The following is a 72,089-nucleotide window of genomic DNA, read 5'->3' as shown; positions in this document are numbered from 1 at the left end:
TAAAAAAAACTACTTACTAGATCTCGTTCGAACCAATTTTCGGTGGAAGTTTGCATGGCAATGTATATCATATATTTTTTTTAGATTTTTCATTCTGTTATTTTAGAAGTTACAGGGGGGGGGACACACATTTTTTCACTTTGGAAGTGTCTCTCGCGCAAACTATTCAGTTTAGAAAAAAATGATATTAGAAACCTAAATATCATTTTTGAAGAGCTATCCATAGATACCCCACACGTATGGGTTTGATGAAAAAAATTTTTTTTTTTAATTTTTATGACGTATTAAAAAAAACTACTTACTAGATCTCGTTCGAACCAATTTTCGGTGGAAGTTTGCATGGCAATGTATATCATATATTTTTTTTAGATTTTTCATTCTGTTATTTTAGAAGTTACGGGGGGGGGGGACACACTTTTTACCACTTTGGAAGTGTCTCTCGCGCAAAATTTTCAGTTTAGAAAAAAATGATATTAGAAACCTCAATATCATTTTTAAAGACCTATCCATAGATACCCCACACGTATGAGTTTGATGAAAAAAGATTTTTTGAGTTTCAGTTCTAAGTATGGGGAACCCCCAAAATTTATTGTTTTTTTTTCTATTTTTGTGTGAACATCATAATGCGGTTCATAGAATACATCTACTTACCAAGTTTGAACAGTATAGCTTTTATAGTTTCGGAAAAAAGTGGCTGTGACAGAATCGGACAGACAGACGGACATGACGAATCTATAAGGGTTCCGTTTTTTGCCATTTGGCTACGGAACCCTAAAAATGGTAATTTGTTATTTTCTTCGAAACTGCTACACCGGTTGTTATGATACTTTGTACAACACTGGTTCTAAATACCCAAATGCAAAAAATTGCGATAAAAGAAGCTTGTAACCCCCAAAATCACTATGCATTTGACATTTAGAAAGACTCCGGCTAGACTAGCGCCCCTAGCGGCGAGGTTAAACGCGTTAGCCCTCATTGGCCTATAGGTCGGTGTGTGTAAAATATTTCTGCATATAATAATATAGAAGTTGAACTAAAGCTCAAACATAACCCCACGGAAATTGCCGCGAGTGACTCGACTGTACTGCGCGCATGGTGACAACGTCTTATAGTGTAAAGCCGTGCCGTGTCGTGGAATGATGTATGTCGGCGGCCGATCGTAAGATCAGGCAGATTGTAATGATCCTGTGTAATGTTTTAACGGTAGTCACATTCAACTAATATATAGGTAGGTTCGTTATAAGTTGTTTCTGTCTGATGATTCATGTAACTGTCAAGAAATAGACGGGGCTTCGTCGACTCAGGGAACGAGACAAAGATTTTCACATTTCACGATTTGCCTGATCTTATGATCGGTCGCTTATTTATATTACCCGTCGCTATGCTACCCAGATTTAAAAGCTTGTATGGTTTTGATACGGTTATAGTGCGGTCTCCGAAGTATTCAATTTGCATGAAAATATTAACTCCACAACAAGTTATTATAATTTGATCATTAGGGACAACTTGTATTGTAACTGGAATTGTTATTGAATATGATAGTATCAAAAGTGACTGGCAGGACAAATCTGTGACAAAACCAGATCAAATTTATAACCTCTTATTACAGTTCGAATACGCCCCTATGTTTACATTTCCGTACCAACTCTCGCTCCAATAACCTTGCGAAATAATATGTTTCTCGATAATTCCATAAAACAAAAGTCAGTATTTCAAACATTGTTGGCCAACTCACCAGATGCGATGTAGCTTTATGATGGAAAAAGATATAAAGAAACAATTGGCATGGAACATAAAATACAGAACTTTTTACAGATCGCGTATTACCCTATAAAGTGGAGCTGCCTGATTGCTAACTTGAATATTGCGATAGTAAACAAATATACTCGGGGATATTTACGAAGGAGCTGCTTATAAATATTAAGAGCGACATAAAATAATATTAGTTTATCTGACTGTTACATAATGTAGAAAGGCAATAAAATACGGGTATGGGATTTTGTGTTTTTTGAATATCAAAAAAACGTCATTACTATATGTGTTTTAATAGCTATGTATATTTACGTACACTGCTTTATTTATACACATTATACGTCGTTTTCAACTTTAATCACCTTATTTCTGCAGTAAACTCAATAAGCCTTGATTTATGGGTTATACATGATGATACATAGATATATACATAAAAAAACATTCAAAACCTATGAGCAAATGTTTGTGATCATTACACAAATATTATTATTAAATGCTTCATAAGGTGGGCCGTCAATAATTAAACACATTACTAAGCTCGGTAAGCTCCATAAGTATTTTCATTTGATAAAAAAGCATTTTTGCCTACGCTGAAACGGAGATGCATTGTCCACGCTTCATGCTCGCTTGGTCCAATATATAATGATATATTTACCTCCATCTTACGAAAGAATATGTAACATTTTCGCCAGCACTCAATTTCTAAATAGGGTTAAGTGTGAATTCCCCCGCATGTGCGCCGAGCCTTACTTCAGCGAGGCCGTCACGTCTTCGCGCGAGGTCTGAAATATTAACCCGCGCCAAGCCATGCCGATGCCGGCCTCGCTATTCTCAACAATTGCGAGTTAAGGTTGAACTGCCAGTGCGACCAGTAATTAGAGTAACAACATGTGACCTGGACATTACTAATATTTATATACCTAGTGTCCGACTGAAGTCTTGGTTTCGGCATAACAATACTTGGATTTTCGGTAATATCCGACCAAAATTTCGGTTTTTTTTAAATTAAAATGATTTATTTCATAAATGTTAAGTGCACATATGACAACAAAGTTGGGTCTTCCTAGTAGGTAAGAAATATCTTTTTTTTTTTAATACCACGTCGGTGGCAAACAAGCACACGGCCCGCCTGATGGTAAGCAGTCACCGGAGCCTATGGACGCCTGCAACTCCAGAGGTGTTACATGCGCGTTGCCGACCATTTAAAAACCTGTACACTGCTTTTTTGAAGAACCCCATACTGTATACCCTCGGGAAAACCTCGGCAGGGAGCTCATTCCACAGCCAGAGCGTCCGCGGGAGGAAATTCCTCTTAAACCGCACAGTGCGCGACAATTTAGGCTCTAGGGTTTGAGGATGAACACCTTGCCGACAGCGAGCGGTGCGGTGATAGAAAGTGGCCGTTGGCATCATGTCAAACAATTCTTCAGAGCGCAGCCCATTGTACAAGTCCATCTGTGGAAATGGTTTAATTTTTAGCAGATTTCGGCATAAAAAGCAAAGTTCAGTTTTGGCTAAACTAAAGCGAAACCGGACATTCAGTTCTCGCTCTACACTATTATGAACGTGCACTATCTCGCTCATACACTGGAGCGGCGTACGGGTCCGCAGTGTGATAAGATAACGTCGATAAATCGCCAGTACTCGGTAAGTGATTTTAACGTCTCGTTCTGGTGGCTGTAACCGATGCAGTTTATTTTTATTATTATTCGGAGCAAAATTATTCGGAGGGTGTGAGGATAAAAGATTACCGAATCACACTCTTATTTTAAAACGACATTCTGTAAAAATGCGTGAGTGTCATTGAACACTCGGTTGCAACTAAACGAAATATTAGTATTGATAATAGTATTATGTCGACCGGTTTGGCCTAGTGGGTAGTGACTCTGCCTACGAAGCTGATGGTCCCGGGTTCAAATCCTGGTAAGGGCATTTATTCGTGTGATGAGCATGGATATTTGTTCCTGAGTCATGTGTGTTTACTATGTATTTAAGTATTTATATATATTTATATATTATATATATCGTTGTCTAAGTACCCTCAACACAAGCCTTATTGAGCTTACTGTGGGATTTAGTCAATTTGTGTAATAATGTCGTATAATATTATTAATTAATTAATATTATTATATTATTGATTAACAAATAAGAATAAAAACTTAATCAACAAAACAATAATTTTCGAATCTGCTCACGAAACTTCACAAATCAGTTCAGTATCCCTAGTGTAACTTTGATCGACATCATAACGTGACGAACGAGTTTGCGTTAAGTCTCATTTTGTATAGGATTTTGAGTTTCCAAAACGTCCCGCTTGGCGCGCTCTTTCGAAATCCAATACAAAATGAGACTAAACGCAAACGCGTACGTCACGTTTGGTAATCGAATTTATTTACACTAGGGGTACAGAAATACGACTTAGTTAAAGGCAGGGAGAACAACCAAGTATAAGAAAACATTTTTGTACAAGCTGAAACTGATACGCTTAGCTCGCGCTTCACACTCACCCAGACAATCAAAAATATAATCCATGTGCAAAAAAAATACGTAATGCAATGTCTGCATACACGTCCGAGGTTCGAACCCGGACAACTACAGGATATACGTAAGTCGGTGAAATCAAGCTACTTATTCTCGAAACGAATTTAAATAACGGGTCGTGACGGGTTTTCGTGACGAAAAAATCTTACATACACTTTATGGAGTAATGCATCATCACTATTACATCCGCAAACCACCCGATAAGGAACTTCGTTTCAGTAACATTAAATTTGACATGAATAATATAAACATTCAAGTAAAACATATTATTATATCTGTATCATTTACTGTTTTTCAAACTCCTGCCCAGATTTTTGACATTTGCAGCCGCAATGCAGTCGGCAGTGAAATCGAGCTGCATTTTTTTATACTACGTCGGGGGCAAACAGGCAGACGGTCCACCTGATGGTAAGCAGTCACAATAGCCTATGGACGCCTGCAACTTCAGAGGTGTTAATGCGCGTTGCCGACCCTAATACTCCACACCCTCGTTGAGCTCTAGCATCCTTACTCACGGACAGGAATACAACACTATCAGTAGGGTCTAGTGTTATTTGGCTGCAATTTTCTGTAAGGTGGAGGTTCTTCCCCAATTGCTCTCTGCTCTACACTTGGAATGACATCCACAGTGCTGTGTCCTACCCTACCACACAAAGCGGGAACGGGATGATATTCACAGTGCCCATAGCACTCTTTTGGACGTAGTTTAAGGACATACCCGGGACCAATCTTGCTGCAGTAATGTCTAAATCCGAACGGTACCGAATGAGATCTCACGCTAACGCTCTCACGACGCAGCGCAATTAAAATCAATGCATCATCATATTTTACATCCTTGAATACGTCTTTGATAGGCCAATGATAAATTCAATGGAACATGCAGCGCCGTAGACGCTGCTACGAAATATCGTAGCTCGCAGCGGCATGTGATGTCACGCTACGCTGGTTCTACAATGCTTCGGGGACTGATATATTTGATTTCAGATTTTCAGTGGCGGCGCGTTATATCGACGATTTTCTGATTAATTGGTGATTATAATGGTTATAATAATGGCTTTAAGATAGGTGTGTCATGTCATTTATCGGATATGTCTGTGTCACTGACATATCCGATCCATATCTTATCTAGACCTAATATTTGACGCATCTTAAAGTTCGAATCGGGCCTTAAGTAAGACTTGTTAGGGTTCCGTAGCCAAATGGCAAAGAAAGGATCCCTTATGGATTCGTCATATGTCTATCTGTCCGTCCGTATGTCACAGCCACTTTTCTCCGAAACTATACGAGTAAGAACTATACTGTTGAAATTTGGTAAGTAGATGTATTCTGTGAAGCGCATTAAGATTTTGACACAAAAATAGAAAAAAAACAATAAATTTTGGGGGTTCCCCATACTTAGAACTGAAACTCAATTTTTTTTTTATCAAACCCATACGTGTGGTGTATCTATGGATAGGTCTTTAAAAATGATATTGAGGTTTTTAATACCATTTTAAACTTTGGTTCTTATTTTAGGTTTTCCTCTAGGGACGTAATTTATGGAAATAAAAAATATGATTAGGTATCTAAAACCTACATTGCTTTTAAAATATACTTTTATTAGTATCATATGTCAGGCTTGTAAAAGCTGCCTTTGCAATATAAATAATAATTGATACATTAGATAATAAAGTTGTATGAAATATCGATAAAATACCAGCCGTCGATGACACAGCTTAGCTGGAGCAGCGAGTTCATTTGACCTAAAACTGCCCTAAAAGATCAGTAGGGCTAAGATGGTCGGCTCTTTATCATTTGTCACCATGCCTGTCACGTTCTAACAAGTATGTAAGTGCGACAGTGACAGGCATAGTAACAAGCGATAAAAATGGAACCATGCTGCCACTGCTGGTCGATAGTACCAGAATATTAAATAAATATTATAGGACATTATTACACAAATTGACTAAGTCCCACAGTTAGCTCTATAAGGCTTGTGTTGAGGGTACTTAGACAACGATATATATAAGATATAAATATTTATAAATACTTAAATACATAGAAAACACCCATGACTCAGGAACAAATATCCATGTTCATCACACGAATAAATGCCCTTACCAGGATTTGAACCCGAGACCATCGGCTTCGTAGGCAGGGTCACTACCCACTAGGCCAAACTGGTCGTCATATTGCATTGTCACTCAAATTACAAACATGATGTTTATATTTTAGGCATCTGCAATAATTTACGGGCTGAATATATAGGTCATCCTGAGCAACGTTTGCTATGGGACCAGCCCCAAAATGGCGAAGAAATATTTACTTTCCCATTGAAAATGTCAAGGTCAGACAGCCAAAATGTATGAAACAGACATTTTTTTCGATTTCGGGGTTATTCCCAAAAAAAAGTTTATCCAACAGATTTTATATATGAAAAGTATATCCAAAACCCATTTAAGTTTTATAACATAGCGATGGTTTACTTTTAATCGGCGTATAATAGTACATTACGATACAAGTGCGAAAAATAGGAAATTCGAAACGAGTGGCGATAAATTAAAACACGACCGAAGGGAGTGTTTTAAATCGACACGAGTTGCGAATTACCTATTCGCACATGTATCGTACAACGTTTTACAGTACATATGGCCCTTTAAATGTTCGACACAGTAACGTAATATGCTACTTCTCGCACTAGTGCTATAAAGTAGCCCCATATGTACTGTAAAAGATGTTTATTTAGTCACCTGTAATAATTTACGGGGTGAATATAGGTCATACTGAGCAACTTTTGTTATGGGACCCCCGAAATTGCGAAAAAAATTGGCCGGTCCATATTTGGTTGCATACAAATTTAAGTCGTATCTTTGATACGCATAACAACTTGTGTCATAATCATCATTGCGCATACAAATGAAAAGTCATATTACATTGTGTCATACATTTTTAGCCATAATATTGGATGACATACTCAGCAGTTTTCATATATTTTTTGTGCATACCTAACGAAACTAACCTAAAATTGAATGTGAATTAAATTGGGTACTTGACACATGTTGAATATTATAACAAAATTTAGTTAAATGGATAGAAAATAAGCCGTCCATTATAAAAAAAGTGGGATTTAAGGAATTATAAATGAAGACCGGTCTGGCCTAGTGGGTGGGTGGGCCCTGCCTACGAAGCTGATGGTTCCGGGTTCAAATCCTGGTAAGGGCATTTATTCGTGTGATGAGCATGGATATTTGTTCCTGAGTCATGGGTGTTTTCTATGTATTTATGTATTTGTAAGTATTTATATATATCTTTGTCTAAGTACCCTCAACACAAGCCTTATTGAGCTTACTGTGGGACTTAGTCAATTTGTGTAATAATGTCCAATAATATTTATTTATTATTTATTTATTTATATTGAGATTATAAAAAAATACAAGGCTCCGAAGTCTCAAATTTTTATTTTATTTTTTATCTTTCAAAAGTAGAAAAGAAAATGGTATCATTTGATTCCTTACATTTTATTAAAAAATAAATTGTATGACAACTATACACATAAACCCAATATTTCAGGGTCAAAGTGGCAATTTCCTTGATCTTCCATACATTTAGGACAGACTTATATGATGTGACGTCACATCACCTTATCATTTTGTTAGAGGCGTTTCAATCGTCGAGTGCGAGCGTCAGACTTTAACTCTCATTTCTGACCTTTGTGTTGCTTAAATGCTATGAGTCCCATATAGACTTTTGATCCTCAGGAAAATCAAGATCGTTTGACATTATTTACAAAAAACAGTCAAGTAGCCAATTGATGATTATAAAAAAAAAAAACATTTATGCTCAGGAATAATTCCGACTTAAGATTTTTATGACTTACAATTTTATGTATAAAATTTTATAACAATTAAAAATATGACAAAAGTTGTTATGCGACCAGAGGAAGTCCCTGTTGGAGCACAGTACGTAGTGGAGAGCTACTTAAGTATATGGGAAGTTTATTTTTTCATGCCCTTGGTTGTTGTGAGCTGTAACCAGATATCGAAATAAAACTCGTTTTATATTCAGCGCGGAATGACGCCGGTTTACGACAAGCGTTACACCATCTATAACTTCTATACGACCATACACAGGACACGACTCTGTTTTAGATGGTTTGAATGACAACTGGCTGTATTTACCCCATCGGTAATCGATTACAATTTTGTTTCGGCAAATAAACCGTTCTTCATCGGACAACGAAAGTAACAATACGTAGAGTCATAATTATATATTTTATTAGTACTTTTAACGAATGGTAGATAGTTTTGGCGCGTAGCCTGGTCAGATTGTTTTGTTGCTGACTGTACATAATTAAACAACCTCTTTCCTTGCAAAGTTATAAACAAAAACAGGCCTTTAGCAAAACACGAGTACGCAAACTAGCTTGTAAGATAAATACGACTTGTAACTTTTTAGGGGTCCTGCGTAAACATGCCAAAAGGATTACTTGACTTTTCCATCCGTCTAAGCTTCACACAAAAGGTGTCTTTTGAATTTTGTCATACTTCGTAGTAGATAACATTACACTTTAGAAGATCAAAGAATCAGATAAGGTAGAAGTACTAGTGCTCGACGCTGCACTAGTCACCGACATGGGCACTTTATTTCATGGAAATATAGGTTAAATTTGAACAACGAAGATTTTTCTGTATTCGAACTTAATCCGTGTCACTTTGACATAAAGTACCCATTTCGAGTACTAGTGCAGCGTCGAGTACTAGTACTTCTAACTTACCTATTTAAAACCTTTTTCATGAAGTTGCACAGCAAACAACTTTGATTTCAACGCAACGTGAACGAATACAAAAGCAAATTGTAGACATTGACAGAAATGATACCACGTTGAGCGTTATTCACCTTGTGTTTTATTTGGGAACTTTATGTATTGTCGTCTTCTTCAACCTAGTGTTTTTCCGGCCTAGCACCAGGATCCGCTTTCCTACTCAATGTTCTCCACTTTGCCCGGTCCTGGGCATCCTCAGGTGTGAGATTGGTCTTTCCATATCCGCTATCACGACGTTCAAAGACAGCGCTTCTTAGGCCTACCGCGACCGCGTGATCTAAGGCCTTGGACAGTGAGGTCAAACTTCATCTTTATGTATTATAAACTTCAATAAGAATTATATAATTTTTATTCATTTCGATGTGTAAGATGCTACAATGATCGGTGGATAAATTGGGTAGAAGTATTTTATCAGGGGACAGATGCAACGAAACATCAATTCCTTGCTTTATTTAAGTTTCGCTTCAACATTATCATATAATCTAAAGCATTACAGCCGCGGGTGTTCCTTGGCCTGGTCAAGCAACTGGTCTCTCAAGAGAGTTCTCTCCAGTACAATCTATTCTTGGCTTTCCTTCTCCAACTTGTCACTCCCAAGGTCCTGATATCCTGGTATACGCCGTTCAACCATATGCGCTTGGGCCGGGCCTGATTTTACCTCTGCGGCTCTTTACCGGTCGGCTATCTAGACTTTTACCTCTGCAACTCTCCGGTCGGCCATCTAGACTTTTACCTCTGCAGCTCTCCGTTCGGCCATCTAGAAGGCGTTTGGGTGACTCTGGCTTCGCCCATTCGTTATACGTGCCTTGGAAGAAGTTTAGGTTGCCATTTTATATAAAAGATTGATTAACTAAGTTATTATTCATCTAATCCCCTAAAATAGTACAGAAGCCCAACTCACAATTAACAAATTGTTGCGGTTTTGATCTTCTACGACCTTCAAGCCTTCGAGAAAAGAGTGTACTTCCATCTTAAAGGCTGGCAATGCACTTACAATCCCTCAGGTGTTGCGGGTCTCCATGGGCGGCGGTAATCGCTTACCATTAGGTGATCCGTCTGCTCGTTTGCCTCCTATATCATAAAAATATGACCTTGTATATCGCTCACGCTGGTTAGCGCATATGAAATGAAGTCTAATTCGTGCATGAGAGGCACAATAACCAAGACGATTGTTAAGGTCATATCCAAATCAGTTCAAAACCAACGCAAATAGTTAAATTGGACCCCGGAATCCTCAACTCGCGGGTCTGTTCACACTTGGCCAGTTATTTCAATATGCTCGCCAGTCTCCAACTCACGCTTGACAGCTTCTTTTATTTATTGGTTTGTTTCTTGCGGCAGTACACATAAATAATACATTTCCTCGCGCCGAGTATCTTCCCAAAGGTAACATTCCCACTAAATTCTGTAAGAGCTTCACTGTTGTTGGATGCTCACTGTAATGCTCTATTCTGACATACCAAAATATTCCTTCACATAATCATAACATCCCAAAAGAACCGCCCTACAAGGAAAAAGCAACCTTACTCATTAATTTTAGAGTTGAAAATTATTAGTCTTTGAAATCGTGTACGCTGTTATGAGACATCGCAATTTTAGTTATGCTTGGACGTGTAAGATGAAAAGAAAAAGTTACGGAAAAAGGAAAAGTAATTTTTTTTCATGAAATTCGTCAACGCTTCACACGTAGCGGGGCTCAATTTACACGCCACCATAGAGAAATAAAGCGGTTTTATTTTCCCGCCTTATGAAATGATTTTTTCGAAACGCCTGTACGGAACCAGGTTTGATGTTAAGTCGCGGTTGCGAATTTATTTACCCTTAAAGTAAATTGGCTTTTGTAGAAAAACAGGAAAATGTAGAGAAAGTTGGCGTAATAACCGCTATATTTTTCTTGTAGGTAGCATATTTTTATTTTCAAATAAAAAATCTTAATAATCGTATTCAACCCAAATATTCCAAAACCCAACCCAAAGATTGTCTGGAAGAGATCGCTTCTTAGCAATAAGACCGCCTGTTGTTACCTAACTTTTACGTGTTTTTTTCATTTCCTGTCTATTTTTAAATGTATGGTGCACAATAAAGAATATTAACTTACTTACTTACTTACTTCACATGGAATTTTTGATTACTTTTAGCCAAATATACATTGATTGATGCGTAAATCTAAGACAATTTCGTTCTTCGAATTTGACAAGTACCTAAACGAGATGGCGCTGTACAGCTCCATACATTTTGCGGTAGCTCTGATTGTCAAAAGTAGACGTATGACATTTCAAAGACCACAAACAATATGGCGCAGTGCAGTACCATTTATTTTATCTTAAACTTAGACGTTACCTCTCTATTCCAATGAATTCTCTTTGCTTTTAGCTGACAAACTTGGGCTCGATTTTCCCTAAGATTTTACAATCAATAGATCTTTTCAAAACCGACATTGCAGTCGCGTTATTTTTTGACGAAATCTACTTTAAATCACAACATTTTTTCCCTCCTTTGGCCGCAAAAATTCTTGGTAAAATCATTCGGGTGCCTCGTCAGGCACGTTGATAATACAACCCATGAACAACTCGGAAGTTTTTGAACACAATTTCACCCACATCACAGCTAATCAGCAACCGATATTGCATCATCAAAACTCCATCGAATTTCAAACTCCCGAATAGAAATTATGAATTCGCAACTCCGTAATACGTTATTGACATGGGAATTTTCAAGTGCCCCCGGCTGACATGTTAACCGTGGGAGGGTGTAAGGGTTGGTAATTTTGGGAGAAATGTTTATTTTGATGATAAACATAAACGTGTCGGTATTAATGGAGTGTGCTTAGATTAGGATTATAATTATTTGGACGGAATGGTTACGTAAAGTTAGTAGGTAGTTATGTTAAGTTTAAAATAAACTAAGTACATCTAAACGAACTATGCGATAAACCATTTATTTAAGGGTGATAACACTTATTATTAAATAATGGTGAATCAACTTTTTCTTGTATTTTGCAAGAATTGTCCTTAATCATTATTAGTTCACCTTTTGTATGTTTCAATTGTAACATGGTCAAAAAGATCCGGCAAAAATAAAATACTTCAAATTTTTATAAAAAATTGGGTGACTCAGTGAACGAACCTTTTTTTCATGTGAGGCAGCTTTGTCCCCTGCTCTTAAACAAGTTGTAAAATATCAGATCATGATAAAAATATTGCATTACGTCAGCTTGTTTATCTGTTTATATATATATATTTTACTTAAAATCCGATTTTTTATCACTTTTAGTCAAGTAGGTCAAATTTTTCAGACAAAAAAAAAGTTGATTCAGCCGCAAAGTTAATTTTAGTTTGAAGAGTTATAAATATTTATAAAATAAAACTAATATAACGAAACCTAACTCAAAAAAACAAGAATGACCAAAATCTATCCTCCAACCCTTGGCGTCTCAGAAAGATTACCGCGCTGTATTGGGATAGCGAGTCTTTGCACGAGGAAGCTGCCCGCGCGCGAGTCTCCTGTTGCCTCCCTTAGTCGTCTCCCGGGATAAGACCTTTTACAGAAGGGTGGAGTCCACGCGCATCTTTGACCTACGATGATTTAATATCCAAACAAGTTCAAAACCGTAACTAAATGTGAAATCAGAATCGACTTCCTGTATAAACTCTACACCGACCGACTTCGTGTAAATTGGTTTTACTAATAAATAACTTATGACTTATGACTTATACAATACAAATATTCTTTATTGCTCACCAATATCGAATATTGAATAATGCCACCGGAACAATCGCATTACAGCGCACATCGGCTCCGCTAATAATCTAATTAATTATTTCGAGAGCCGATTACATTTTCATATAATATCTGTTTCCGTTCGATTTATAAATTACAGGAGAGTACATTGAAACCCTATTTATTTTATTGTTTCATATTGTTTCAGTGTTACTTTATTAAATTATAATTGCTATAAAATATACAATGAATATATATTATAATACTTAATTGGTTGCTTTATATGAATGAATGAATGAATAGAACTTTATTAATTCCATACAGATTGACTTAAATTAAATTACACATAAATATTACCATTGATAAATTGATTTTTTGCATGCTTAGTACAATAATTAATAACAAAAAATTTTGTTTAAAATTTAAAGGAAAAATATCAACAACATGCAATAATTTAATTTTTTGTGAATAAAAATTAATATTTTAAGAATCTTATTATTATTATTATGTATTACATTATTATTTTTATGTATTTATATTATTTTAAATCTGTGTGGACCCCCTTCGGGTAAAAGCCTCCTCCAAAGAAATCCAGGTTGTTCTATTTCTCGCTACTTCTATCCACCCTTTTCCAGCTACCTTCTCTATTTCGTCGACCCACCTAGCGCGTGGTCGGGCTTTTGCTCTGGTGCCTCTAGGACCGGTCCACTCTACTGCTCTTTTTGTCCACCTATCGTCGCTGTATCTACGTGGCCAGCCCACTTCCATTTTCTTTGCAGGCAAAATGTTAAGGCATCATGAAGCTTGGTTTTGTTACGTATGTCTGTGTTCTTGACTCTGTCCTTTAAGGTTATATAAAGCAACCAGAAGTGGGCTGGTTGCTTTATATAACGTTACATATATTTTTGTATTTCTTATACTCTGACAGACCCACTTTGTCAATAGAAAAAGGTACAAAATTAAAAGTTTCTATGCGAGCTCAATCCTTTGCGCCTACATTTTTAAAATACCGCGTCTATATATCTACTTGGCCTGCAACCCTTCTTTTCCCGGCTTCTATAGTAATTATTAATTAATGTAACGGCTGGGAGTCAAAACACCAGTGAAAAGTCCGAAAAATGCACAAAAACTATATTTTTCGAATTTAAACACGGAAAGTAGGTACATATATATAAAAATGAGCGCAAGAGACGTGCGGCTGGCGCGGAATCGAATTCAAATTCAGAAATAAGATAGTATTTTGCATCGCGAACACTTAATAAAAAAATGCTTTTACTACTACTGCTAAAAATACGCTAAGTTTTGTGTTCGTGCGTGTGCGTGTGCGTGTGCGTGTGCGTGTGCGTGTGCGTGTGTGTGTGTGTGTGTGTGTGTGTGTAATTTTATCTCAACTACAAAGAGATGCTCAAATACTTTTTAATGTTATATGTAGTTGTATGTACACACAACATCACCACCCTAATGTACCTTAGAGCTAAATTTGTTCTTGAAAACTATTATGAGACCCATTAATATTGTTGCAAGATGGTTTGTTGGTCCCTATCTCATAGAGTTTCTGATTTTCCCATTTGAATGCAACGGTTGCATATTGTTGGCTGTACAAGGTTTTTTTTGAAGTCTGTTAATTTCAAGGTTGCATACCTGAGCTTAAATTAAGTGACTTTCTCCAAGAAACCGGCATTCTAATTAACTCCATTTTGGAAATAATCGATGATTTATTGTTATCTGATAAGGCCCTTATAAGCGTGTACACTTGCCTTAGGGCCTGTTTACATTTTGGTTAGGTTTAGTATGAGTTTATACATTTGTTACTAAACGCAAGTACTATCTCGGACAATCGATATAATTGTATAGTGCATTTAAATATATAAGTTATGTCTGTGTTACAACAACGCTATTGATTAATTACTTTTTACGAAAAAGAAAATTAACTATGCTTTTAAATTTTCTTAAATAAATAAATAATAAATAAATAAATATTATAGGACATTATTACACAAATTGACTAAAATGCATTTAGAGTTTATAAAAAAAACACCGTGTATGATATTATTATCCACCTTTTTTATACTACGTCGGTGGAAAACAAGCATACGGCCCGCCTGATGGTAAGCAGTCAAAACAGGTACCTAAGAGCTGTAGTAAATTTTATGTGATTTTTCGGATAACTTATTTTGTGCAATTAAGTGTATTTTGTTTTATCTCACGTTCTATGTTATTTTTATTTTGTATCTTTGGTAGTTGTGGCAATAAACATTTTTTATCTTTATCAGTCTCCGTAGCCTATGTACGCCTGCAACTCCAGAAGAGTTACATGCGCATGTGTTGCTTCTGTATTTAAGCTGCGAAGCGCTGGTGGCCTAGCGGTAAGAGCGTGCGACTTGCAATCCGGAGGTCTTGGGTTCAAACCCCGGCTCGTACCAATGAGTTTTTCGGAACTTATGTACGAAATATCATTTGATATTTACCAGTCGCTTTTCGGTGAAGGAAAACATCGTGAGGAAACCGGACTAATCCCAACAAGGCCTAGTTTACCCTCTGGGTTGGAAGGGCAGATGGCAGTCGCTTTCGTAAAAATTAGTGCCTACGCCAAATCTTGGGATTCGTTGTCAAGCGGACCCCAGGCTCCCATGAGCCGTGGCAAAATGCCGGAACAACGCGAGGAAGAAGAGTGTTACTTCTGTACCTAAAGAGGTAACAGCGTGTTTTAATGGCATGTTTTCGCTCGGCTCGGCTCGAATAGAAAGAAAACAGCGGTGTTGACACAGTTACTGCGGCCGATGCTTTTGAAGTGGCCTCACTGTACCTACGTTACATGTTACTGGTGATTCGTTTCACATACTTAACCCCCCGACCCGGGTATGTCCTTAAACTACGTCCACAAGAGAGGTATGGGCATTGTGAATGTCATCTCGCTCTGTGTGGTAGGGCACAGCACAGCGGGTGTCATTCCAGATCTAGAGCAGAGCCCAACTGGGGAAGTACCTCCACCTTACAGAAAATCGCAGCCAAATAACACTAGACCCTACTCATAGTGTTGTGTTCCTGCCGGTGAGTAAGGTTGCCAGAGCTCAACGAGGGTGGGAGGGGGTTAGGGTCGGCAACGCGCATGTAACTCCTCTGGAGTTGCAGGCGTACATAGGCTACGGATACTGCTTACCATCAGGCAGGCCGTATGCTTGTTTGCCACCGACGTAGTATAAAAAAATAAAAAATAAAAAAAAACATACTTAAGGCGGGTTTCGCCAAATTCTGTAGAACCACAATAAAAAAAAATAAGATTCTACAACAAAAACTTCGGATACTTACCCGAAAACTCATTGGTGCCAGCCAGGATTTGAATCCAAGACTTCCAGATTGGACCTGAGACGTCGGAACCACACGGCCTCCAACACTTAGGTCATCACAGGCCTTTGCGTCTATTGAAGATAATTTATGCATTGCTGTTTAGACAATGGGTTTGGTGACTGTGGAGGCCGATGCGTGAGCGGCACGACCTCCCACATTTTTGCAGAGAAAGCTCATGCCGCCTGAGGTTCCAGCCCCGGTTTGCTTTTTGTGACACCTTCTACTATCTAACCGGGCTTGGTCACATAGCATTCTCCCCTGCACAACACGCATAGTCACCGAGATACTTAATTACTAACTCTGAAATGAAACGAACCGTTTGTGTCATCAAACCGACTGCTTTCATCATTTTCTTTCTTTGAAAAACTAATTTCATAAGAAAATAAAGAAAATATCCCGAGGCAGCCCGTGATACGATCGCGTGGAGATGAAACGGGGTGTGGACATTGGACAAATCCCAAATATCCAAACAAAGTTACGTTTACTTTTATTTTATCTGGAGAAATATCCCGGCGGTAATCCCCCGGAATTGTGGGGACAATGGCACAGATTTAAACAAAGCGGCCATTTTGAAAAAACGTTGCTCAATAGTTAATATTCTCTCGATTCGTAGACAGTAATTATGGGACTTAAGGCGCCGTAAGTTCAGAGAGCGGAATGTTTGAAAAATCGTATAGCTTTTTTAGATAACAAATATCACAATACGGTTATCGAAATTTTCATTAGTAATGTTGAGGATTTTCTCTAGAGACTTCAGCGATTCGATCTAACTCGGTAGAAATAAATCACTAAAACTCAATTTAAATCATTGAAATATGTGTAACAATATATGCACAAAAGATAAAATTATGAAAATTGCTTTTAAAAATGCGCAATTTTATTTTTGAGCTATCTCAGCGATTATTTTTTTCTTTTTAAAACATACAAGAAATTCCAGAACATGATATCCACTGTCCCGGGCACGCACATCCATCTATCTTACTCACGCTTTTGTTCAGTGAAAGTGAGGGAAGAAAATTAATCTACGGGTCCTTAATGAATTAGTAATTAGAACACATGTTATTGAAAAAAATATCATTCCAATGGGGTTGGCCGGTCGAAGTATTAAACAGATGGCGCCATCATAGCTTGCCCTGTCAATCCCTAGAATTGTGTCAAATTCTTGTTTTTTTTCTGGAATTTTGTGACCTGGATTCCAGTACTTTAAGCCAAATCTCATAGATCAAAACTAGAGACAGGGGCAAGCTATGATGGCGCCATCTATGCAAACCTTTGACAGTTGCCAACCCCATTATGCTTTAAGAAAATCTGATTATACATGTGATATTAGAGTATCATCGAGCTGATCTGTTGATGGAGACAGGATATGGCCATAGAAACTCTGTGATGAAATAACACAATCTAATTGTGTTTTGGTTTTTTAGAATTGTCTCGACGTGTATTAGTTGCCTGTGGTAAGAAAAGTATAGTTGGCGATAAAAACTTGTACCACATTTTCGCCAAAAACTTGTTCAATTACAATTTAAAACTTAGATCGCTCTGCTAAAATGTTTAATATAATATTTGTTACACAGGTCATGTTTGGGCTCATTTTTAATTTATTATAGGAAGACAATAAGAAGACATTTTGTCAGATTCTGATATTAATTGGTAAAGAGTGTTTCATTTTGGGCGGAATAAATACGAAATCTCAATTTGAGACAAAGTATTGTACTAATGTATGTAATTTTCCGTTACCTAAGTTACGAAAATACCGAACATTATCGTAACTCAAAGGAAGATTTTGTAGAATATACAGTAAAATTGCGTTTGTATTCTAAGTATTCACCAAATTTTATCGAATTCTGATGAAAAAATACTACAAGAAAATAAAAATCGGCCCGTTTAGCAGACTGCCTCACCAAAAATAACAACCATAAAATACATTATAAAACCTGATTAAACTGGACTGCGTGAGAATTAATACGAGTATGATAAAAAAATTAATGAGATTGTGAATGTCGTGTCGCTATGCGGCAGTATACTTGTTACGCAACTAAAACCTTTTTAGGGTTCGGTACCCAAAATGGTAAAACGGAACCCGAAACGCAAGGCAAAAATTATTAGGTAAATATTATTGAAGTTTGAAACATAGGTTTACTTTATGAGATGCTACTTAGTTTGGAAGTTAAAATCAAAAACATATTTTTTAGGAGGCATTAATAACCCAAATATATATACAAGAATTGCTTAAGAATGTAAAAATAAACTACCTTAAAATATACCTTAAACACAACTACATAAAGCTAAAAAAGGAAAAAGATTAAAAACCAAAACTACAAGTAAAGTTATAAATAAAAAACTGGCTCCAGCTCGATGCCTTGTGGCAAGGTGCCTAGAAGGCAGCGGCATTGCCGCGCCGGAGCCGTAAGAGCTGGAGAGGTAAGAGCCAGCTCTCCTGTCATATCGTGTAACTATAAAATACATCATGCGATTGGTCTTTAAAACATACTTGTTTTAGTTAATTATAAAGTTTCTGAGTAAGTTTTTCGTTAAAGTGAAAATAAACATAAACATACATAATAAATATATCAGACACAAACCAAAATATACCAACATATAACAGCAACATATCAACCACAGAGTAAAAAATAACTATGTATTTCAAACACTAAGGGAGAGATCGGTAATGTTCTTTAAGTAGTTTTTTTAATACAACAAGAGATTGAGCCCGTCTAATGTTTGCTCAGTTATCTTCTACTACTAGAAAATTATTGGAAACACATAGACTGCAGTTATTTTTTGACACAATTTTATTATAATAAATCGGATAAAATTAATTGTTCTCATATAAATTCCATTGTGGCTAATCGCTTAGACAATTCTAAAAATGAATCTTATTTACTAGCAAGAAAGTAGGTACCCTATTGTCACTATAAATTAATCTTATATTTCCGGGATCTCGGAAACGGCTCTAACGATTTTGCTGAAATTTGGTATATTGGGGTTTTTGGGGGTAAACAATCGATCTCGATTAGTCTTATGTTTAGGAAAACGCGTGTTTTCGAGTTTTCATGCGTTTTTCTTTCGACGCAGAATATGGTCGCTAATTTCGTGTTACCGGCCACTGTCCGTCTGGTCCAGCGGGTTAAGACGCGGACGGCTAGAAACGAGTGTTACGGGTTCGAATCTCGCCCGGTGACTAACGTTTGTTTTTTTTTTATGTTCATGTTTTTTTTTTAATTTTTATTGTTTTAGACATGTTTAATTTAGTAAAAAAATGTAGTTAAGAGTATCACCTATACACCACCATATTACAATAAATAGTTATAACCGAGCAAAGCTCGGTCGCCCAGGTACTTAGATATTATACGAGTAGGGTTATGATGTGGCATAGAAATTAATTTCGAACCTCCGTTTCGGCGTCGGCAAAAATACTTTCGTATGACCTTTTGTTCTCCCCTACAGGTCGCATTTTCTCAACTGATTCTCGTGAAATGATGTGAGCAGGTGCAATTATTTTGTCGACTATGGACTGGACTGGGGGTTCGCGAGATCAGTAGATACCGATACCGAGGGTCCGTATGACAGTTCATTATTATATGGAGAAGTTGGCACGTAAAATGTTTGTAGACATTTTTTGGAAGTTTAACACATTTATTTTGAAATGTAACATTTACGGTATAAAAATGGTAAGAAACATATTTCTTCCATTGTTTTTTAAATTAAGCCCAATCAAAAGAGACTAGAAGGAGCTGTAAACATTTCCTAAAACATTAACGTAAGCATTTGCTAAAATAAGAGTTCGGATAATATCCATCTTTATTATATTTATAGTATGTATTTTATAAGAATGTGGTAGTTTATACATATATAGTTTTATGTAGTTTTATAAGTATAGTTTTCTTTTTTAATTCATTCAATATTATCTCTCTCTGGAGCGGCGCATCTAACTGGCCCGGAGCGCCAAATATTTAAATACACCTCTGGCGAGTGGTATAGTTTCCTAACGTTTTTATTTCAAGCGACTTCGCTGCACTACTCTGTGCCCGCAGATAGTCCACATTACCCCGAGTCTCCGTACATAACTGGCCGTAAAACCCCCATCAATTTATACCCAAATAATAGGACGCGTTGACCGCTTAATTCCCCGCTGCTATATCTGTGTTATTTATGTATTGACTATTGTTCCATTATCTGTAGGGGCTTTTGGGGAAATATTAGGAAAGTATTATTTATTATGATATTTATTCGCATACCTCTGGGTAATACAAGTACAACAAGTACAACTACTGTTGTACTACTATAATAATTTAGGTAAGATGCTTTTAAGAAAATTCGGTGCGGATTTTCGTAAAACGAGGGTGACCTTAAAATGCACGGGTGGTTTTGAAATTACAGTTTTACAATAATTAGCCCCGTATTTAGAAAATAAAGAATAACGTTAATTTTATGGCCGTTATAAAACTATACGGTAAGCAAATTTTGCATTTTTTTATACTACGTCGATGGCAAACAAGCATACGGCCCGCCTGATGGTAAGCAGTCTCCGTAGCCTATGTACGCCTGCAACTCTAGAGTACTAATTTGTGTTGTTATTATAAAATAACACCTTAATATTGCTGATAAGAAGTTACTTTGAAGCAAATTAAACGCCGGAATACTTATTTATCTTCAGCTGCAAATACAGAGATATCATGAATATTCGTAAAACAGACAAATGCTCTGAAGGACATAATATATCTTTATTTTCTTTGTTCATACATATTTTTATTTATTTATTTAAACTTTATTGCACAATACATGAAGAGTACAAATGGCGGACTTAATGCCAGAAGGCATTCTCTACCAGTCAACCATGAGCCAAACCGCAAGATCCTAATTGGTGCAGGGTCAGAATACAGAGTAAAATGACAAAAAAATATCACAAAATTATACGTACATAAATAATATGATACAAAAATATATACCTACCCATTATGAAATCTTGAGGAAAACATCATGAGGACGACCTTTGAAACTTATTTCTGTACTCTGAACTCTGAACTCTGAACCATATCTCTGTACCTTTAAGGTCTTAGCACATTGTTACAACTCAACAGCCACTCGACTCAAAATTAAATATTGAAATTAAAGCCTTATCTTGTATGTCCTATAGTACAATGTTTAAAATTTAGGTAACTGTCGGGTGGTCTACGCGTCGTCCACTCGTCGTCCACTAAGGTGAACCAAAAGTGAGTTGAGTTGGTGTGGAATTGGTATAGTGTGCGAAGACCTTTATGTAAACTGTGCGCAATAAAGAGTATTGTAATATACCGTATGCCTAAGTATGTATCTACACCTTTTCCTTTACTCATTCTCTTTCACCCATCATGATTAGCGTGAAAAAACTTTCTATGATACGAAATAGAGTTCATTTTTATTTGTCTTAACGCCGCGTTCTGTCCGTAGCACTATTATAAGTGCAGCAGTCCGTAGCAGCAACACTAAACTGGCTGAATAAGACTCACAATTTGTCAGTACTATATACGATGGTACTTACTAATTCCAAATCAGCTCCGTATCTTTCTACGCGACTTGTTCAGACGTTAGCATTTGAAAATCGAACGCAACGATTCACAAACGTTCCAGAATTGAATTCGAGAAGCGAGGTCCTTTCTAGAGTGCATTTCACTGGACGTATTGCGCCCATGAAAGTTTTATGCAACGGTACAACTAAAAGGAATGCTCGATGAGCATCTCTTGAGGTTCGCGCAGAATATCAACGAAGCGTACACCTTAAGGAACCTAGAAGATCTGTTACTCAAATGTGGACTTTGATTGCAAGGTATTGGATTGAATTTCCCGTGGAGTCGGACTACAAATCGCCAGAATCGGCGTTTTGCGGATCGTGCGGCCGTATTGTGCTCTGTGAGTCCATTTTGCGTGTAACATACGTTTTATTTTTGTTGGAGACAAGTTGCTGCAGTAAAATGCTCTGAACGATTGGACATTGGGCTTGCATACAAAGGAATGCTCATTTGCGATTCTTTCTGCCAAGTCCGTTAGGTTTCTTTGTCTACAAGTTTGACATTGAAAAATTTAACCTCGTTGAGAAATAAAGGAAAATTGTAGAAAAGTATTATTTCGTTGCGCTTGCAGTTTACATGTCATCATGATTAGAGAAAGGCAATGTATTATTAATTAATAAAGCACAAATAAAGAAATAGAGGTATGTGTACAATGTGTATACCGACGGTTTGTCTAAACAATGTAATAATTACTTGTTAGTAGGTATACTCTACTAACCTCGAAAATGAACTTAATAATAAAGTGTTCAGTTAATTTATTTAAAAAGAAACTTCATTAAAATCTTACATTTTCTCAAAAACTGTATCTTAAATGTAAATAAGTTAAACGGCACAAGTAGGTAAAACATGAAAATGGCTAAAATGTCTCCCAGCAAATGTCCGTAGAACTAATTACATCTAGACCGTGTACTGCGAATGATAAAACAGCAAGGGCTGTGTCCCCTACATACATAGACAGATATTTTTTTTTTTTTTTATATATACTCGTAAGATAGGTATCGGTTCACTCAACCTGGTTTAGGGCCCGCTGATATTCTATTGCTGTTCTGCATTGTCTATAACTTTTTTTTTTATCAGAGCCGTTAAGACTAATATAAATATGGTATTTGTAAAACATAACTTAACTAACTAATTAACTAACTATAACTTAACTGTGGGACTTAGTCAATTTGCGTAATAATGTCGTATAATATTTATTTTTATTTATTTATTTATAACAATATAACATTTGTCTTTAACATTACAATGAGAGGAGGGTGAGGGGCCTTTGACCGGTATTTATAGCTCTGGAACAAATTTAATATTTGTGATAAACACACAATTTAAGTGGAAAAAAACAAACCCATGCACTCAAGCTTCAATAGAAGTGTCACTGATAGCCCAATTCCAACAATGCTTGTAAGATATCACAGCGATGCGATGCAAGAGTGTCAAGAGTGACGTTTTTGGTGAAATAAATATCACTTTTGACACTGACAGATCGGTATCGTATCGCTGTGTCATCTTATAAGCATTGCTTCCGATTCGAGCGCCATCTTGTTAGCCTCGTGATTAACTCCTTTGTTTTTTGCTCATTAATATTGTTTAAAATGTAATATCGAGCTTATTATACAGTAAACTAATGTGGTAGTGTGCAGTGAATGAAGAATTTATCTTGAAATGCGTTTAATCACCATTTTGGAGTCAACAGCTGGTAGTCCACGTGCTACTACTCATAGTAAAGTTCAGCTATCGCTTTACAAGAGCTTATAAAATCACCGTACACTGTCTTGTACAGTCAGCATCAAAAGTAGCGGATCAAATAACGCTTCATAAGTACCTAACTACCATTCTGTAACAGCTTAACAAAAATTGATGTCTTTAATATAGAATAACTAAGACTCTAAAATACAGACTTATTTATCTATACTTCGACTTTTGGCGAGTTGTTTCATCCGCTACTATTGATGCTGATTGTACAATTTTAGTCGTATTTAAAGCTTCTAATACCTTGACGCATTAGTAACGCAAAGGAAATACAATAACAATAATAAATACAATACGCTCAGGAGGCAACTCATTCCACATTCTGCACGTTCTAGGAAGAAACGAGCGAGATGCCCGCTTGTTCTATATATGGTGGAAATATTCGCCGTAACATTTATTTTTTTCCGACGTAAAAAATTTTAGCACTTCAGTGAGTGACAGCCCTAACCTTGCATACACTTTGTATCCTCGGAGAGGGCTCGCGGCTCGCTCACGCTTCGTTACGGCGAGAGCTCGAGGGTTGTCACTTCAAAGGAAACGAGGAAATCTGCACATTTTTCTCTCATCTTTTTGTTCTTCGAATTCTGCCTCGATTTTTTACATAATTACTGACGTGATGTAATTATTTTAGGGATTTGAAAGTGATTTGTTTGACGAGTGGGTGGTTTAGTATGAATCAATGGTTTATAGGATGTATTGTTTTTCACGCATATATTTATTCGAATAGAAAATCAGCACTTTTGATGTTTCGGTGTAATGCTTGATCTTTTTTGTGTAGCTGAATTTTTATTATTGTTTTTAGGTATCTGGAAATTAAGTAAGGGAAACCTGGGCTATTCGGTGATACTGGTTATTCAGTGATAGTTAGTTTTATTGTCTTTTAGCCGAGTTGCCCTGTAATTTTATTGCTTAAAACGATGTCTAAGAAATAGCACGAATGTGGCTAATGTGGTGTAATATGGTTCCAAGTCATAAAATTACCAAGTAACTTGGCTAAAAGACAATAAAACTGACTATCACCGAATAACTATGTATCATCAAATAGCCAAGGTTTGGCCTATTTTTGGTACAATCAAAAATGTACGTATATTATTTACAGTCAACAAAAATATTAGTGCTAAGCTAATAATTTTGCTAACTGTACCTTATTTATTATAGTTACTTGTAAAAACAAGGGGGGAAAGTTTTCGTTGAACTTCACGTGGTAATACTGATAACCGACGAGCAAGCGAAAGATTCCGAATTTGAACCACGAGTATAGCGTGTGATTTTCAAATGGAATCTTGAACGTTACGAAGGTTTCAAGGAAGGAAAGGGATTTAGAAGTTGCAAAATATGAAACACAAAAAAATCCAGAACACAATCACGAGGAAAATACTAAGTAGGTACATTACAAATCTAAAAGCATGTGTTTGATTTTATTCATTCATCATTGAGAAATAATTACTTAAAATTCATTTTCACCAGCCAACATGAGGAAACAACAACAAAATTTGCATCAAATTGGTTAGCCACTCCTGTTGATAAAAAGCAACTTTCTCATTAGTTTTTGAAGATCAAAGTGAGCCTTTACGAGGAGTAGTAAAAGAAAACTAATTTATATAAATAAGTTACACCTTCATATTAATTTATATTCAAAAACTCGTGCTCGTACGTAATAAACAGTTAATATTATATTGCTAGTTATTAAGTAAGTAAACACTTTATTGTACTAGAAAAATAAAAATTGATTATATCAGATAGAAAATAATTGTGTAGTAAAAAGGTGAACTTATCCCTAAGAGAGATATCTTGCAGTTAACAAATATCTGTAATTAAATTACAGCTATTTATATTACTTACCTTATGTATATTATGTACGTATATATTTTTATGAAAAATCTGTCTGTTTTATAATATAAAATGATATCTATTTCAAGTTCTCTCAAAAGTCATCCCATACAACATTTCATTAAAATTCGGCCCGATTCGAAGAATGATTACGACACGTTTAAGATCTTGGAAAAATCTTAAAAAGATCGATAACTAAACGATATGTCAAAATTGACGTTTATTTCGATTCCGCTTTGATCCCAATAAGATCTATCTACGATATTTCTAACGTCAAAGTGTCATTGGTTGCCCGAATCAAGCTGCTTCTTTCAATTATACGACATACAAACGATATCTTAACCAGAACTTATCGTAATCGTAGACCTTTCATTCTTCGAATCGGGCCGATTATCCGAATTGTTATCAACAACGCGATTTCATGAATTGAAATATATATATATCTTTTATATTTATTTATTTATTATTGGGAAACAAACAGCGAAAAATAATACATATGTTTAAACAAATATAGAATACACACAAGCCATAACGGTTTCCACTTATATTAAACCACAAATACTCATAGACCAGTAATGGGATTATTATTAAACTTATGAAGCTGTTATAATGAATAATCGTCGTCAATTTTCAATTCTCTTTAAATACCCTTCTGAATCACCGCTCACAGAGAGCGTAATTTCAGCTGTTTGTTAATCTTTTCGAGATATCCTCTCTTCCCAAAAATTTTATAGGGCTCTTCTTTATATCTACATGAGTGTAGCCGCTAGGCCGTGTTTGGTATCGTTTTCGTATAAGTCGGAGGTGCTGAATTCATTTCAAAATTTGCATCAGACTCCTTTGCCACTCCGGATAAAATGCAACTATCATATCAGTTTTTGAACTTCCTATCGCTTGCGCTCATTGGTGTGCGTGAGATGCGCTGTGGGTCATGTTATAAGTTATAAGTCACCTCCACACCATAAATGTGAGCAAGGCCCGAGAGCTTTAGAGAGGGGAGTTTTTGAAAAATATTAGCGCGCGATTCAACCGAAGGGAGTGTTCTAAATCGACATGAGTTGTGAATTACCTCGCATTTGTATCGTTATGTACATACAGTACATATGGCGCTACTTTATAATATTGGCATTTTCGCAACTGGCGTCGATTTAATAAATAATAATAAATATTATAGGACATTGACTAAGTCCCACGGTAAGCTCAATAAGGTTGTGTTGAGGGTACTTACGATATATATCATATATACATATTATAAATACATTGAAAACATCCATGACTCAGAAACAAATATTTATGCTCATCACACGAATAAATGCCCTTAACAGGATTGGAACCCGAGGCCATCGGCTTCTTAAGCAAGGTCACTACCCACTAGGCCAAACAGGTCGTAAAAAAACACTTTTCATGTGAAAGGAGTGCCCTTCCGTCGTGTTTTAATTTATCACCACCCGTTGCGAATTTCCCACTTTGTATCGCAAATAACTATTATGAAATAATTGCTGTCTATTTATTACAGTCCTGTAATGGCCGTAATAACGCCGGAGTGATTTCAGCTGTAAATCCCTTTCAGGACAAGCGTTAGGATAATAACCGCCAGTAAACCATTAACGCTGCGTTACGCCGCCATTTTTTATTTTATTAAAAAAATATACACACTGGCTCGACGGCCTTCTTGCATTGTTGTTCAATTTTATAAATAGTATTTACTTTTGCGCTATCGTGTAAATTTAGAGCAAAACTACCGGTCCGATTTAAACTTTAATATACATCAAAAATTTGCTCTATATACGATAGTGACGTTTCTTCAAACAAAAATGTCATTTTTGACACTGACATATTATTATCCGCTCCATATCGTATATAGAGCAAATTTTTGACGTATGTTAAAGTTCGAATCAGGCCGTACGTTGATATTCGTAATGCAGGACTTAACTTGTTGCGTAATTTTATACAAATAGTTCATATACGACATCAAATAGCCATATTAGGGCATATTCAAAATTAACAGTTTTGAATGATTCACGGTTGGTTTCAATCGGTATATGAACTGTGAATACCTTTTATACTGTTTTCAGTTACACGCATCTTGTTCACGGGTAACTGGAGATAGTGGGTGGGGGTCAAAGTTGTGTCAAAGTTGTGTTGTGTGTGTTGTGTTGTGTGGGTTTATATCCCGGTCGATTTAAATTCGAAATTAAATTAATTCATTATTAGACTGGCGAAGTTGGAATTTCAACACAGTATAAATGTTAATTCTTGTGGTAAGTGTTTCGACTAAACGTCCATATCCAAATCCATGACAGTTTCATAAAAATAAATTAAAATCAGAACGGGATCCTGGTTTACCAAACTATTGATGCCTGATATTTCAATTGCTCTTCTTTTTCATCGCCTTTTTGCCAAAATTTAATTTTAACCTTGCCTTTTGCAATCTTTGTATTTAAAAGAACTAAAATCTGACTCCTAAACGCGACAACAGTATGTATAGCGCTTCGCCATCCGTAAAAAACCGTAAAGGCGTCCACAGAGAGAGATTCGCCGCGCAATGCTAACTCGGAAGGCTAACTAACACTTCCATCTCTTTCCACCTTTACCAGGGCGACAAGGACGGAAACCAAAACTGGAACGTTAATGTTAACCGAGGGACGCATTTCACGTTTCTTGCCAGAGTTGAACTCTCTAACGCATTACCTCCGTTTGTTTAACGCACTTGGTTATTAGCGCGCTGTTCCGAGTAATGCTCCTAACGCTTATGAGGCCCTGGTACTTTTTATAACAGATTTTTGCAAATGTGTTAAAGTTTTTTGGGTGTTTTGCATATAAAGGCTGTTTGGGCTGTTATATGGTCGTCAAAAGTTAATAAATTGCTTGTTTGTGTATATATTAGAATAATTTTACACAATGGGACTCTTTGCTTTTGCATTACTGCTAATATCCGGATATAATTTTTTAAACCGAGGCTAATAGATGAACGTACGTCGAGAAAAAGGCCCATTTATTATTTTTGTATGTCAGTCAATACTTAATTACGAGTTTCAAACTTAGTTCTATATATATATATCGAAGAAGAAAATATTTCTACCCTACATCGTTATTTGCAAAGAGTATGAAATTATTTTTTAGTTTACAGAAAAGAAAAACAATTCAATAGAGCATAATAACAAGGCTCAATGTTAATTAGGTGTCAATAGAGCTTTAACCGGCGTCGTGAAATAGTAGATTGTGTCACAAGGGAGAAAAATTATATATTTACAGCGAGCTTGCGTTCCTCACTTCGCTCAGAATTCTATAATTGAATCCCGAAAGTAGTGAGAACGTAGTGAGGGATTCAAGTGTTAACGCCCAAGGTGGAAATAATTTTGCTACCATGTGAGGAAATATTATTTAAGATACATAAAATAGTAAGCAAAATAATAATAATATCCTAGGACATAAAAGTACCACTTTTATCCCTCCTAGCAGGCAAGAAAAGGCCATTTTCCGAATCGGTGATGTGAAAATAATATTGTATACATGTGTGGTACGAGCAAAAGAAAGCCTGTAATGGCGTACGCTGATCTTAATTTAGGGGTAACGGAGCTTTGTTTATCTTTATTTTTATCTATTTGACCGAATTTTTCTTACACTAAGATGTTTTTGTCGCTTTTAAGTAATGAAGTAAAAAAGATAAATTAAGTAAAATATTAATTAAAAAAGCTAAAACTTGAAAAGTTTCATTCTTTGCCTAAATTTTTTTTTTTCAAATTGTAATAAATTTATTGATAAGTTAATTAAAGCTATACATACATTTTACATTTATACTATGTAGATACATAAATAATGAAAAAAAAAAAAAACATTAAAATTGACTATAAACTAAACAGGAGTAAACAGGTTTGCCTAAATTAAGTGTGATACATTATTTTTACATTTGTTTCGCCAAACATACTGTTTATTGGCGAATAATGCACTCACTTTCAATACACTTATTGTACCTTACTATCTATACATATACACTATGCATTATATACACATTATAATTAGGTAAAGTCAGTTGCAAAGAAAAGTGACTCTCCTGCATAGAAGTTTGTATGCAAATAGTATTGCTGACTGTACTATTTAAATACGGTGTATTTATGGGGTATTTAAGCAATTAATTCAAATTCAACAACGGTTATTATGCTTCATGTGGAAATACTGACACATATACGCAACGCACGTCTCTTCTCTCAATTTTCATCAAGCGTGCGAGCGAGACGAAAACTAGCAATTCCAATGGAGTAATCCCAGCTCATGACAATAAACATGATAGCGATACTCAAATCAATTCCAACAGCTTATTAGGGAGGAATTCGTACTTTATTGATCTGATTTTTATTGGAAACTATGTTACACGCTTTTAACTTCAATGCGTAGATGAGTATTTGGTATAAATGTTGAAACTTATAAATTAAGTATAAGTGGAAATTATCGCTGTTTTGGGATAGACTCGAACTCCCGACACTAGATCACTAGCCCATGCTCTGCCAACTGACCTAGCGAGACTACACGCGAGCACAGCGAATATTTCCACTATATGCGCCTTAGTGAGGCGCTCCTAGCGACATCTATCGTAAGAATACGGTATTTACCGCTGTCCTCGTATGTAGTCTCGGTGGCTTAGTTGGCAGAGGATGAAGTGTCGTAAGTTCGAGTCTCACCTGAGACAGTGAAATTTCCACTTTAAATTTATTTCTTAGCTTAATAGCACCGTTTCTACTCAACACGAAATTAATTTAATCTTGTAATAATAGTTATTTATAGGGCACAATAAGATATTACAAAAAAAACTTTTTTTTTATACTACGTCGGTGGCAATCAAGCATACGGCCTGCCTGATGGTAAGCAGTCTCCGTAGCCTATGTACACCTATGTATGTATGTTTGTATTTGTAGGACTATAAAGGTGGCAATAATGACGCATCAACTAAGGATTTCTCAAAATCATGACCGTTAAAGGATTGAGCCACTTCCCGGTATTTAATAACTTTGAAATTTGTCGTAGGTATATCCATTACTTGAATGACTATACAATAAGACGGTCATTTCGGATGGTCTAGAACGCAAAATGACTACTGTAATATTTTGTCTATGTCGCTATTAGTCTACATCGCAAACGGTCTGGAACGTAAAATGACCACAACATTTTATATAGGTAGGTTAGGTTCGTTAGGTATCTTCAAATGGCCGAAGGCCAAACAGTACAGAATAGGAGCCCCGCGGATGCGGGGCTTCGTCGACATCGCTATAAAGTTAAGATAAAACGGAAAAAAATATGTGGACATTTTGATCGGCAATTATCGGTAGACTATAACCGATGTAAGTAAAATATTACACTAGTCATTTTGCGTTCTAGACCGTCCGCGAATAACCCCAATAAGCGCTAACATGGCGCTATCTTGACGATGCAGTTGGAATAATTGAAAAACACGTGGCGAGTTTAGGCTCATTAAGTCTCGAGAAGTAAGTCAACAATTTTAACATTGCCCACCATTCAATGGCGGCGTGACCTCTATGTATTGTTTAAATTTAATGACCCCGAATACAGCATTGCCTGGGTTGAAAAAAACAGTCATTCTTCATCAAATAGTGTATGTCGTATCCTCCTATTAATTAATCCTCTTTTTTTTATAAATATTATACGACATTATTAAACAAATTGACTAAGTCCCACAGTAAGCTCAATAAGGCTTGTGTTGAGGGTACTTAGACAACGATATATATAATATATAAATATTTATAAATACTTAAATACATAGAAAACATCCATGACTCAGGAACAAATATCCATGTTCATCACACGAATAAATGCCCTTACCAGGATTTGAACCCGGGACCATCAGCTTCGTAGGCAGGGTCACTACCCACTAGGCCAAACCGGTCATCAAAAAAACCTCTTATTTATATAAATTACCATTTCATACAGTACCACTGTTTTCAAGCTAGGCAATGTTGGCATGGTTAGGCAAGCAATGGACGGTACTTGATACAAAGGAATAAAATACAGTCAGTAATATACGAATGTATTCGTATAGGTATCATTATTTTAACAGTAACGTGTAATATCACATCAACATCAGATTACTTAAGTCCAAATGCCTCTCCAAGTCGAAATACAACGATCAATGCATAAAGATAACGTCAAACAAACGCAATCCAAAGATCTCTGAAAGTAAAATATCTAATAAAAACAAATTGGATACTGGGTTCAATTATGTTCCCCTCCTTTTTATTTAATTTTTCAGTTAGATGGTGGGGGAAACATGGAGTCTCAATTCCGGCTTCAATAAAAATCAAGTCCATAATGTCCGACTGGGCGGCATCAAATTGACGGGTTCAAGTTAAGAGCAGAAGGTGTTTTGGGTCGGACTTAAATGCGGTCAGGATGTATCAGAGACACAGCCGCAATGGTACTATTATTTTGTGTCTGAGCACTTCATTCCCGCAGATCTGCCTTCGGCTTTCGCAATTAACATACTTGAGGACGTTGCGGGAAGATTGCACCGTTGGACGCTCTGAGCCTTCAGTTTTACGCGGAGCTTCAGTATTACTGTTCTGTGTTTGAGCACTGCATTCCCGCAGCTCTTCTGCCTTCGCAGCGTGCACCGCAGCGTTCTAAACCACCGCCGCCGTAGATTCTAACGTGTTCTCTGAGGGAATGAACATGTTCCTCTAGGGTCAATGTGGATCGTGGAGAACCGGCATCTGTTCATCTTGCTATTTGAGGTATCAGTTTTGTACATTATTTTTCGCACACAGTAGCCTCAATCAATCGTAAAATATCTGTGAAATATCCCACATATTTAGTTTTTACAGCTTGTTATAATCCCACGTATTTTATTTTTATAAGTATAAAACGACACCACTTTTATTTCAAATTTAAGGGTTATTTTAATGCCGTATTTTAAATAACGAATGCATCGTTTCAGTGCCAAATCAGCGCCATCCATGTCAGCGATAATTTAATTCCCACAGGCCTTCTTTCTTCAAAAATTGATATCGAATCTTATACTTAAAGTTACAGACATATAATCGACCGCTATGCTACCTACGTTACATTTGGCTTTTTAAAAAACGTTTCACGTCATAAAAATTATTTAAAATTGTGTGATGTTGTGCGATGGAACCCTTGGAACGCGAGTCCCGCCCCCACTTGGCCAGTTTTGTTTGTATGTACCAGTTGCCATTGTTACTCCAAAATATTAAACTGACTGCCTTAAGGAACTTATTCTTAATTTTTTTCCGTATAAAGAACATGTTATGCGCACATAAAACAAAATAACAGTATCTTCACCATGCGTCCAATGTGGCCTTAAATACTAGCAACTGCGTCAACCAAACGCAATGCATCTCGCTAACACATTGATCAGTACAAGGGAGATGAATTGTGAGTTATTTTAAGCAGCCACTATAGAGAATATGGCAGTGTCAAACTCGTGGTAAGGATACAGTCGCTCGTCTCTTACAACTTGCGTCCACCCGAAGCCCCACTTGAAGTAAATAAGAATCTCTATACAAAACGTCCCGGGAGATTCCTTCTAGAATTAATCTTTTAATGCGCCCTACCTTTTTCATTGAAAGGATGATCTGAGAGTAATTAATGGAGGAGCGATTGCTCTGATTACGATATTAAGTGGAATCCATTGAGTTATGGATGGTTTCTTTTAGATTGATTTATTGCGGTGCGAAATATTGCGGTTAGGTTAGAATGCACATTCAATCAAATCCGATTCACTAAATTAATACAGCCTGTATTTTTGATATTTTTCATCATATTTTTTATTCATTTTTTTTTATTAAGTGCATGCCGCAAAATAAGAGGACCTAGCAGGCCCGGACATAGCGGGATAATTTAGACAACTTCACTAGTAACTGGCCGGCCAAAGTACAACAACGGGATTTGTGGAGGTCACGGGGAGAGGCCTTTCCCTTGCAGTTGGATACTATCTAAAGGTTAAGAAAATATTTTACTATAACATTAATATCGACTTTTATAATATAAAATACTTTGTTTTATTCAGGGACCGCACAACCCTTTCCGCGATAAAAGCCTTTCAATGGGCGTCTCTTAAATACGGCTAACACATTGAAAGACTGTCCAGTTTGAACTGCTAGCCTATTCATATGCAATCCCTAAATGACGCAGCGTCACAAATTGGAGACAGGCAGTTTTATAACACTGTAATAATAATAAACGAATTTTTGGTCAAAACTTCTTCACTAAACGCAATTATCTCAGTCAACTATACGAATTTTTAGTCGAAACTTCTTCACTAAACGCAATTATCTTATCTTAGTCAACTATACGAATTTTTGGTCGAAACTTCTTCACTAAACGCAATTATCTCAGTCAACTATACGAATTTTTGGTCGAAACTTCCTCACTAAAAGCAAATATCTCAGTCAACTATATCTGATTGTAACGTAGAAATGGGACATGTATTCGTATTCAGCGTAGAAAACGCAATCAAAAATGATACTTGGTATTTAAAAAACAATATTTTGATAAGCGTACTTAATTTTCCAATTTTGGTTTAGTGGAAGTGTGCTTTGGAGAGAAGTTACCAAAAAAGTTTTTTTTTTCAGTTTTTGAAAAACTTCTGGCAGCCTCCGGCAAGACTCGAACTTGCGACCTTTCGGGACACCGATCCGGCCGCTACCGCTATGTGTTCCTTCCTTCCTTTTTTCTATTAATGTGTCTATGTACTGTTATGCGTTGTATGTTTCATGATTTACATTTATATGTGTATAAATTACCTACATGAAATACATAATTTTGAAATTTAAAGTTTAGATATTATACGCTTTACAGAGTCGTATAGCAACATCTATCGTAAGAATGTTCTATCATAAGGTGCAGGAGGTAAAGAAAGCAGTTTTAGAAATATTGTAACGATTTATCAGATCAAAACACGGTTGTCAAACATTTTATTAGCAATCTTGAGGTCTGTCTAGAGTAACTTCAACGATTTGAAACCTGATTTCTTGGCTTTCGCTAGATAGATAAAAGTGATCAATATAAGTCTAAAAGGACGTTAAAAATTTGCTAAGTTGGCAACGATTTTGATAGCCCAGTTTATGCAAGTGTTAAGTAAACGTCATAATTTCATAGAAGTTTGTCGTTTAAAATAATACTTACACTTGCACTGTAGACGGTACACTTGCACTGTAGACGGTACACTTGCACTGTAGACGGTACACTTGCACTGCATTGCCATTTTATTGTGGCAACATATCTTGGTCTGACTCTAACATTTTTTAGACAAAAGCTACAAATATGATAATTGCTTTTAAAAATGCCTAGTTTTATTTTTGATTGCATTCATCATCATCGATTACTTTTTTTATTAAAACCTACAAAAAATATGATATTCGCGATCCCGGGCATACAGCCGTCTCGCTCTCGCTTACGTTCAGTGAGAGAGAGAGGAACCTGACCCTACGCATCGGTCACAAGTTATATTGAGAAGCGAAGAAGATCGAGTCTTGCCGGAGCTGACATATTGTTCCATTTTTCCTTCAATATATTTTTGAAGAGAAAACTTCTTTAGGCGCGTTGTGCGTTTTTTTAGATAGGTAAAAACCATTGAACACGCGACACTGTTACGGTTACCGTGTACGATACCTAATATAGCTTAAAATATCTCTTGACGATTCAAAAAATACACACGTAAAATTGTTCAAGTTTTGACTTCTGTCGGCTCTCCCGGAGTGCCACTGTTTTTTTTTTGTACCGCTCGCTGCTTAATAAAAATTCGGTTTAAAGAATATACTATTCACTTAAATGAGAATTAGAAGTAACTAAGTTAACACTGTACGGGTCAGCATGCGTATTTACATTCACACAATACAAACAAGTACATTTAATTATCTAAAATTAACTAAAAACACACAATTATTTCTACAGTTTTCATGTAGTGTAACAAATTGGAACAAAATATGCAGTAAGTTGAAGCTTAACTTATGTGTTTACGCCGAGCGTGCTGCAAATTGGTTTTACTAATCAAATACCTAGGTAACTATTAATGCTGAAACATTTAAAATTAATAACAAAACTTCTGTGAGAAAAATTTAACCGTTTATCACAATGTTTAAAACAATAACCCCACCCTTATACTATCTGCAATAACTCAGGACTATCTGAACTAGCCATAAAAGCAAAAACAAGTGTTTTATTCCGGAATTATATCCGTCCGGGACAGTAATCGCGGAGGAAGTAAAACATGGTCATCAGATAACCGGGAGTTATGCGTTTATTACGGCATAAAGTGGAGGCCTAGATACTAAGGGGTTTAACAATAACCGGGTATTTGACAAAGAATTAGGAAGATTAAAGAAAAGAAATTGAACTTAGATCCTCCTAAGAATCTTGGTAAGGGCATTCATTTATATTTATGCTTATCACACAAAATGTAAAGTTTGTGTCATCCACGATGACACGTAGATTTGTCAAATCTAACCTTTATACATGACAATTATACTCGTGATTCGACACAATCTATAGTTTCCTGTTTATCACGAGTCTACAATGTTTTTTTAACCGACTTCAGAATGAATGATGTTATCAATTCGACCGTTTTATTTTTGTATCTTTGTTAACTCAGAACTCCGTCATTTCTGTACCGATTTCGAAAATTCTTTTATTATTTAAATGTGTATAGTCCCTGGCTGGTCCCGTTTTTGTTAAAGTCCAGTTCTGATAATGAGATCTAAGAGAAATCTAGGAAACTCCTAAAAAAGTATTTTCATCAACAAACTAAGCCCAAAAGCACGGCACCGACCTCAAACGTATCAGTTGCTGGCACATATAAAACGGGATGATATTTTATTTAATTCTTTTTGAAGTCGGTTTTTCTTTCTTTTTAATCTTTAAATTTTTAAATGCATTATATTACTCATGACAATGAGCAACTCATAGAACCTATTTAGTTTCAAGCCGCATAATATACGTGTACGAAAGAGATAGGAACAAGCAAGTCAACGTACAAAATGCTTCGTTCTTAGCGTCTTTATTTTGTTACAATTTTTTAAACCTGCCAAAAACTCACGTACCCCGTCAGAGTTGGCGGCAGTCGCAAAGAAACATGTATTTACGAGGTTTTTCATCGCTTCTCCGCCGTTCAATCTGCGCCTTGTTTGGACGACCCTGCGTCCGGCATACTTCTGTCACACTCACCCGTCCTGTTATCCTATAAAACCTTGAATTCCAAAAACAACCTTAACATGAATACTATACAGTTCGTTTTAGATTACCGAGTGGGCAGGAGTTACGAGGTGGTGACATTAACCGGGTGATATCGCGAATGTAAATTGCTACAAACACAATGTTTTTTGCGACAATTTGCCTTTGATAGCGTTTTGTTTTCGAGAAAGGGGCGCGATTGCGAACAACGTATGTGAATGATAGTTAATTTTAATCGAGTCTCTGAAAATATACCTATTACTCGGCAATAGCTTCGTTTTTATTTATTTTTTAGATGATTCCACCTTTCCTTGCCACTCATTGCCATGCTCACATACAAAATTTTATACATTTTGGCTGTCTGACCTTTTTTTCGTCGGAATATTCACCCGATAAATTATTGCGGGTGACTAAATAAACATCTTGCGGCGGTATCATGATCGCATTTTTATCACTTGTCGTATCATGCGTCACTTTCGTACTTACATACTTGTTAGAACGTGACAGGCATGGTGACAGGTGATAAAAACCGACCATCTTAGTCCTACTGTATTAATGAATTTTTGGATTTCTACATTTTCTACCTTATACTTTAACGTAAGAGTTATATGTAGAGTGATTTTGTTTTATGGAGTGAAAAATGTAACTTAAGTATGGCTAATGATTTATTTTTCTTATTGTTGTTCTTCTGTTAACATTTTGTATTCAGAAATGAAACTCCAGGTCTGTTTTATTTTATGTTAGCAAATACTAAAATCCATCCCTGCATTGTACTTCTAATTAATTTGTTTGTGCGACTGTTTGTGTTCTAAATAAATAAAGTACACGATAAAAGACTACATCATATTGGCTTTACTTCAAAAACATAATAACAAGATATAGTTGATGTGTGTTGATGTATTTAGAACACAAACAGTCGCACAAACAAATTAATTAGAACTACAATGTAGGGATGGATTTTAGAATGAGCTAACATAAAATAAAACAGACCAGTAGGGCTAAGATGGTTGGCTCTTTATCATTTGTCACCATGCCTGTCATGTTCAAACAAGTATGTACGTGTGAAAGTGACGGGGATAGTGACAAGCGATAAAAATGGAACCATGCTGCCACTGCTGGAGTTTCAACACATACGCAAGAACGACATGAACACCAACCGTTTTCAGAATTTGTAATCGACATGGTGTAATATTTATGCTAAATAAACGTTTTCTCTTTGTTTCCAAGCTGTTCGCAATAATCAGCCCAAGATTGCAATAAACTTGTTATGTAAAGCTTCAGGGCGTCATTCAGATTCAAAATATGTGTTAACGATGTGGTATATCTTGGCGCTCACTCATGCTTAGATAATACAAAACAATTCAAATACTCTTTATTGCACACCTCAGTAAAAAAACAATACAGAGAGGGAACAGCATCATAAGCGATAAACAACAGGTGATCTTATCGCTAAAAGCGATCTCTTCCAGACAACCTTACTACCTCCTATTGGGTGTCCGGTAATTAATGGAGAACCTCCTAATGCTGGGTGGATATTATAAAGAAGGCCTGCCTGGGATCTATAGAGGCGCCTATTATTAGGAAGGCGAAAATTGTGCAGAATGGAGAGCCTTGGTGCAAAAAATAACGATCTCATGTTGTCGCGACCCTCAGTCATGAGGAAACGAGAAAGAAGAAGCAATATCTTTAATTATTTGTAAATATGTAAATAGCTTATGTTATACCACTTTAGAAAGTAATCTTGTTTGCCATCGTTCTGGTATAAAAATAAAAAATAAAAACCGTATTAGTTAAACTGTTTTTTAGAACGTTGGCCACACTGGTCTCAATAAAAATGGTCGTGATAAAATACTATTAAGTATAAAAAAGGATAATAAATAAAACTGAAATTAGGATTAAATTAATTAATCAATATTTATTTATATTTTATTATTTCAACTCCGAATGCACGAATGCCGCTCTAGAGACAGTAACGGGTTTTATACGCCGGAAAATTGCCAGCTCATAATAATCCGCTGGCTCATAAATAAGGATCGACAGTGGCCCACTCCAGGCTTTCTTTTACGCTACATTTCACTCTTGCTCTAAAGGTCAGCTTTAGTGGAGGCAGAAGCGAGGGCGGGAGCGGGAGCGATCCGCTATTTCATAAGTGAGGATCGATATTTACGTATTTCAGGCTTTCTTTTAACGCTATATTTCACTGTTGCTCTAAAGGTCAGCTTCAGTGGAGGCAGAAGCGAGGGCGGGAGCGGGAGCGATCCGCTATTTCATAAGTGAGGATCGATATTTCCCTATCCCAGGTTTTCTTTTAACGCTACATTTCACTCTTGCTCTGAAGGTGCAGTTTTAGTAGAGGCAAAAGCGGGCGCCGGTGTGGGAGCGATCCGCTATTTCATAAGTGAGGATCGATATTTTCCTATTCCAGCCTTTCTTTTAACGCTACATTTCATTCTTGCTCTAAAGGTGCAGCTTTAGTGGAGGGAGCGGACGCGAGGGCGGAAGCAATTCGCTGATTCATAAGTGAAAATCCATATTGGCTCACTTTACACTTTTTTTAAAGGCTTACTAAACCCGAATGCGAGTTGGCGCGCAATCTAAATGAGCCTTCCGTGGTAAATAAATATTCAGTGGTTCTTGCAGTGGCGGTTGAAGCACTGTGACACGTTGTCTCATAAAAATAATTAGTTGTTGATGTATAATCCATCTCACTCATTAACTTCTAGACCAATTCTTCGTACGTTCAAAGTTTATTGTAATGTGTTTTTACCACTAACTTTTCCGCAATTCTGTTTCTATGATTTTTTATTTACGATCAGCGTTTGTTATTAAACGATTATCATTATGCTATGAATTGAATGGCTATGGAGCGAAAAGCAAAAAATAATTGGTTTTCGTTACTCAAAAAACTGTATAACAAAAAAATGGCTAGGTTACTAGTTAGGTATATGTATAACTACTATGCTGAACCCAGTATAGTACATACAGTCACGGACTTTAATCGATTGGCCATTTAGGGTTTACTTTACATTGGACATTTCATAATGTTAGTATTGAGAACCAAATGGTTCAAAAATTAAGGTCCGTGCTTGTACTTATCTCTATATCTTTAGGTATTTCAATAAAAGTAAACAAAATCTACCCTCAAATGGCTCCTTAAGCCTGTTGAGCATAGATGAAAACATTACATGATCAAATAATGTATGTTAAAGTCATGTCGTTCAGTCACAGAACCAGGCGGTTTTGTATTTGGTTGGTTAACTAATAAATGTTATAACCGAAAATTTAAAAATTGTTTGTTTACTTTTTTAAATACCTAAAGATACAGTATAGCCTTGGAACCTCAAGGTATCTTGATCTTTTTAGGGTTCCGTACCCAAAGGGTCAAATACGGGACCCTATTACCGAGACTTCGCTGTCCGTCCGTCCGTCTGTCTGTCACCAGGCTGTATCTCATGAACCGTGATAGCTAGACAGTTGAAATTTTCACAGATGTATTTCTGTTGCCGCTATAACAACAAATACTAAAAACAGAATAAAATAAATATTTAAGGGGGGCTCCCATACAACAAACACATTTTTTTTGCCGTTTTTATAAATAATGGTACGGAACCCTTCGTGCGCGAGTCCGACTCACACTTGCTCGGTTTTTAATCGAGATATTTTGTAACACTCAAACAAAGAATCCGCTATTCTTACCACAAAAACCTCACACCCTAACTTGTTATTCGCTTTTGCCTACAATTTTATATGCTGTATATACATCCGTTGTATTGCATTGACAAGACTGTTAGGGTAATATATGGAATAATGTATGGGTTTGCATTCAGATGCCCTATTAGCCGGATGATATCCCATATTTATTGTATGACAGCCAATTATGCGAGTTTCTGGAGTCATATGTACATAATTGTGACGGGTTGTTGGGCGATATTGGACGTAAATTGACTGATATGGGAGAATATAGAGCTCAATGAGGGGGGGTTAGGGTTGCAGGCGTACATAGGCTACGGAGACTGCTTACCATCAGGCGGGCCGTATGCTTGTTTGCCACCGACGTAGTATAAAAAAATACATGTTATAGTACGCTCACTAATGTTGTTTATTTATATAAAAAGAGCCGTTTTAAAGTAAGGGCGCTAAGAACGAAGAAATTAGTACATTGACCTGCCTGTTTCTGTCTCTATCGCACGCGCATTTATTTTTAAGGTTTGATGTAAAAATTTACCGAATATATAAATTCAATTCAATTCAATACAGTCGCCATCAGATTTATAGGAGCGGGTGAGGTGCTCAAAAATATCTGAACACGCACTCTAACGCCTTGACAATAGAGTCGTGTTCAGATATTTGTGAGCGCCTTCGAGCTTGTGGTCTATATTGAAAGAACCCAAAAAAGTGTGACAAATAGGATTCCGAAATAAAAAAGGCGAGAAATTTAATATTGAATTATTTTAGCAGTTAACAGAAATACTAGTCTGCTAACAACCGTAGAATCAATTGTCCCTGCGCCGCAGACATTCTCCCAGCCATTGTCACAGCCATAAAATTAGCGAAACAAATAAATAAGGGCTAGTGCACGTAATCAGCCCTTGGCTTATACCCCTCAGAATGGCCCGCACGAAGATCACTTACTGATAGTGGTACTTCGATTTTTTAATACCACGTAGGTGGCAAACAAGCATACGATCCGCCTTATGGTAAACAGTCACCGTCGCATGCAGAAATCATGCATTGCGATAAAACGGTAAACTCATAATTAAAAAAAATATTGTTTTTAGGGTACCTCCCATACAAAATGTTTTATTCATTTATTTATTTTTTGGTTCGACCCAAGAGTCTCTAAAAAACATTTTTTGATAAAGTTATTATTTTCGGACATAATCGCTCTGAAAGAAAAAAAATATGCCACCCCCCCCCCCCCTAACTTTTAAACCATCGGTCCAAAAAATATGAAAAATCGTAAAACAAAAGCTTAATAAATACTTTCAATGAAAATTATAGCAAACAACGGTCCAGTCGTATCTAAGACATTGCAAAAAATCTTCTCTTCTTATTAAAAAGACGTACAAAGCGCTGCAAAGGTACTCCCTTATGCTTTTAATGTACATACATACTTACTAATAGCCGTTTGACCTATTGTGACAGAATGGTAACTAAGAAACCCTACACTGAGCATGGCTCGACGTGCTCTTGGCCGATTTTTGAAGAATACTGGTTCCGCTCGAGAAAATTTCGTCAGGGAGCTCATCCCACAGCTGGAGCATCGCGAAGCCTGTGAGACTGAAAGAAGCCTGAAAGACTTCATTTCAACGTGAGTGTGGTTGCTAAGATGATGAATAAGCAAGTTAATTCGTTTAAGAAGGTGACAAGGAGGTCATCGTAATTTTAGATATCGATCGAATCGGTTAGAAAACTACGGAAATAAGCGAGCATAATGGTCTAGAAATACTTGGGCACCGAAATCTCTCAATCTGGCGCTAAAAGTAAGGCCTTTTGGTACAGATATTTAGAGGAACACTATTTTGGCGAAAATACATGTGACTCGGACTAACACAAAAACATGTAATGACGGGTACTGGAGGAGCGATGTTGGAGCAGGAACGCAGCGTAGCGAGTGAGAGGGACAGCGCGAAGTTATTTTTTAAATATTATATCTCTAAAATGTGTGACTTGGACGGCACGATAACGTGTATTGCTGCTAGTAAATTATATTTGTTGTCTTGGATTTGGATAGGAAGTATAAAATATATATATATTATAGTCCTCCTCGCCGTATCCGACGACGGCGACTCCTTCAACTGTTTTTATTCGGAAACATGAAACGCTCTATGACTTGCAAAGCCAAATTTGGTTTTGAAAATGCAATCACATAGTGCGCAATGAAGCTGGCCAGCTGGGTTGTAGGTATAGGTATACGAGGGCCTCGGTCGCGTCTTACGGAGTCTCCGTAAGACGCTCCGTTTTGGTAATAGTTGCTATGGCGAACTGCTAATTGTTCTTGTGTAAACTGTACCTATGCGGTTATTAATGATAGTTATATGGAAAGTATTGGCTGCGAGGTTGCGCTGTAAAGTTTAAAGCGCTGTGAGATCAGGTCCTTCTCCGAACGAAGCTCGCCGAGCACTGAGAGGACTGCCGTGCGTGCCCAGGATCGCGGATGTAACTGTTATTGAATGTTTATCTTTAGTTAGGTTTAACTTAAATATAGTTAACGATGAGGGCGATCAAAAATGAAATTAGTTACAAATTTTTAGAAGCAATTTTCATGTTAATATTAATAGCTTTTGTACAAAAATAGTAACAAAATTTTAATGATGCGTATTAGACCTATGTTCGTTTTTTTTTATGAAGCGACAATTTAATCAGGTTCCGAATTCATGAAGCTACAAATGAAAGGCCTTCAAATTGCTATTAATATTTTTTGGCAACCGCATATTATAATAATAATCTAAATAAATTAATAGTTTTAAAAACACTAGAAAAACACGCTTTCCCTTCGTCAAAGTCATTAAATTAATTAGCGATAAGACCGCCTGTTGCTACCTTTCTTTACATTGTAAATCTGTTTTTTAAATTTGTCTTCTTTGTGGTGCAATAAAGAATATTTACTTACTTACTTACTTAAATTAAGCGGTGCGTCTGGCTAGGCAATATGCATTTCGCGGCCAAACTGTTCTTTTTGCTCAGGATATATTTGAGATAACTGAAAAACTTCCAAGTCAATATATAATAGGTTTGTTATAACCTTGAAACCTGATCGTGTTTCTCACAAGTGCAAACACGGCTATGATACGATATTCCATCATGGAATGCTAGTGCCTATCTTCCGGCTTCATCATCAGACCTTGAAACCTAATCATGGTCAAAGTTCATTACAAGACTTTTCTAACAAATCCAAACACAGCTATGATACGATGTTCCATCATGAAGTTCCAGTTCATATCTTCCGGCTCCATCATCGGATCAGTTTGACAGTACCATATTATTGTATTGTCATCAGAACTACATACAGCTGCCAATTTTCATGACGCTACGATCCTTGGAAGATGTTTAAATTATTTACCTTAGATTCCATTACGTAGTTACATACAGGTCGACTTAATTAAAGCGTGTTAAAAATCACTACGATTATTCAAAAACTCTGCTAGCTGAACCGCTAGTAAAAGCGCGACTGTATGCACACATGCTTTTGCTGAGTCTGTTGGACGTATTCTTTAGACCGACAACGCCGTTATCGGGCCTCGGGGCCACTGAGCAGCCCATTCGGCGGAGCCGAGGGCAATAACGACTGCCCAATCAGATACGGAGATCGGACGATAGTTGTGGATTGTAAAAATTTCCTCGGTGCTAGATATGTGTGCGTAAATGGAGATCATTCATTGAAATGTGAATGTTAAACATGTTTCCAGAGTTAGCTTTATTATAAGATAGGGAGAAGAGGTTAGAGGTACCTCGGGGGTAATCTTATATCGGGTTACTTCATTATCCCGATTATTATTTAGCGATAAGACCGCCTGTTGTCTGCCTCTACAATTAATCAATTGGTTATTTTTCTTGTAGATTTTTACTGAGGTGTGCCAATAAAGAGTATTCTATAGAACTATCTATCCCGGGGTCTGACCCGGGGCCTACAAAACAATCATGTTCTAATAACCAGAATGTTTCCTTCTTGGAATTATCTTGAATAAATAGACTTAATATAGACTTCAAATTCAAAACATATTTCCGTTCCTCCAACAATGTTGCTGATGTGTGAACATTCCATGAGTATTTTAGTCCATAACGTGCAAACTTGAGAGTCCTAGTCCTAGTAGATAAGATGCTATGCTATGCGTTAATAAGGGATATGTTTTGTGTGAGCTCCTATCAATCGACGGTTTTGTCTGATAGTCAAATTGTCTACTACTTATGCCGTTTCATTACCCAAAAAAGGGCTTCAACCTCGGAATGACCTATCCTTATGGGGCTCCAAAAGTTGTCTCAAAAGCACAAACACTGTGCTTGAGGGCCGAGCTAAAATGGTGCGTGTGACTGTGAGGCATCGCCGCCGGGGGAAATCTTTTATCGAGGTACGCCATTACACCGGGCTGTGGTGTCTGGTCACATACCTTACAGTATAATCGTCTCCAAACGCCTAGTGAGAGGTAAATTCGAATGTAGACTATAAGTAATTATATTTTTTTAATGCTAATATTCGTTTTGTTCGCAAGTGAACGATGAGATGACGGGTGACAGAAAGATATGGAAGGAAAAGACATGCTGCGCCGACCCCAAATGAATGGGATAAGGGCAAGCGAATGATGCTAATATTCGTTTTGTTATAAGTAACTTCATCATATTGCACTTAAGAATTTAGACATATGGTAAATAAGTAAGAAAGGATTGTAATCTGCCATTAGAATTACGATATCTATATTTACCTCCAAGTAATTAGTTTTCTTTTTGTCCAACTGTTTTCGTGAAAGGTATAAATTATCTACATACTTACTTATTTTTTTTTTTAAATCACAATTACCTATCCAAGCAAAGTTTTGGATACTAGTTTCCTCGAAATAGCAGGCAGATACGTCTGCAAGCGATACTACGAATCTTATATGATACGATATTAAAAATGGAAAAATCCACCACTTCTGGCGAGATTCGAAATGTTGCTAGTTCGAGTCTTTTTTCCTTTGACCCAAAACGCCAAAATACTGGAATTCATTGCTACTACTCGTAGTGAGTACCGAGGTGTTTTGAACACACGACCTACCGTGTTTACTATCAATTTAAGGGTTAATATAAAACAAACTGGATTCCTCGAGTCAAGTCTTCTCCTAGCGTTCTGAATTCGTCAGATTGAAAGGCCGCCTCGGAGCCTCGGACAACCGACCAAAATGTATTTTTTACGAGCCTTCCCGAAATAATTGGTTGATGTATTTCATTGAGTGAAGTGGAGTGAGTTTTGAGTGCGACTTTGATGTGTTACAGAATTTTTCATGTCTTTGTGGAGCATTTAGGAGGAAAATGATGGGTCATGTTTGGATTGAATAACAATATATAATACGTATGACGTTGCCGGAAGATAAGGACTGGAGGTTTATTTTTGCTATTAAATGTATTCTCGTTGAGATTATGGTATGTTTTTCTTCTTTATTCGCCATGCCCTAACGGATGTCGGCGACCATCTTTGCCTTTTCTCTCCTGCTCTTGGCCATTTTTGCCAGTATGGCTGCGTTATTCACGTTCGGCCATTTTTTAATGTTGTCAAGCCATGTATTATGACATCAACTATCGTAAAAACTAAAAATATCGTGAGAAACCTAGCTTACTGTCTTCGAAGAAATGAAAAGGGCTGAACTCTCCGATCCGCTAAACTAAAGTAAGGACGCTAAACACGAAGAATTTCGTACACTGACCCGCCTATTTCCATCTCTATCGCATGCACATAATTTCGGCGGGACAGCAATATAATTATGCGGTTGTGATGCAAGTAGAAACAAACGGGTTAACGTACGAAATTCTCCGTGCTTAGCATCATTACTTTAGCAAGAGGATTAAGCGGTAATCTTGTAAAGTACTTCAGTTTCAGTTTATTTATTCAAGAACAATTTAGATCGTGTTTGAATATTCATTATACATATATACAATCAATATTAACCTAGTGAGTACTACTAAGTATTATAGGGGGTTAATTTAAAAGATAAGTCTCCAACCCGCTTTATGCCAGCGATTTCGGGGTTGGTTCCATAGTAAAAGTTGCTCAGTATGACCTATATATTCAGCCCGTACATTATTGCAGGTGACTAAATAAACATACGCAGTAAAGCAACCCATATCCTCTCACGCAAGAAAGGAGGCGTGTGCCCAGCAGTGGGACGTATAATAAATTAAATAATTTATAATAAAATGATTTGTAAAAAAAATACCTATTTTATTCCCCTTCAATGTTACCGTTATATCTTAACGACAAAGAACGCCTGTTCCTTAAAAGTTCACAAACTCTAACTATATTCCCCCAGTTCCACGCATATGATAAGTTACGAGAAATGTGCCGTATCTCATAAGGTTTCGTTCTAAAGTCTCGCGGGACCCGCTGAACGAGTAGTGGCAGAGTGAAACTCTAGCGTGTTAGCTTAGTAAAAGTTGCAAAAATATAAATAGTGCCTTTGTAAACTGTATTCTTACTTTTATTTTAATACTACGTCGGTGGCAAACAAGCATACGGCCCGCCTGATGGTAAACAGTTTCCGTAGCCTATATACGCCTGCAACTCTAGAGGGGTTACGTGCGCGTTGTCGACCCTAACACTCTGCACCCTCGTTGAGCTCTGATCAAACGTCAACTTTTGACATTCAGAGTTACCGCAAATCGTATGGAACTGTACAGCGCCATCTCAATTACCTGTCAAATTCGAAGCACAAAATTGTCCTGGATTTTACGCATCTAACTCAATCAATGTTTCTTTGATCCAAAGTCATTATATTTAATTAACAAAATATAAACCAGTAGTAATTACTCTCTTTGTTTTAGCAATGACAGTTATTAATAATTCCCGTGTAATTATTGTAATTACATTTTTCTCAAAGCGAGTGCTGCCTTTGACGAACGTCAAAAGACCATAACTTTGTTTTAATGATTACCTATTTATTTACTGTTTCAGTCACATCTTTCTCGGTTTTTGTTATAATAATCCAGTCACTTTTTAAATTCTGACAATCAGTTCGGGTTAAAGAATATTTTTATTTTCTCAAAAAGAAATTTACATTTCACTTATATGAGAAACATTTTTCTATAAAATTTGATTTATTTTATTTTATTTTATTTTAACAACAAAATTGATGAATAGGTACCTACATAAAATTCATAATTGTTATTTCAGTTATCTAGTGTAAGAATGGATTGGCATTTTTTCTTGTACCTACTTACTTGCAATGTTGCCATAGTAAGCACCATCACATGATTTTTGTGATTTTTTGTCATTAACCAACTCTCATAATTTTTTACTATAGTCTCTTTCAAACTCGGAGGGTAGGCTGACACAGGTCAAAAAGCAATTATGAATTATTATTTATTATATTTTTGAAAGAACTTGTGGCCGCCTCTCCCCTAGCCGCCTACGGTATATAAATGAGACCGTAAAGAGGGGAAAGGCGGCAACTTATATATATGTTATATTAGGGGGATCTATTGGGGTATAGAATGCATCGCATACATACCTTCATATCCCATAAGGGACTCTTCATCCTCACTCTCTCTGCACCTCAACTCCTGGGCCAGAGGAGCCTTAATCTGCTTCGCTTATCTTAAGGCGGCTGAATGTATGACACCCGAGATCTGTGGGTAAAATTGCTCTATGAACATGGTATTCTCCAAACCATTAACCTCCACACATAAATCTATATATCTTACTAGTGAGCCCCATCTTACCCGGCCGGATGTAGGTTACACAAAGCCAACTACCTAAGTAGCTGTATAGTCAAGGGGGCGTACCGCAGCCGAAGCTGCCCCTTGCGTGCTGATAAAGGAGTAACTAGCGGCCGAAGCCACCTTACTCCTACACGGGGATAAAGGAGAACCTAGCAGCCGAAGCCACAGAACTCCTAACGCCTTTCTCTGGTTTCAAGGGGGCGTACCACAGCCGAAGCTGCCCCTTGCGTGCTGATAAAGGAGTAACTAGCGGCCGGAGCCACCTTACTCCTACACGGGGATAAAGGAGAACCTAGCAGCCGAAGCCACAGAACTCCTAACGCCTTTCTCTATAGTAGCCGCCCCCCTTACGGGGAGCATCTAGCAGCTAAACCTGCCATTCTCTTACACATTGATATAGGAGGATCTGCGGCCGAAGCCGCAGACTCCTACACAATCATAAGTCCCTAGTCCGCCTTACCTAAGATGGGCTCCCAATAGCTTCCACGTCAAGGTCACGTGGCAAGCTCGAACCAGAAAGGAATAAAGGAGATAATCGCACAGAGAAACCATACCACTACTGCGAGCTTTCACCAAGTAAATAAAATACTTAGCTTTAGATGATTCCGGACAGCTGTAGGCTTCCTCACTTTATATCACATTTTATAGAACTAGCGCGTTTCGCGCCATACTGAATCTAGCTTCACCAACTTACTACGTTGGTTAACTTACCACAGTTCCACATAGAGGGCGCTGTTCGGTGTTGCCGCAGGTGAATTAGTATTGTGGCATCGGATTTTCGCGTCCGTCGCGACACTCCCCAACACAGGCAGGAATAGGGCGACTAGATTACTGGTCCATTCTTTGATCTTCTCAAGGGCTCGAAGAGCTGCGGCTCTCTTAGGTCTTGACTCGTTGCCTAGCGTAACCTCCTCCAGGTTGTGTGATTCTGGCTTAGTGTGCTCGTAAGATTCGAGGTCGACGACCGCGAACGGTTCTGGTTCGGACATAGACTTAGGCTTAGGCTCGTTTGACTCACTATACATAGGCTCTAGGATTCGTTGAGAGGAACTCCTTCCCTCTACTGGCGAGGCATAAGGTTGTACTTCTTCTTCTGGCTTATCTCTGACTGCTTGCGTGCATCTTTGCTCAGAAAGAGACTCGGATTCGGCAACATCGTTGACGGAATCCACCGTCATGTCATCTCTGCGTGACGAACGGGGTAGATTAGGAAGTTGCAGAGGTTCTTCTGCGCTTTCGTCGTAAGATGATGTTTGTTTACACTGTTCTTCTCCATCTTCGATCTCTAACGGGTAGAGATGCGCGATAGATCTTGTATACTCTGTATCTCCTACTCGTACCGTGGCAACCCTACATAAACCGTCGGCGCCTTTTCTTAAAGATACTATTTTCCCAACTTTCCAATTGACTCTGTTCTTCGTGTCACCTTTGATCTGCACGATTTGACCTATCTTTGGAGCCAACTTGGATATTACCCTAGGTTCTTTAGGATGGTGGGAATATCTTTCTCTCAAATTTAGGAGATACCGGTTCTCGAACATCTCTTTAAATTCTCTTAGAATTATCTGTGCTTTCTTCCAACCTTTAATTAAATTGTCTTTAGTCACCGTTCCTTGTGACGTAGTAGGATCCTTTCCTGACGTTTCCATAATGATACATTTTCCCATGGTAAGAAAATCTGAAGGTTTTAATACATGATCAGGCTCCGAGTCCACGTAAGTTAAAGGTCTTGTGTTAAGAACCGCTTCTATTTCTTTAACCACTGTAACCAGCTGGCTGTCATTCAATAAATGTTTCTGTAAAGTTTTCTTCATACAGTTCTTAACCAATCCGACTAATCTCTCGTAGAATCCTCCATGCCATGGTGCTAACTGTGGTATAAATTTCCATTTTATTTCTTTATCTACGCAGTATGGATTCTGAAGAATCTCCGAGAGTAACTTAAAGTGAGCTGCGTTGTCAGAGGTTATCAAGATAGGCACGCCTCTTGCTGAAATCATCCTGCGTAAGGCCAATAAACCTTCTTCCGCTGTTAGGTCCTTTACAACTTCTAGGTGAATGGCTCTTACAGCCAAACATGTATAAAGGCTAATCCACCTTTTGCAATTGCCATTCCCATTGTTAACTAGAAGTGGTCCCAGGTAGTCGGTACCAACGTATGTAAATGGAGAACTATAGTTGACTCTCTCTTTCGGTAAAGCAGGAGTTTCCGGTAGTCTATATGGCCCTCCGTCATGTCTCATACATTCAGGGCATTTCTTCAGGATCCTTTGAACTTGGCTTCTTCCTTGTGGAATCCAGTATGTTTCCCTTATCTTGTCTAACGTGTGACTCACTCCAACATGTTTATTTTCTTGATGAGTCTTTATTATAATTTCGTTGGTGAAATCTGAATTTTTTGGAATAAGTATAGGATAGCGTTTGTCAAATGACCAGTTTGTGTGTTTCATACGACCTTTGCACCTCAGTAACTCATCTATATCTTTAAATATGCCTAAATTCAAACTTAAACTAGTTACTTTTCCCTCTACTTCTAGAGGAAAATACTCTGATTGAATTTCTTTCAATTTTTGAAACTTATTGTCTGGCATCTGACCATTCTCTTGATTTATTATCTCTTTTGCAGTTGTGCCATCTTCCGTTTCCACCGGGTTAACATTAGGTATATCTGGATCATCTATTTCCATCAGTTCTTCATCTTCTTGGATCCCAAGACCCTCCCCAGTCAAGAGAGAACTGGTGGGTCCACTGCCGGATGTAGTTGGCCACGTCTTCGGATCTTCTACTATAAATTGTGGACCACTCAGCCATTTCTCCCCGTCCTCTCTCGAACAGGTGGGTCTGGTGCCTACGTCTGCTGGATTTAGGTCTGTTGGAAGGTATCTGATTTCCAGATCTTTATTTGTTCTGATCTCTTCTATCCTCCTGGCAACGAAAGGTGGTAATAGTTTGTCAGATTTACACCATTCTATGACTATCTGGCTGTCGGTCCATAAGACTTGCCTTGCTATCTTCTGCTGGAAGAATTTAAGAACGAACTTTATCAATCTACTGCCAATCAGTACTCCTAATAGTTCAAGACGGGGTATCTTGAGACTCTCCTGATCTTTACTTGGTATTAAACGGGATTTACCAATGATGAAGCTTTTCCCCGAGCCGTTGACTACAAAGACTGATGCTGCATAAGCCTGTAGGGAGGCGTCAGTGAAACAGTGTAGTTGGTAGCCTTTTCCCACTGGTGTCTTCATGTAGCATCTGTTCACTGACACTTCCCTAATGGCTTCTAAGTTCTGTCTGATGACGTTCCACTCTTCTGTTAGTTCGCTTGACAATGGCGAGTCCCACGACACTCCAGCCTTCCAAAGTCCTTGTAGAAAGAGTTTAGATGATAGAGTATAGGGCACGGCATAACCACATGGATCATAGATTGATGCAATAGTCTTCAGTATTCCTCTTTTTGTGACTGCTTCCTCTTGCAAGTTAGGTTTCAACTGAAGAGTATCTTTCTTAATGTCCCATTCTAAACCAAGTACCTTTACTTTATCTTCTTTACATGTATCAGAAACTTTCTTCATAAATTCTCGAGAATTTGAGCTCCAATCCCTGAGTGACATTGAAATATCTTGAAAAGATCCTTTTAGATTTCTGTAGAGCTCCATCGCTTCATCTGTAGTGCTGGAACCCGAAACAAAGTTGTCCACATATATGTCATTTGCTTTTAGTCTGACTTGTTGATGTTCCGCACTAGACAGGTGGTGTTTGATTGTTGCATTAAGCAAAAACGGTGACGAAATGACGCCAAATGGAACTCTACAAAACCTAAGGTGTAATAGGTTGTCTTGAGATATCGGTTTAGAGGTATCTTTGAGCCACAGGAATCTGGTTACGTCACGATCCTTTTCGTGTAACGCCATCTGTAAGAACGCCTTTTCAATATCCGAGGTTAGTCCTATCTGATGAGTTCTAAATTTAATGAGTAAACCTGTGAGGTCTTCTAACATGAGTGGTCCTCTGTATAAACATTCGTTCAGACTCTTGGTGTCTTTGCTGCTCTTGGAGCTAGCATCATAAACTATTCTCATAGGTTTCCCTCGATGGCATACTCCATGGAAGGGTAGGTAGTGAACTACGTTATCCGTTGACGTTCTTGAAGCAAGTACAACTTCTATTATACCCTTATCTAATTGTTGTTTAAACGTATCATCGTATGATAACAACGTGCCTTGATCCATACGCTTCAATAAGCTTGATAAGCGACCAAAAGCCATTCCATAATTATTGGGTAAGTCCGGTGGGTAAGTTATCCACGGCCAGCTTACCGTGTAACGATTATTTAATTTTAGAGTGGTATTATTAAAATACTTGATTGCTTCTTCTTCTCTAGTTGCTTTCGGTGAATCACTAATACCTATACATTCTAGTTCCCAGAGGCTCTTTATGTCTCCATCACAAAGGGGTGGGTCAGGTTGATGAAGCTTCGTTTCTATACAAGTCTGAGCGTAAGTCACTACATAGGGCTCGTCACTAAGCTGTGGTTCTGTTCTACCACTTATTATCCAACCAAGGGCAGAATCGACCAGGAACAGGTTACTACCCAATTGTATTTTCTTCTCGTAAATTAGGTTGAAGTAGTACTCGTTTCCAACCAGAATCTGCACCTGTCCGCTTAGCGAGCCGTCATCCGCTAGTATATATGACTCCGGTAAGTCCTTCAACTTGACAGTGGGTATGTATCCTCTTGAAATACGTTCAACGCAGTTGGCTTGTATAACTATCTTCTTATTTGTCCTTGACAGCAATTGTAAAGTAACTATTGGACTATGTATTTCTTTAGGAGGATCTTCACCGAAGGTAAATATAGTTAAATGACTTTCCTCTTCAATGGGAAGCTTCAATTCCTTGGCAGTTTGAAATGTGACATAGGAGCGTTGAGAGCCTGGATCTAAAAGAAGTCTATATTTATATTGTTTATTTTTATTATCTAGGGGGTTAGCCCTAACGACAGAAGTTTGAAGAGTAGTGAATCCCTTTCCTAGAACCGTCAGGACTGTTTCTTCATTGCAGTATTCTTCTGAAAATTTAAATGGCATAAAGCTCTGTTATGCGGTGTCTCACTACAGCAAATGCTACACTTACGTTTGTTCTTGCAGTCTTTTATAAAGTGGCCTAACTTCAAACACATGAAGCATTTCTTTCCAAGTCGTTTCTTTCTTTCTGCTAAGGTAGTAGCTTCAGAGCACTTATCATTGTAATGATCACCTTTGCAAAAGATGCATGTCCACGCTGTTCTCCCCTTCGAAGAGCCCTGCTGAGGTTCTGGTTGATCCTTGTTAGAAGTCGGAGTTTGTTTTGGTCTGTTCCATTTGTTGGGTTTATTAATACTATCAAACTTATTCTTCCTTTCCGGTCTTCTATCAAAACCTCCTTGAGGATTTTGTTTCTTAGGGGGACCTTGCTGCTGTTTGGGTTGATATGCGCTTCTTGCACGTTTCACATTTATATGTAGAGTTCCGACTGTACTATCTTCTGCTTCATGCGTGCGTTTTCTTCCTGAAATCCTTTCAGCATCCTCTTTTGCGGTAATAATTCTATCTAATTGGTTCCTGATTTCTTGTATAGAATCATCATTAACCTTCAGCTTAATTTCGTAAACTAGATCGGGTGGAAATTTCTCCAGCAACATAAAACGAAGATGATTGTGATTGATGTTTTCACCTAATGATTCCAAAATTTTGAGATTTCGTTCAACTTCGTTGAATGTCTTTCTACAGTCTTCAGCGGTGCTTTTGGCCATCTTAACCTTATATAGTGTTGCATAATGCGCGTCAATGAGATGAGAGGTCTTGCCGAAACGCTCCTTCAGGATTGATATGGCTATTCTATAATTAGCATTAGTAGTAGACAGACCCTCTATGGCTTTCTTGGCATCTCCCGTCACCGAGGCTTTAAGATAGGAGAGCTTGTCAACATCAGGCAGATTTCTTGAATCAATGTTGCTCTTGAAGGAGTCCCAGAACTCACACCAAAAGAGCACGTCTCCACTATACACCGGCAGCTGAAGTTTAGGGAGTCGGCACGAGGCATTCGCTTCCGGAGGTTTCTCTGTAGCGTTGCTTTTCAAAGTTATTTGATCGATCTTCACTTTAAGTTCAGCCAAAGTCTCCTCTGCTTGAAGTTGCAATCCACTCAGTAAACATATTTCATCAGAAGCAGGTGTCGAAGCCAAGCGAAAGTACTCCATCAAGTCGTTGTCAAGTCTTTTCAGAGATGCATCTAATTTACTGTAAGTAATTTGAGCCTGCCCTAAGTTCTCTGAATTAATGGTAACAGGAATAACTTCTATGTCTGTGGTGAGTTTGTCGTTAATGAGCCTAAGCCTTCTTAAAAGCAAATCGTCCATTATGTTGTTTGTGTAAGCTCTTTTCTTGTTTAATCCTGTAACGTATAGAAATAAACCCATTTAACCTAAAGTCCTATTTATTTGCTTATGTATGAAATGATTACGCTTGTAGATTTAATTAATACTGCCTTGCAGTAACTATGTTTCATACTACTTTAGGTTGTTTAATTTTAAATTATTTTATTTATTCTTTATTTTAATGATCTCAAAATATTGAAATCTAAATTTAACTAATGATCTCTAAAATCCTTTCAAATTTGAAACCAAAAAAGAATAAAAATCAAAGTCAATTAAATTACATGAATGAAACCATTGACCCAATTATAATCCGATGTTTCATTTAAATATCATGAGAGGGAGTAAAACAAGGATGGAAGGCAACATAACATACACACCTACATATAAATGTGTCTAGTTTTATCTTTATAATTTATAGGTTACACCAATACAAGCGTCATCGACGTCAGTAAGTGATGTTGACGTTTATACACTGTTGCCACAACACAACCTCTAATGTTGGTGTCTCTGATTCAAGCTCACTCGTAGCACAACGAAAATTAATACTTTATTTCCATTTCACTTGTTTTATTGATCTATTTAATGATTATTTTATTTTATTTCACTTGTTTGGTTTATTTATTTAGTAATAATTTTAATTTTATTTCACTTGCTTGGTTTATTTATTTAGTAATCATTTTAATTTTATTTATTTGAACACTTCAAAGAATCACTTATCTAATGAGTCTAATTGCACATAAAAGTCACCACAATAAATCTGGAAAGAAGATGTTAACTTATATATACATATACACACCACAATTGCTTTCGTATAATATAATCATGGACTTCAATATGGAATGCATGTAAAATAAATCAGGTATAAGTTCCCTTTAGGCCTATATACATAATATTGTATATAATTATACTTCTTACTTAACGTTTACTTACTCAACTAAATCCTTTGTACATACGCCGTAAAACAATTCATAAAGAAATAAATTGTCTTTCTTAGTTTAAATAAGGTAGCGTAATAATACCAAACTATCTAACTAGGGAACCCGAGATAACATTCCAGAAGGCCTATAGTAAGCTTGGAAAATTACTAAGGTTCGCCTCTTGTTTGGAAAATTCTAGATATTTCTAAAACTGAGTCGTACTAATATGAGCCGTGTTACCTAAACAATAGGGTTGACTCTTGTCTACGGTCGTCCCCAACTATCAACTTCTAGAAAGTGAAATTATTTCAATAAAGTAGGAGACGAAATCGACTCATAATTCATACATACGGAAGGATACTTAGTTAAAAACGGATTCCTTTTCTTGTTAGAAACCCAAATGATCATGGCCGCCATGCTGTCGGATCGCTTGCTATGAAATAATTTTCGTCGCGCGCATTTGTTTTACAGAATAGAGCTCTGTCACTGTGAAGTAAATGTTTAAAAACTTACCGAGAAATAGTCTAGTCCGATAGCAGGTCTAATCAGGGGGGTTTTCGTCAAATCCGAGTTGTCTTGTCCGGTGTGGTTGGCGGCGGCGAGTTCACTGTACCTATGAAGTAAATACGTAGTTTTTCACAATCTTGCCTATCTACACGCTTATCCCTTTGTTGGTGCCCTTTAAATTATAATATTCTCAATATTTACCAGCATAATTTGAGGAACCTTCCCGGGGAACTCGCGTCTGCTTGGAGATCTTCCGCCAACGATTCAAAATGGTGGAACGTTCGCTTTGCAACAGTCAGTGTTGCCAAAGTCAACTCAAACCCCATAAATTTCGATAAATATGAAATGAATTTAGGGCCTTTAACAAATTTCTTTCTTCTTTATGTTGATTCCGTATAAATGATTGCATCCTTGTGTTCTTAAAACTACTTAAGTTCTAAAGTATAACGTAAATATAAAAGGTAAAATGTAGAGTGCTTACTCATACAAACTCTTATCTACTACACGTACGTTTCTTATAAGATGCTTATTAGTTATTCTGACTCGCATACGTTTACTTATTATAATCATATTAAATCCACAACTCTAACAACTAATGTATAATAAAATAAAGTAAATCTTCTACTTATATCTAAGTACGCTTTGCTATGACGTACCTACTGAAGCGTCTTATTGGAAATTGGTTATCGTATAACTTTTCTATGTTGAATCAGCTTAGCGACATAATTTTTCTTTCTTCTTTAATTTTCTTGAGAATCCCGATAATCCGCACATTTTCCGCGATTTGGTGGATAATCTTCCTAGTGTGGCAACACCTGCCATCTTGTTCTAGGCGGTTCGCGCCGCCTATTTTTCCGGTTACGTTGGTAACTCGAAGGCATTATTACACAATAGTGTATCACTTAATTTAAAGTAATAAATATCATAATTGATAAATATAGACAAATGCACCAATCCCTTTTTTATTCATCTTTGTTTATTCTTTTACTAATTTGCGACTCCATTCTAATTTGAAAATAAAATACATCCATTATGAAAATGTCGTGTGACTGCTTCCGGTCACCGCGATGTAATTTCTTCATGTTGGCTCCGTACAATGTTGATGTTCTGCCGTTCACGTATATAAAAACATGACTTATTAACTCAAAATATCTTCAATTGATGAATATTAATGCCAGCCTCTTTATTTAAACAAGCCTAAATTAATATCGAACCAGATGTAATAAGAAAACACCTTAAAATGTACACATAAAATATAAAACCTCGCAGTTTTCGCTACTGTTAGCGCCATCTATGATTTCCGATAGTAAACATATATGCCTATAGTGAAGATGTATGCTTTGCATTCTTTATATTATTTATTCTCAACAAAGCCTTGGTTCTTTAACTGCTGAATCCCAGCATTAACCACCATTGTGGCCGCCTCTCCCCTAGCCGCCTACGGTATATAAATGAGACCGTAAAGAGGGGAAAGGCGGCAACTTATATATATGTTATATTAGGGGGATCTATTGGGGTATAGAATGCATCGCATACATACCTTCATATCCCATAAGGGACTCTTCATCCTCACTCTCTCTGCACCTCAACTCCTGGGCCAGAGGAGCCTTAATCTGCTTCGCTTATCTTAAGGCGGCTGAATGTATGACACCCGAGATCTGTGGGTAAAATTGCTCTATGAACATGGTATTCTCCAAACCATTAACCTCCACACATAAATCTATATATCTTACTAGTGAGCCCCATCTTACCCGGCCGGATGTAGGTTACACAAAGCCAACTACCTAAGTAGCTGTATAGTCAAGGGGGCGTACCGCAGCCGAAGCTGCCCCTTGCGTGCTGATAAAGGAGTAACTAGCGGCCGAAGCCACCTTACTCCTACACGGGGATAAAGGAGAACCTAGCAGCCGAAGCCACAGAACTCCTAACGCCTTTCTCTGGTTTCAAGGGGGCGTACCACAGCCGAAGCTGCCCCTTGCGTGCTGATAAAGGAGTAACTAGCGGCCGGAGCCACCTTACTCCTACACGGGGATAAAGGAGAACCTAGCAGCCGAAGCCACAGAACTCCTAACGCCTTTCTCTATAGTAGCCGCCCCCCTTACGGGGAGCATCTAGCAGCTAAACCTGCCATTCTCTTACACATTGATATAGGAGGATCTGCGGCCGAAGCCGCAGACTCCTACACAATCATAAGTCCCTAGTCCGCCTTACCTAAGATGGGCTCCCAATAGCTTCCACGTCAAGGTCACGTGGCAAGCTCGAACCAGAAAGGAATAAAGGAGATAATCGCACAGAGAAACCATACCACTACTGCGAGCTTTCACCAAGTAAATAAAATACTTAGCTTTAGATGATTCCGGACAGCTGTAGGCTTCCTCACTTTATATCACATTTTATAGAACTAGCGCGTTTCGCGCCATACTGAATCTAGCTTCACCAACTTACTACGTTGGTTAACTTACCACAGTTCCACATAGAGGGCGCTGTTCGGTGTTGCCGCAGGTGAATTAGTATTGTGGCATCGGATTTTCGCGTCCGTCGCGACAGAACTAACTACGCTAATATTTGTAACATTTCATGTCTATATTTTTTCAAAAACAATGCGTCCCGCCGCCTTGCCGTCGCGCCGCCGTCTTGCGCCAGTATCTTCTCGGGGCTGTGGTATAGGATTTGATTTTAAACCGGTTGAAGTTTTTGACTCATTAGTGCATTGTGCCTACATAGGTACCCTAATTGTAGAAAAAAAACTTTCACTTCCACTTACCTTTTATTATTTGTTAATATGACTTAGTATTTTATCATTTATATTTCGTATCCGTTCCAAAGTATCTTTAAAAATACAAATGTTTTCAATCAAACCAAAAGCAAGCAGTCGTAAACCTGGTACCGGGACCGCTACGAGCCGCGGGGGAAATATGGGACCCGGACGATATGGACCTCTGCACTCCGCGTAGAAATTACTATTGTTTGTGTACGAATAATTATAATAACCGTCGATGTGGACGATGATATTACAATATGCCGATGAGTACATCATAATTATTTATTTATTTTACCTATTAGTTTTTTTTTTGAGAAATCGCGAAACTGGTTGACGTAACTGGTGACCGTGCTGGCGGCTTCCTCGCACAACGTATCAGTATTGCGATACAACAAGGAAACGACGGCAGCATCCTTGGTACAAGGGCCTATTTTATAAGCTAGTTATAGTAATCCTCTGTATATATCCATTATGTATATTGTTATTGTAAATAAAGAATATTTTTTGCATTATAATTAGTCAAGAAATGAAGACATCGACATGAAATATGAAACACAAATCAAATTATTGTACACAATAAAATATTGTTCTGTGTGCACACTTTATTACAATTTAAATATACATATAAATGTTCCTTCCTTTATCTGGATCAAAATAACACCACAAACAAGATCACATGCCAATATCAAGCCGAATTAAAAAATCAAACAACAAAAAAGGCTGATCGGGTTCCCCGCAGGCCCGCTTGAACCAAAACTTCCACAATTAAATTTTCGCTTTTGTTTCATTGTTTATTTTATCTACAATAATCTTCATTAGCTGTTATTATATTATTGGATCGCAGGAATTTGGGTTCGAGGTTTTGTTATTCATTTACTCCATTGTTGTTTGGATTGCGATTTAATTTACGATATGCGTTTGTAGGATTGGATGCAAATTCAGAAACCTAGTATATACATTGTATATGTTACTCATTTAAAATTATTATGTAAGAAATGTAACGCTCACAAAAGCATAAATGCTTTTAGATTTACTTAAGTAAATATTCTTTATTGCACCACAAAGAAAACAAATTTACAATATTATTTTGTCATGATTTATTTATGTTTACATTTAAGATAGCAGTTATATAATAATTATACTGTGACAACATTATTATGTTACCCCGATTAATACAGGGGTAGTTGGGAAAATAACATTATACTGTTGGCAACACGGTAGTTTTAGCAAGTGGTGGGGACACGGGAAATGTTGGACAGGCTCGTTCACTTGGGTTGAGGCCGTCAAAGAGGACGCATCGTAATGAACTGGTTAGGTCAGAGTACCTGAAAGTATCCCGATTGTTATAGTAGTAATAGTAACCATTCCACCAGTATTAACCATTCGAGAAGAAGCACTACAATTTGTTTTTTTTCCCTTGTCTCCACTACCCTAAGGTTGTCTGGATGAGATCGCTCTTTAGCGATAAGACCACCCGTTGTCTACCATAGTCTAAGTTGTATTTCATTATGTTCTTTCATATTGGTGAGCAATAAATAATATTTGTATTGTATTGTATTTAGAAAGCTTAACCGCTGGTGCCTTGCGGTAAGAGCGTGCGACTTGCAATCCGGAGCTCGTGGGTTCAAACCCCGGCTCGTACGAATGACTTTTTCGGAACTTATGTACAAAATATCCATAAAAGATACCGTAATTTTTGTAACGGCTTAAACAAGAAACTTAAACATAAATATGAAAAAATCTATACTACTAAGGCAAAAGGCAATCAAACAGCACTCTGGAGAACAATAAACAATATAACACATCGTTAAATACACAAAAATCAAAATAGCGTAGTAGACATTAGAAACTCACCTATTGAATCAGTTAACACCATAACACACTAACTACTCTGACATAGGAAAATCCCTAATTACAGATGCTAATACGTTTGTACTTCTAGAGATAGATCCCGGCGAGCTACTTGTAGTAATTATCTCACTTAAAATCAAGCAGTACCCCTGCAGCGTTATCATGGTCGCATTTTTATCACCTGTCACTATGCCTGACACTTTCGCACTTACGTACTTGTTAGAACGTGACAGACATGGTGACAAATGATAAAAAGCCGACCATATTAGCCCTACTGGATAGGATAATATACCTAGAAAGTTTTTGAAGTTAGCACACCAAATTTTTGTCCCAATTATATCTCGCATGGCAAATACATGCTTTAATCAAGGGGTGCGCTCGGATATTCTGAAGTAACATACTGAAAGTATTATGGCAAGAACCCGTAAACTTATCTGGACCTCTAAAAAACCGTACGTGCGCTTGTATCGCGCAGCGCGGTGCGCTCTTAGCTACCACACTTCTTGAACTTGTTTACATGTTTTTGTTATACCTGACACACGCCACTTTTATTAGTGTATTTCTACTACTTACTTACTAGCGCGGCACGATTATACTTACTATTTTTGCTCACTAATTTAATTTTATAATTGATTGTTGTGTTTTTTTCTCATGTAAGTGAATAATTGTTATTCTTTTGAGAAGTAAAAAAAAATCTTTAAACGGAAAAACGTTAGACATGTAGCCCTAAAACACTTCTGAATCAAATTTATGTATCTCTAGTGCAATCAGTACTCTCCTACTGCATTACCGTCTGGGGCGTTGCTACCAAAACTAAGTTCCTAGAGTTTGAAAGGGCTCAAAAAGCGCCCCTAAAATTATGTTGTTTAATTTAAACCCTATACAAAAGTCATACAAATACGAACTATAATCTCGACACAAAAACCACACGCAGGAAAATTAAATATGTATTAACCATTCTAACAGTCAAAACTGCATTTGCTAGGAGGCAATACCCTTCACAATCTGCTTACCTATATAACTTAATAAATAAACATATTGATCTCTATTGTAATGGCGAAATAAAGTCATAAATTGGTTCAAAAGTATAGATTATAATGATAAACAAACGACAAAATAATATCTTAAAGTTACTTGAATCATATCAAATCTGTCACACAGGACTCGCACGCACGCACGCACACACAATATTATTACTATAATTTTCTTAACGTACCTACTGCCAGTACAACTGTGCACAAATCATAGAACGAAATACAATGGTGGTGACGATGTATAAATTAGATGAAAATGCGAAAAAGAAAAAAAATGAAACGCAAATATAGCATTTAATAATATGGTATTGTTGCTACCGCTAAGTGTTGATAAACAGAATCCGACATTGAGATTTGAAACTGTTATTAGTTTTGGCATCAGTGATAGTACATTTAATAAATTAGAGCTAAACTAACAACATATCCTCTTTATTGATATTCTCCATAAAATTGTGTATTAATTCGAATCCTGAACTAATTTCTACGCCTTTCTTACCAAAGTAAAACGGATATCGGTTATGCGTAGCCAAGAAATAAATTCCAGGTTTGGATTTATCGGTAAACATGTCTAGCGTATTGGTAACTTTTACCTTCTTATCGAAGCAATCGCCTCGTACTGCCTTCTCAACGGAGTCACATTGCACTCCTATAAATTTTCCGGGATTGTGCAAAGCAGATATCCAAATAAACAAAGACCTTATATGACTGCATATAATACCGCACGGGATCCACCAAGCGCCGGATTGTTGCCATTCTCCTCCATTGACGTAAAAAGACACATGTCCAACGGGATACGTCATGCCAAAACCGTATATATTAGTTGCAATGTGAAGAACGAAATCGCCGTCAGATTGGTCAAGTCTTTGGTCCGGGCCAAGGTTTCTAAAGCAGGGCCCGGTGGGTTCCACGGCTGTTAGCTTGGCGATGGTTTGGCCGGTGATGTTGCGATAGTTTTTAGCTATGAAGCTCATAGTTTGGCCACCTAGACTGATCCCTAACAGTTCAAGGTCTTTTGGGTTGAGTCCCAGCGTTGTCAAGGTGGCCAACATTTCGGCAGCATGCTTACCGACTGGACGCAATAAGCGCGCGGATCTGAAACAACAGAGAATTCAATAATATAAGAAATGCGAATGAGTGGACCTACCCACACATGTTGCACTCAAAGCCCTCACTCACCCTGGTGAGTGACTCGGTTTAATATATCAGAGATCTTATCTTTTTTTTCCAATAAAGATCAAAGATCTCGGATTTATTTGTAAAAAATAATAGAACGTGTACAAATCGTACAAATAGGAAGGAAATGCCTGTCTAGGATCCGTACAAATAATTTTAGATTTTTTTTGTATCTGTTTGTTTTTTTATTATTATTATTTTAGTTATTTTTTTGTTATTTTATTTTATAATTATTGATGTGCTTGTTTTTGCTTGTATGTAAATTCCATGTTGACGTGTAAAAGTGCCCTTGTGGCCTATTTGCAGAATAAATGTTGAAGTTGAAGTACTTACACAGGCCACAAGTCAGTTGTCCAAGTAAACGACTCCAAGATGATTACATTATAGCCCATTTCCTTATATATTTCGCCAAAACCTCTTCCAACGGGGGCTCCAATGTTATCCAAATATCCAGGAACGTATAGTACAGTCTTTTTATTTTTGAAGTCAATTTCGGGGTGTTCCGGTAGGTACTTTATCTTGTAATAGTTGTAGGATGTCCAGTTGGCTTTGAGCAAGGGTCCTGAGCCCAAGACAGACATTGTGAGCTTTTTCAAAGATTTTGGCTTGATATCTGCAGGTTTTAAGGAACCTGGACCTGAAAACAGAAAATATATATTTTTGATTCAAACGTGAAAGGTTCAAACGGGAAAGACTAAGCGGAAACAGAAAAAGGTGCACAGTTACACAATTCCTTAACATTTCAACATTCTATACCTTAAACGGTTACAAAGTAGTAGGACATTTTAAGGGTTCCGTACCAAAAAGGTACAAAAGGAACCCTTATTTTTACTATGCCAGCCCAAGCCAAAAGTTCACGATATTATTTAGTACAATTTTAGAATACGATATGTTGAAAAACTGATATCGGAGACTTAGTAATAGGATTTCGGTTGGCACCCGTCCGGTACAGTGGGTACCCCAAGAAATTTTAGTTAAAAAGTCAAAAGAAACGAAATTCCCAAATCAGTTTAAAATGACGGAGTTCTAGGTGCCAAATTTTTTACCATAAAATATTTTTAAATGAACAGAAAACAATTATTTAACTTCATTGAATGAATGGTAATTCACGGATCAAGACGGATCGCCTGATGGGAAGCGATTATCGCCGCCCATGAACACCCGCAATACCAGAAGGAATTGTAAGTGCGTTGAAGGCCTTTGAGACGGGAGTACGCTATATAATATCAATACGAATCGACTTCCGATTTTAAAATCTGTTTTCCGATCCAAACCTATTTAAAAATATCGACATGGTCGAAACGACAAAAACGTGTGATTTTTTACGAGCATAAGGGTAAGGAAGGCTTGGACCCGGGTACGTCCTTAAACTACGTCCAAAAGAGAGGTATGGGCATTGTGAATTTCATCTCGCTTTGTGTGGTAGGGCACAGCCAGTGGATGTCATTCCAGATCTAGAGCAGAGCCCAACTGGGGAAGTACCTCCACCTTACAGAAAACCGCAGCCAAATAACACTAGACCCTACTCATAGTGTTGTGTTCCTGCCGGTAAGTAAGGTTGCCAGAGCTCAACGGGGGGGTTTAGGGTCGGCAACGCGCATGTAACTGGAGTTGCAGGTGTACATAGGCTACGGAGACTGCTTACCATCAGGCGGGCCGTATGCTTGTTTGCCACCGACGTAGTATAAAAAAAAGGAAGTTTATCCTTTCGTTCCTTTGAGAACATACTTACTTATGAATAGATAGTTTAAAAAATATAGTTAAAACAAACTTACAGTCTGATAGGAATCCCATAGGTTCTATCATCCGTTGCGCTACTACACATTGGAGCACAAATAATACAAAACTCAATTTTAACATCTTGCCACTTAAGTTGTTTAGTTTACACTGAGACAGGCTTTTTTTTTAAATATTATTTATAAATTTTTAATCGATGAATCTATTAAAGTAGTAGTTTGAATGAAGATCATCCTTTAAATGAGCTAATCTTGCAAATTCTGGTTAATTTACTGCCGAAGTTGGTGACCTTACACGTGCCATAATATTTTGTCATGGTGCGAAGATGACACGTTAGGAGTTAATCAAGGTTATCAATTCATACGTGCGACAAATTCTGTCGATGACAGATATAAATCAAATACACATAGTTCTGGTTATTGTCTTCTGGCGACAAGTTGAGAACCCAATACATTTAATTTTTTTGGGGTTCAAGAGCAAATTTTGTGTCATGATCATGAACTAGATCTTCTTTTGCAAAACCGGGTTTATAGTAATTAAGCTATCACTGTTTCTTGACACTTATGACAAGTGAGATGTGACACTATAGACAGGAAAGCCCATGCTCGCCTCGATCCCTAGTAGGGCCAATGGGTACCGAGCCCGCGCTGCACGGCCCCATAGACATCGTCGGGGGGAGGGGGATCAAGCGTTTCTGATGTGCGTGCAATCCCACTCCGTCAAAAAAAAGGGTACATTCTCTTAATAGGAAACTAGGAGGAATATGAATACATCTTGCAATAAAAATTACTTGCTGAACCCAGATTTAGCACTCATATACTTTCAGGGGATATTCTTTTAGGCTTCGGTTCCAGGTGCGGGTGCGAGGCAGCGGTACACGCATTACGTTCTATTGTTACCAAGAAAGACGGATAGGTTGTATTGAAAGTTGACGTACGAAACGCATTCAACTCTCTCGACCGAGGCGCTTTACTTACCCAAGTCAAAGAAAAGACCCCTGAGCTGTATAATTTTGTCTGGCAATGTTAGGGCACAAACTCTTAAATTAATTTTTAAAAATAACCTTTTATATTCATCAGTGGGCTGTCAGCAAGGTGATCCTTTGGGTCCTGCACTTTTTGGTCTTGCTATCCACCCTATCCTGGAAAACCTTAATTCTAAATTTAATGCCTGGTACTTCGACGATGGTACCCTGGGAGGTACCGTCGACGAGGTATTTGAAGATAATATATGCGAATTCTCATAGAAAAGTTATCTGAAATTGGCCTGGGTTTATTTTTTTCAAAGTGCGAAATATTTTTTTCCGACCGATGCGTGCATAAAGATGTAGCTCTATCAAAATTCAGCACCTTAGCTCCTGGCATCAAAGTAATGGATAAGAGTTCACTTTACCTCCTAGGTGCACCAATCCTAGACGAAGCCTTCCCGAATTACATTAATAATCATCTTCAACATTTTAAAAACTATTCCGCCCGCTTGCTCACCATTTACCCTCATATCGCCTACACAATAATTAAATTTTGTTAGTTTGTGCCCAAATTTACTCATGTTCTGCGTTGTAGTCATTTTTGGAAATATCTCAACCTTTTGGAAAAACTACATCAAGAAATAAAATTGACAGTATCGTCCATTTTTAACATGACTTTTGACAACTCTCAGTGGTCCCAAGCCTCCCTGCCAATTAAACACGGTGGTATTGGGATACGACAAACTTCTGCTGTTGCTCAGCGCATAACATTGAAACATTGTTCCAAAAAATTCTAAAAACTAACCCCGTTTTTAACTTGGACGTCCCTTTCCTGCCGGAGGCTATCTACAGCTGGAAAACAGCCTGCCCTAATTCGGACTTGCCCACTACTTGCCATTCACAGCACCAATGCGACGAGCCACTCTGTCTGCTGGTACGGGATAATCTGTACGAAACGTCTACCAGCATCACAGAGCACGCTCGTTTCTTTGCTGCAACGAGATGGGAATCCGGTTCATGGTTGCAGGTCTTGCCATCAAGGAATCTAGGCACACTACTACCAATCAAACCATCTACCAATTCAAAGCCCACTGGGCACAGTTGACCTTTTGGGTGGGAAAAGGCCGGACGGCTTCCCTGGAAGTTTGGGACGGCCTTTAGTTTGAGATTAAAAAATAAAAATTCCACATGCGTGGATACCCCTACGCCGTTCCATCTTCCGTTCCCAAACAGAGCTGGCGCTGCTGCCAATGCGGCTGAACACCTCAAGCGATGCAAATATGCAGCCATTGACTCTGGCTGTATGTTTGAGCCTTTTGGGGTGGAAACCCTTGGGCCGTGGGGACCCGGCGCTCATAGCTGGCGATGCGCCTCGTGGAGGCGACGGGTGACAGGAGGACTGGCCCTCGCTCAAAGCATTGGCATTGCCGTCTAGCGCAGCAATGCCGCTAGCCTTCTAGGCACCGAGCTGGAGCCAGCTTTTTATTTATAACTTTAGTTGAAGTTTTAGTTTTTAATCTTTTCCCTTCATGTAGTTTTGTTTAAGGTATATCTTAAAGTAGTGTTATTTTTATATTTTTAATACGTATATTATATTTATACCTATCGTATTATCGTAAATGCCACGAAAATTCCGGCTTCAAGGTTAATATGGCTGTTGTACTCGCCAGAATGATCGTGGCCTTCGCATATATTATGTTACGCCCGGAAGAGTCAGTAATGTTTAAAAAAAACTTGTTACTTAGCGCCGTTGAGGCGGCATCACATACCACTTATTTATTTTATTTTATTATTTTATTTCCCATATAAGTATACAGGATACACTTATGTCCGTCAATGTACATTATTGTTACTTATCAGTATGTCTACTCTTTACGTTACAATGTCACATCACAATCTTCCCACACATTTTTATCTGTTAAATAATCTGATACTTTGTAGACTTTCTTAGTTAAATTGGCCAAACACTTCAACTACAACCCGGAACTCATAAGACGATCGGGACCATCAGTATCCTCTTCTTTATGTGTTGTATTATTTGTACTGTTTCTGTATTGAGGTGTGCAATAAAGACTATTTGTGTTGTATTGTATTGCATCACACATAAGCGCACCCGTATGAACAGCCGCCATCAGATACATCGGAGCAGCCAAGGTGTTCACAAATATCTGGACACGCCTTTATCTTCAAGACGTTACAGTGCGCGCGCAGATATTTATGAGCACCTCGGCTGCTCCGATATATCCGATGGTGCCTGTACACATTCAGCATGGAAGCGCGACCACTTTAAAAGGCGTACTGCGAAAATCGTAATTTCGTGATCTACTTCTAGATTACTCTTACATTATCGAGCAATAGAGAGGCAGATAAAATTCCAATTTTCGATTTTTGTGGTAGGCCCTCAGTAGTGACCAATATGCAAATTAATAATATTTGCAAACATAAAACTGACGGGCTGTTATAGCATAAAATGATGTAGAAGACAACTCAGTAGTGCTGCTCGAGTCGTAGAATTTTAAAAGTAATATTGCACCCGTTGTATTTAATCGCTTCACAATGTGTGAATCTGTGCAGTCTGTGGGCGTCAAACATCCATCATCTTCATCTTCCTCGCGTTATCCCGGGATTTTGCCAAGGCTCATGGGAGCCTGGGGTCCCCTTGACAACTAATCCCAAAATTGTCATAGACACTAGTTTTACGAAAGCGACAGCCATCTGACCTTCCAACCCGGAGGGTAAACTAGGCTATTGGGATTAGTCCGGTTTCCTCACAATGTTTTCAGTTGGGTATCATTTTCGAGTAAATCAAATATGGTGAATTCAATACCGGAACAATAATGGCGTCAATGTAAACAGAAAATACAATAAACTAATTTTTTTTTTTATATTCTTAATCTTGAATATTTTGTAGCTACAGGTTTAGTCACCTACAATAATTTATGGAGTGAATATATAGCTCATGCTGAGCAACTTTTACTATGACCAACCCCGAAATCGGGGAAAAAAATTGGTTGACCTTGACATTTTCTATGGAAGAGTAAAAATTTTTTCGCGATTTGGGGATTGTTCCCATATTAAAGGTTGCTCAGTATGACCTATATATTTATCCCGTAAATTAATACAGGTGACTAAATAAACGCCCTGTATAAATAGTTATTTTTTTAGAATTGTTTTTATTTTTTTACTTGGAAACGATGACAATTTGATACCACAAATGAATTCGGAATCCCCGATTTATACGAAAACGATACTAAACTTGGCCTAGTAGCCTAGGCCTGATGAGTCACTGAATATTTATGCTTGAAATGGCGATGAATTTTCTTATCTAAACCCATAACATGTCCTCTTTATTGTATTGCTCCAGAAAATTGTTTATAATATCGAATCCCGAACTCATTTCTACACCTTTTTTTCCCAAGTAAAACGGATACTGGTTACGAGTAGCCAAGAAATAAATTCCAGGTTTGGTTTTATCAGTGTAAATGTCCAGTGTGTTGGTGACCTTGACCTCCTTATTAAAGCAGTCGCCACGAATCGCTTTCTCCACAGAGTCGCATTGCACTCCTATGAATTGTCCAGGATTTTCCAAAGCAGATATCCAAATTAACAGGGACCGTATATGACTGCAGACAATACCGCAAGGGATCCACCACGCGCCACTCTGCTGCCACTCTCCTCCATTAACGAAAAAAGTCACATGTCCAACAGGAAATTGTATGCCTAAGCCGTATAAATTTGTTGCAATGTGGACGACGAAATCGGCATCAGATTTGTCGAGTCTTTGATCCGGCCCTAGGTTTCTAAAGCAAGGCCCAGTGGGTTCTACGGCAGTTAGCTTGGCGATGGTCTGTCCAGTGATGTTACGATAATTTTTGGCTATGTAGCTCATGGTCTGGCCACCTAGACTTATCCCAAGTAGTTCCAAGTCTTTCGGATTTAGACCTAGCGTTGTCAAGGTAGCCAACATTTCAGCGGCATACTTACTAACTGGACGCAATAAGCGTACGCCTCTGAAACAACAATGATTAAAATTTTATAATATGACATGATTATTATACAACGTATCTCTACCCTCTTCACATAGATGAATAGGACGTGTCGATTAGAGTATTTCTAACCTATGTACAAAGTCTCATTCCAAACGCCACAGTATTAACTGAGAAATTAATGATTTACTATTTAATACTTCGGAACAGCCTGTATGTAGCCTGTACACAAGGTAATTAAAGAGTAAGTCATTCACTAGTGTCACTTTAATATTATCTTCATTGCGAACGGCTAATACAGTATGCTCCTATTTATTGACTATTTATAGTTTAACTTTTAAAATATTTTTTTATGTTGATACAAATACAATACAAATAATTTACAACATTAGAACATTCCTGAGAAGGAACTCTACTCGGGATCTCGATCAAAGTCCAGAGAGTAGAGACACGTTGTATGTATATAAACTACTACTTCAGCTTATTTATCATTAAGATAATAATGGTAAAAATTGGGACCCTTTTGGGATGAATAATTAAATAAATAAATAATAATAATAATATAATAAATAATAATAATAATACATAATAAATATTCTAGGACATTATTACACAAATTGACTAAGTCCCACAGTAAGCTCAATAAGGCTTGTGTTGAGGTTACTTAGACAACGATATATACAAATATAAATATTTATAAATACTTAAATACACAGAAAACACCCATGACTCAGGAACAAATATCCATGTTCATCACACGAATAAATGCCCTTACCAGGATTTGAACCCGGGACCATCAGCTTCGTAGGCAGGGTCACTACCTACTAGGCCAAACCGGTCGTCTAAATAAATATTATAGGACATTATTACACAAATTGACCAAGTCCCACAGTAAGCTCTATAAGGCTTGTGTTGAGGGTACTTAGACAACGATATATATAATATATAAATATTTATAAATACTTAAATACATATAAAACACCCATGACTCAGGAACAAATATCCATGCTCATCACACAAATACATGCCCTTACCAGGATTTGAACCCGGGACCATCAGCTTCGTAGGCAGGGTCACTACCCACTAGGCCAAACCGGTCGCCGGGATGAATAATTGAATTGAAGGTGACATTCGGATGACGACTGCAGAAAGATTGCAACAGTAATGCGCATTGCTGCTGTAGTTGTTATCCGAATGGGTCTAAAATAGCTTGCATTAGGATCAAAAGAGCTATAGAAAGGCTGGACTATCCCTCTACTTACTTTGGCCAAAAGTCGGTCACAAAGTTCACCGCGTCCAAGATGATCACGTTGTATCCCAACTGCTTATATAGTTCACCAAAACCTCTCCCAACGGGGGCTGCATTGTTATCCAAATACCCGGGAACGTATAGTAAAGTCTTTTTATTCTTGAAGTCAATTTCGGGGTGTTCCAGTAAATGCTTTATTTTGTAGTAGTTGTAGGCTGTCCAATTGGCTTTGAGTAAGGATCCTGAGCCTAAGACAGACATTGTGAGTTTTTTCAAGGATTTCGGCTTGATGTCTGCAGGTTTAAATGCACCTGGACCTGAGGACAGAGTTTACGATTGTTTTAATTCAAATGTACCTAAAAGTATGAAGCAAGCGATACAAAATAACCTGTCAATTTTGACCTCGTATGTAACCCGCTGGCCGACGGACAAAAGCACACACGGTGGAGGATCAGTAGAGTTCCTTCTTGGTTGCCTTTGTACACTGTTTACTTTATTGTGAAAATTAGTCAAAAAACACCTACTATTAGATAAATCAGGAGGTTCAATCTAGTTCTCTTACACTGTGAGTATACTCGTAACTAAATCAAAACCAGATTTTAAAATTTCTAATGTTACCTATGTAAGCATTTTATTAATAAAATAAATAAACTTACAGTTTGGTATTAATCCCATAATGGAGCCTGCTGGCAGGGCTTGCCCGATAGTCTGTTCCGTCGCCGCAGAATGTATCACAAATAAAATAAAACTTATTATAAACATCTTGACACTTCAGTCGTGTTATTTAGTTTTTTATGTATTTATGTTTTTACTTTTAGTGGCACAAACACTAAGCCTGGTTATTATTGAGGATTTTTATTAATTAATTTGTTAAAGGTCAAACCCTTTTGAAGAGTATCGTTGAAATAACAAGACTTTGATGATTGTATCTGTCATCATATTACTTAATACGTAATAATTTACATAGCATTGATAATTTCACGGTCAATTACATTTTAAATTACTTTTTCATTCAAACATTTGACCGCGATATTCGTTATTATGTTAAAATATGTTTCCAATTAGAGGTGAATTTTTAAACGGGCCTAAAAACAACCTATCACCAGTTTAACACCGACATATTCGCTTTATTATTATATCGTATGGCTTTTCCTGAATGAAGATTTACAGTGTTATTTACACAAAAAAGAAATATACATATAATTATAATTTTACATCTAAATTGAGCAGCCAATCCCTTGCATCTGCTGTAAGGGCTAACAGGTCTTGCATGCCTGCGGCAAACCGCCTCTTGGGACATTTCTCTACGATGTGAGGGATTGTTTGGATAGGCTCCCCACAGTCACAGACTGCTGTCGGCGAAATTCCCCACCTGTGGAGGTTGTGATTGCAACGCCGACATATTCGCTAGCGTGTGCATAACTTACTTTCTAAGCATCTCGCTGGTACTCGCATATTAGTGCGAGGGAGATGTACCTATAGAAAGCAAGTTACGCAGACGTTAACGAATATGTCAGTTTGACACCAAGGCAGTCGTGGTAAGGCTAGTCTTTGCGAGCCTTAGATGAAACTACAAATAGGTGCGAACGTTTCG

At 37.5% G+C, this 72,089-nt stretch overlaps 2 protein-coding genes and 1 long non-coding RNA gene across 3 annotated transcripts; all 3 read right to left on the bottom strand.

Annotated features, from left to right (window-relative positions):
- Positions 1–47,562: 47,562 nt before the first annotated feature.
- LOC133521783 (uncharacterized) lies at positions 47,563–51,587 on the bottom strand. The gene is made up of 2 exons (XM_061856849.1): positions 48,607–51,587; positions 47,563–47,802 (listed from the first exon to the last, which is right to left on the bottom strand). Coding segments are annotated over exons 1-2 (2,949 nt in total). The 5' UTR covers positions 51,555–51,587; the 3' UTR covers positions 47,563–47,801.
- A 15-nt stretch (positions 51,588–51,602) lies between these two features.
- LOC133521784 (uncharacterized) lies at positions 51,603–56,494 on the bottom strand. Its single transcript, XM_061856851.1, has 2 exons — positions 55,744–56,494; positions 51,603–54,330 (listed from the first exon to the last, which is right to left on the bottom strand). The coding sequence occupies exon 2, from the start codon at positions 54,293–54,295 to the stop codon at positions 52,937–52,939; it is 1,359 nt and encodes a 452-aa protein (XP_061712835.1). The 5' UTR covers positions 54,296–54,330; positions 55,744–56,494; the 3' UTR covers positions 51,603–52,936.
- Positions 56,495–57,138: 644 nt separating this feature from the next.
- Positions 57,139–58,282, bottom strand: LOC133521785 (uncharacterized). Its single transcript, XR_009799930.1, has 2 exons — positions 58,200–58,282; positions 57,139–57,395 (listed from the first exon to the last, which is right to left on the bottom strand). It is a non-coding gene; the product is annotated as an uncharacterized LOC133521785 (long non-coding RNA).
- Between the last annotated feature and the right edge of the window lie 13,807 nt (positions 58,283–72,089).

The sequence above is a fragment of the Cydia pomonella genome, chromosome 10 (genome assembly GCF_033807575.1).
Source record: "Cydia pomonella isolate Wapato2018A chromosome 10, ilCydPomo1, whole genome shotgun sequence".
Lineage (NCBI taxonomy): Eukaryota > Metazoa > Arthropoda > Insecta > Lepidoptera > Tortricidae > Cydia > Cydia pomonella.
Note: the sequence above shows the minus strand (reverse complement) of the source record. Positions and strands in the feature narration are given on the sequence as shown.

Bases quoted from the DNA above. Each gene is read 5' to 3' on its own strand.
- LOC133521783 (XM_061856849.1), bottom strand. From the start codon at position 51,554: ATGGAGCTCTACAGAAATCTAAAAGGATCTTTTCAAGATATTTCAATG.
- LOC133521784 (XM_061856851.1), bottom strand. From the start codon at position 54,295: ATGGACGATTTGCTTTTAAGAAGGCTTAGGCTCATTAACGACAAACTC.